We start from the raw sequence: 72,089 nt of genomic DNA on the forward strand, positions 1-72,089 counted from the left end.
GGAGGAAGGTTGCCGATTGGAAGAGGCACGAGCTCCCACCGGTTGTATTTTTTATTGGACCAGTCCGATGTAGACTGATCCTCTCCTAAGAGCCCACATGCCCGGAGCTTGTCTTCATGCAGGAGATAGGAAAGGGATCTCCTGCCGTAGGGAAGTTGGAGCAGAGCCTCTTTGTGCTCCTTCATCTCCTTGGTAGGGGTAGGGCGATCGTAGTTGGCTGGAAAATCAAAACGCATTTCAACTATAAGTACGAGCCTAAGATCAAAGTTCGAGCACAGAAAAGAAGGAAGTTGAGATACTTATGAATCCGTCTGAAAGAATAGCATCGAGACGGGGCTAGGACATCTGTCCAAAAGAAGGCCTTCTTGAAGTCAGGAGGATGATTGGGAAGGTCTTCAAACATCTTCTTCTCCTTCGGATAGCTCGAAAGGTAGTAGAAGCCGTCACCTCCCCGAGCTCGGGAGGGATTGCTTTTCAAGCAGAAGAGATATAAAATCTCCTTTGGTGAAGGTCCTACCCACTTCAACTCATGATATAGCGACCTCAGGGCAAACAATACCCTGTAAGAATTGGTGTTGAGCTGGAAAGGAGCCAGCCCAACAAAATCTGTGAAGCCCTTGAAAAAAGACTTCAGGGGCAGTACCGCCCCTGCTTTCATGTGTTCCTGGCTCCAAGCTGCATATCTTAGCTTGCTGTCAGGATTCCCATCTCCTGGAGCGTGGCAACTCTGCTCGTGGGAAGTCGGGGCTCGGCACCTTAGCGAGCCTGATAGTCATATGCCGTGAAAGGCCAGAATAACGGTTATCTGGCCTAATGACGTGACCGAAATCCAGTAATGCTCGGCCTCAAAAAATTCTTTCCTCGGCTGCGAGGTAGAGGGTTCCTGTAATAACCCGAATTTTTTTTATTATTTATTGTGTTTTTTGTAAACATTATTCTGTGAATTAATTTTTTTTTTTAAGAGTATGAATAATAATTAAAATAATATTTGGTGAATATTATTTTAATTAAATAAATGTGAGTTGATCGCTTTAGACCATAGTGTGGGGATTTATATGTGAAATAAATCTAAAATGGACATCTTGTTCAAAGAGTTTTAGTATATGATTTTATGTATTTGGAATCCACATAAAATCATAGAATCATTTTAGACTGTGATTTTGTGACGTATTCACTAAGAGTCTATGAATAATTCAAGAGAAATTTTATAGGATTAAAATTATGATTTTATGTTGAAAGGACTCACCTAAAATCACATACATAAGTTAAACCAAAGTTGCATTTTTGGTGTTTAGACTATAGTTTATATTTACCATTCTTAAGCTATAGTATCTTAATGTTTTATTTTGAGAAGCGTACGGTGGTGTGTTTGGCTGCACACATACTTATTGGAGGGAAACACAATTTAAACAGCTATGGCAGTTTTTAGAGGTTACCAGGGAATTAGAACTGTTGTCTTTCTTCATTAGTGTTAGCCATTTTTTGAACGTGAGAGGATAACTGTGAGAGATTAGAGACAGAGAACACATTGTGTTCTTGTTTTGTACGTTCACTTCGGGTCCAAGAAGGAGGAATCAAAGGTGAGTTTTCTTTGGTTTTTCTTTGGGTTACAGTCCTTAGACACGTCCTTAGAGCCTATGTTTTGATTGTAGAAGAAAGCAAGAGAAAGAAGGGAGTGTTACAGGGAGTTCGGTTCAAGAATAGTCAGAAGAAAAACGTAAGTCCGAACCTACCTCTGTGTTGATTTTTCTCTTAGATTCTGAGTACCAAATTCATGTCAAATGGTTTTGTTGTGTTCATAGTTTTGTCTACTAAGTTGAGGAGAAGAAGAAACCACCAAGAACCGGCCACAGTAAGAGGTATATATTCGTAGATTTCCTTTGTAGTTTTACGTTTCCGATTTTTCAATTTTGTTTCTTAGGATGGTGATGACTTCTTTGGACTGTTATGTATGGTTTTAATCAGTGTCTTGGGATTAGCAACACTCATTAAGGTCTTGGAGATAGTATAATATATGTGGTCTTAAGATTTGAGAGGGTTTGGTGGTGGTTTAAGATTGAAGATGGTGGCTGGCCGTGCATGGAAGTGCCACTTTGAGTGGTCACGGATGGAGACCGATGGTGATGAGGGTGGTGGTTGTGATAGCCGAATGGTGGTCATGGTGGTTAGGAGTGAAACCGTGACTGCCTAGGTGAGGAAAGATGGAGACGGGTATGGCTTGGGAAAGAAATGGCTGAATGTGTACAAGGAAGAAGACAATGGGGGTGTTCACGTGCATGTTCATCCATTCAGCAACAAGTTACTAATGGTTACTGATTGGTAACCAAAGAGACCAAAAATGGTAGTTGGTCCCAAAACTTTAGGATTTTATAGCAAGGCTTGGGATTAAATACTTCTAAGTTTTAGGTCTGATTTTAATGAATCGGGGTTAGAAAAATTTATCTAAGTAACATTTAAGACTAATAATTTACGAGCTAGGCTTGGGAATTATTATGTAAGCTTCAAGAAAAATTCGAAGTTCGGGAATTAGTTTCAAAGTTTAGATTTGACGACTAAGAACCTACGAAATATTTTCAAGGACTTGGAAAATATTTTAGGAAGTACAATATTACTAATTTTAAGTCTCAAGATCAAGGATTGGACTCAAGGCTCGTGTTTTGGACTCGAGCATCGGAAAATGGAATTTTAAGAAATAATTGGAGTTTTGACTTGAAATTTCGGACGTGGTCTAGGATAAAATTATTATAGGAAATAATAATTTTCTAAGTTGAGTTCGAGATTTATGAGAAGGGTATTGTGGTCATTTTACCCCAAGGGCTCGGGTTGGGCCAGGGTCGGGAATTTTAGTTTTTGATTTTTAAATTCCCTTATTTATATTTAAAATCTTAGTAAAGCATAAACTAAGACATATTGTCCCAATATGATTATAGGGTCTAAACGCGATCGAAAATACTCACGAAGACATAATTCACGAAAGCTAAGGACAAGAGGTAAGGAAGTATACACCAAGAGTAACTTAGCTTGTTGTGATTCTAGTGAATTGTTTGCATGTTTGTAGATTGCTGGTTAAATTCTAGATGCTATATATGTGTGTGATTATATGGCTGGATGCGCATGATAGTACCCATCTATCGGGTTTGAATGTGCTTAGTGCAGTAAAGTTATCATGAATGTATGTGCAATGTTTATGACTGTCAAGGGAAACCTTGTGAGGGTGGATCCCATGCATTCGTGTAGTGGGGTTCGTCGTCCAGTCCGTAAAGTCATCGAGTTTTAGCGGAGATTACCCTTTTGGCACGGGATGTGAGTATTCTCTGGGCCACGGAGGCCACCCGGGGATCATGACCCCACAAATAACTCGATGGCTTAGTACAAGGCCTTGTGAGGGCAGATTCCCCATGCAGCCGTACAGTGGGGTTATCCGCCAAGTCAGTAGAGTCATCGTGTTTTAGCGGAGTGTACCCCTTTGGTACGGGAGGTGAGGTTGCTCTGGGCCGTGGAGGCCACACTGGGATTAAAACCCCACAGATAACACGATTGCTCAGTTATATGTTTTCAATATGTTACGCAACACTTTGACTTATGTGAATATGCTAGACGTGTTGGTCAGTTTGCAGTTTCGAGATATGCATTTCTGTTATGAAAAGTTTGTTTAGAATAGTATAATCATGAGTTGTAGCTAGCTTCCTTACTGAGCGTTATAGCTCATCAGTTACTTTGTGTGTGTAGGTAAGGGCAAAGCTTAAGGAGCAGTGCAATGAGCTGGAGGAGATTCTGTCTGAAGTATGCATACTGTGAAACAACCGACCTGTAGGGTTGTCAGGGTTCTCTTAAGTTTTCCGCTGAGTCCAGTAACAGTTTCATGTTTACTAGATTATCTAAAGAAAGCCATGTGGCTACAGACTATTTCTTAAGTTACGTTTAACTACATTTTGTTTTTAAAACTATGGGATCCCATCCAAATACTATTTTACTTCAAAGTACTCCCATGTAAAATTTTCTAAAGTTTATTTAGTTTTTAACGTCCGATTTTTACCAAAGTTGACCGTAAGGGTCCAGTTGACCCCAGATAGTCATAGTCGTGTTCGGTGGGTCTAGTTAAGAAAAGTCGGGTCGTTACAGTTCCCCCATCAGTGAGAACTGAAGATCACCGGGTTTGAAGGCGATTGTCACTTTAAGCGCAGGGTCGAGAGGGATTGGTCAAGGCTCGGTGTCCGGATCTGGATGAAGGGCGACCCTTAGTCTTTTCCTTTTCCCCTCTTCGACTTCGTCTATCTGGCGTCAGAAGTGGTCCCGAGTGTCCTCTTGCTCACGTCTCAGTTCATAATCCTGAATTAAGCGTTGGTTGCAAGTGAAGGGGGATTCCAGGCTCGAAGCTACTGGTGAGTAAGGAATCACGAGCTTTGACCCCCACCACTTTCCCGAATTCTGCGGCATCTAACAAGAAAGCAAAGGGTGAGGGCCAAGTGAGCAAGAAATAAAGAAATAAATGGTACCTAAGCTCGAATGATTGAGACTACAAGGCAGGCTCCATCCAAAGGATGAAGCCAATCTCAGAGCGTGTAATCCACCAGAAAGGAAGGAAGGTGGATAAGTTGTGGGAAATCCCGAAATATTAGGGAAAAAAGGTGGTAGTTGTCTAAATGGTGATATTTTTGGGAACCGTGCATTCCTTAAAAAAAACCTTGATTTTGTACAAAATATCTTGGTGTGCAAGATATGGCTCCTAAAATTTGAAAACCCAGAAAATGAACCATTTTTAGACCTTCTTTCGCAGAAACTGGGTTTGAGCCTAATGATTATCAGTCGAATCACCCTAATCCTAATGCATAAAACTAGTGTAAATCCTAGCACTCACGGTGTAACAGAGGCAAAGGCATACAAAAAAAATGTACATATATAACGTAAAAAAGCCATGAACCGAAAACTTACACAATGCAATCGGATGAAACAGAGAAACGGATGAGCGAACGAGTGGTTGCAAGTGCAACATCACTGAGTCAAAGAGTCCAATGTTGCTTTGTCTACTCGGCTTTGAGAACATGCAAGAAATGGGCAAGGAAGGTTCTGGTTTTTTCTGGTTTTGGTTTTTTCTGTCTTCCTTTTTTCTCTCTGAAATGAATGTGGGAGTAAAAGAGGAAGACGACTAGAGTCTAATTTATAAACCCGTGTGAATGTAAAAGGCATGATTAATCTGATCCATTGGCAAGATTCCGTATCAGATCTGACGGCCAGGGATAAATGACATGATGGTACCATAAAGGTGGCAGGCGAACGATCATGGGCAGAGTTTCAAGGTACTCGAGTACCTTGAGTAAGCAATGCCCAGCTGACGCGTGTCCATACTCGAGTGTGTGACGAAACGGTTCCCGAAGGAAGTAGTTCAAAAGTTTCCTTCTCATAGGATTCGAACTAATACTTTTGAGGGGGCAAAATGTTACACCCAGATTTCGAGACCCGAGATTGTGATCTCGAAAGCTGGACTCGTCAATTGCGAGCTCGAAATATCGGAACCGCTTGTACATAACCCAGATGTCGAACCCTAGGGTCAAGATGGCAACCTCGAAGACTTTTTAACCTCGACGTTCATTCTGAGCTCGAAAGAGTTAGCATCGGAATATGCCTGATGTCAGGTGTCTGCGGATCAAGTAGTCCGAGCTTGGCATGAGTATAAGCTCGGAGTGTGACAGCCTCGGTGGTACTTACCCGCTCCAAGCTGGTCTTTGGGAAGGGTACCTAGCTTATAACTTGTCTATAGACCTGGACCGGCATGATGTTAATTGCCGATCTCGAACAACTTAGTGGGTCATCTGATGAGATGCAGTCCATGCATTCAAAAGATATTTATTATTGTAACTTCCCTACATTAAAGAGATATTAACTAATCTGTTATACGCCACTGGTCTTCAGGGGACGTTTCCTTGTATATAGGAGTTACAGAATTTAATGTTATTATTTCCATTAATAGATTGGAGTATCCTCCCGAAATATGTGGGAATGAACTCTGAGAACCCTCTATAAATAGAGAGGTCATGAACATTTGTAGGGGGGATTTTTGATATCTTGAGAGAATTTCTGGAGAATTCATCCCTGAAGAATTTCCTAAAATATCCAAAGTCTTAATAAAATTGACTCGTGGACTAGGCAGAGTTAATTGCTGAGCCACATAAAATTCTTGTTGTTATTCTGTATTATTCATCTGCGCTATAGTTCTTGTTGTTTAATTGCTCTACGTTTTAAGTTGACGAAAAACGGCGTCAACAGTCTCTGACTTGCTGATCACATGACGACTATGCTTGTCTCGAGCTTACACCTTACAATCCTGAGTTTCGAGATCAGGATTCTCATTCTCGAAATTGGGATATAACACATATATAATATTTTTAATAGAAAAATGCATGCATGACTCATTTTCTCTCTCTTAAAGGGACGTCGTTTTTCACAAAATTAATTGGAGCACTCAAATAACTTATGTTCTTTCTTATTAAAGTTGTAAACAATGTCTATAATTTTAATAAAAATTATTTCTCTGTTTTTAAAATATATATATAATAGAATGAATTATAGTTCTATAATATATATAAATATTTATATCAATAATCTCTACATATATGACTTCTAATCACAACGTTGATATGTATATATATATTTACATAGCTACATGATATATATATATAAAATACAATAATATTTAAAAAGAAATTAATAATAGAAATAAAATAAGAATAGAAAAAGTCAGTGTAGAAAGTAGTATACATGCATTAACTATTTTTAGTTTCTAATGTATCTTACAATGTCTCACTTGGTGAATTTTATGAAGAAAAAGAACTACAATCACTTGATAAAAAATAAACTATCACACAAATTTTTAAGATAAAAAAATGGTATTTATGCATTTATTATTTTTAAATAAATATGATTTAATTATTTAAATTATCATAAAATATCCTATTTAAATTTTTTTTTGTTTAAGTTTATATTTGTTCTAGTTTTTTAATTTGGCAGTGACAACAAAAGATTATATATTATATGCTTAATATAATATTAAGTTTAAGTTTAATTATATTTTATTTAAGTTATAAAATATATGGTTTTATTATTTTTAAATAATTATCATTGTAAAATGTCTCAAAAATATCCAATTTAAATTGTTTAATTATTAATTTATTTAATTTTATTTAAGTTTAAGTCATGTTTACAATATACTGTTAAATATAATAATATTCCGTTAAAATTAATATAAAAAAATAAAAAATCTTTAAAACCAAGAATTTCAGTTATCTACACATTTTTTATATAGAAGAGATAATATAACACCACAACTTTGCTTAATTGTTTTATTTTTCATCTAATTTTTATAATACAATACATCAATTTCTATATTACTTTTTTTATCAAAAGAGATAAGAGAGAAAATAGATATCATTAAAAATAATTAAAAGATGAATAATTTTCTATAAATATAGAGAATACATTATAAAATTATGTAATATATATAATAAAAAATCGAATAGAGTGTCATTTTAACCATTTTTCTTTATATTTTACAAGAATAACTATTATTTTTACATTTGTAAAATTCTTTTTCTACTACAAGGAAAGTGCTTTTTCATTGTCTTTCATATTTTAGGAAATTCCCACTTAAAAAAGAAAATATTCTATACTAAGATTTGGTCCATAACGTTATGAGATCTTGTAGTACTTACTGTTAGTATTACACAAAATAAATCAATTATATATATAAATATGGATACTGATACATAGATAAATATGCTCTTTGTAGAAAACTGCTTGGTGACATTTTTCTATTGTTTTATTCTACGTAATTAGTCTTCTTCTTTATATTTAATTGATTGTATATCTGATTATGTAGTTCACGGGTGCCCAACAAAGATTTATTATAATATACTAGCTAGTCATGTTATGCCTAGACATGTTCACGAGTCATATTATAAAATTATAATTATTAGTTTCAGCACCATCAAATCAGTACTAGCCTATATCTCAAAATTTAAAGTCATTAAAAGTAAAACCATTCCAGCTGATGAATAATATTGTACAATGAAGAAAGGAATCGAAGAAAGATAGAGAAGTAATTATAAATTTAATCAAATTAAGTGAAAAAAATTCCAAATGCTGTGCGTCAAATGATGAGTATATATAAATAAACACAAAATCATATAAATGAAATAGTAAACAGAAGTCATTCCTATACGAGAAGCTATTCATTGCTCGCAATATAACTTTGCACACATGTAAAAAAAAAAAAAAAAGAGAACATGCACGCGTAGGAAAATAAATTATAGCCTAATTCAAATATTTTTGTTTTTAATGACCTAATTGAGGTAGGTAATTATAAGATTTTATACATTTTCATGAAATGGCGAGTAGGAATTCTCTGTATAAGATATTCGACTTTTGTCTTCATTAATTTTTACTTAGCTGCAATGCGCAATACGAAGAAGTAGCAATGAATGTACGTATATAATATGAACAAAATAAAAGTTACTTCTTAAATCCCTCATAATAGACACTTAAAAACCATATTTTTCGAACATAATCATGAACTGGCCGGATCGAGAAGTTAATTATTCACAAAATTTAACAAGCAGATCGATGGATCTATCCCATAGAAAACTCCAAAACTTGTCAATATCCTATAATAGAGCTAGCTTATTCTATCTTCGATTCAAGTTGCATCACCAGGTTGGTGCCGGGTATTATATGTAAATTTCAATATCCTACATAATCGTCACATGGCCATCAATAATATATAAACATATTCCATGTACTATACAAATTATTATTACATTATAAAACCATAACCAGCAGCATGCATCTCTATAAAAGCACACCCCAATTTCAACATTCTTCATCGAGTAATTATATCAGTCTAGTACACTTCTCTCCCTCTCGATCGAGTAATAATATACTTTGAGAAAATATGGCTTACTCTAAGACCCAAGTCCTCCTCCTTTCCCTAAACTTGGTATTCTTCACCATGGTTAGCTCTACCTATGTGCCTTGCCCACCACCGCCGACCTCAAAAGGTCACAAACACCATCCCAAGAACCCATCAGCACCGGCTGTCCCTGTCCCTGTCCCTAACTACAAAGCCAAGTGTCCTTTGGACACCCTTAAGTTAGGAGTGTGTGCAAACTTGTTGGATGACTTGGTTCACCTTGTGGTTGGAACCCCACCCAAGACCCCTTGCTGCCCACTCATCTACGGCCTCGTTGATCTAGAAGCTGCCGTATGTCTTTGCACTGCTCTTAAGGCTAATGTGTTGGGCATCAACCTTAATGTTCCAGTTTCATTGAGCTTGCTTCTCAACTACTGCGGCAAGGGTGTCCCATCTGGCTTCCAGTGTCCTAATTAATTGCATGGTTTAGTTTTATCTTGATCGATCGGTGCTACGTACGTACGTACGTACTACTCGATCTTCTTTCTTATTCTTATTATTTTGTTTCTAGTTTTGAAAGTACTTGTTTTTGAGCTCTTGCTCTTATATATTGTGTAATTGGCTCATCATGTCATGCCATTAACAATATTTATATTAATAAACTCTTTTTTGATTGATTTGTTTTTATTAATGTATCAAGGAATTATTCTCGATCATCATCATCATGACCATTATTATTCTTCCTGGAAGAGTAGTGAAGTTAAGAGATCGATTTTAATATAATAATATGATTATTTGAGTATACGGATATATATTAATTATAATTTATAACTTCATCTAGTTTATATATAATTTATCTTGTATAAAGTGCATCTTTATATTGAAGTTGAATTTGCTACTTTAATAACAAATTCACATTATTTGTAGTTAATGAAAGAAACTTAATCACTATGAAGGTAAGTATTAAAACAAAATAACATCAATTTCTTAAATCAAGAAAGATTATTATAGATCTGAAAACATACAAGAAATTGTTAAAAAATACTTGTACAATCTTAAGTAAAGTATTAATTCAGATTGTACAACAAAATCAAGAATTAGAAAAGAACAGTGAAAAAATAATTCTAAAATAGCAAACTTCGACAGAACACTCTTTTTGAACTTCCTTCAAAGACCTGACTGAAATTCATTTAGTTGCTGTCTTATCCAAGTTTTTGCTTCCTCTCTCATCTTCAAAATCCAGCCATATTTCCTTCAACATTTTCTCTTGCACCTGCAACAATAAGGCTAAGACCAAGAATTGAAATCTAGGATTTTCTATCAGAGTTAGTTAGATCTTATCAGCTCAATATTTTATTATAATAAGTATGACAGAACCAGATCACACAGTCATGTGAACTGTCAACTAGTGAAAACAATGTCTGTTAAACAAAACTATCATAGTAATTTCATCTGTACAACTCATAATATTGAGATAAAACAGACATCAACACAGACAGAACAAAATGCATAAATTTTACCAAACATTAGCAAGTTCTAAAACTGACATTAACATATACATTGTTAACTATTACACGTACACAAAATTTTCGACATATATATATATATAACACAAGGGTGCTAAACTACTAATTCTAGCTATTTGTGGTCCTCCAACCTCTTAAGAAGGTATTCCTGCCTTGTATATTTAGTGAAATAATAAGTAATGATATAATTATATTTTTCTTTTTTTACCTTGATTAATAATGGTTGTTGTCACCATCGGTCAGCTAATAAATTTGAGGTTGTTACTGACCTTCTGAATAATAAGATTCCCACGTTTTCATCCCCATCAAAAAATATATGTAATGCTATTAACTTACAAGTGTGAACATTTGTCGGTGAAAAAATGGAGTAAGGACTTAATTATTATCTTCACAAACTAAGAAAATCGAATCTAAAATAATTTAAGCGACATCATGTGGAATTGGGTATGTGGAGTACAATATGAAATATATATATATATATATATATTTATTTATTTATGTGTGTGTTATTTTCTGAGCGCTAATATATATATGTGTTGCACAATATATATGTACGTATTAATACTAAGTTGACAGATCTAAATTGCTTCTTGCTTTTTACTCAAATGACAATTAAATTTATGACTTTAAGCTATTCGCAAAAATTATATCCTGAAAAATCAAATTGCAACCCTGGACATTGGAAAGAAACGCAACACTGTTATTCTCTTGAATTAGAAACTAAACGTTTGTAGGATTATGCGGTAGACAATTATATATATTCACCGTTTCAATTATTATCCAATCTAAAGCGGATGAAAAATTAGTTGAATTCTACAGAAAGCTACAGAAGTTGTGTCGTTTTCACAAAATGAAGGCATTTTATCATAATTTAAACTTCAAAATTCACGATATTCCTTCTCTCCAATTTCTATTAATTCGCGGGCATCATCCTTTCCTTTAGTCTTTATTTAATTCTTTTTTATTTATGTATTTTATTTCGTATGAATGTGTTATAAATACATATTTGTTTGTTGTTTTGTCAACATAATTTAAATTAAAAGTGAAGTTTATTTATAACTGATTAACATGATAAATTATTTTGTTTATTTCAGAGTTAATTAGAATATTAACTAATTATTTCAACATTATAACTTTTTAAATTATGAAATGGACGTAATGAATATGATTATTGACTAACTAATATATTTTTTAATTATTTAAAATATGTTTAAATAACATCAACATATATGAAAAATTATTATGTAATGAAAAAAAATAAAAGAAAATTTCTTAATTAATGTACTTGATTACATATATGGCACGTTTATCAAAGTATAATCAGAATCATAATAAATGATTGAGAATAAATTATGAAAGAATCAGAATTATTATTATTTGTATTATGTTGTTTACTAAAATTGTACATGTTTACCGAGATTTTCGGAAACTAAACTAATGAATATTAGCTAAGACTAATGATATGGAATTTAGGAGATTAACACAGGATTTTTACGTGGTTGGGGCGTTAATGAGCCTTAGTCCACGAGTCAGTTGTATTAGAGCTTGGAAAGTCTTTTACAATGGAAGTTCTCTCTATGTTTTGACAGAGTAACTATATACAGTCGAAGAGAAGTCCTTTTTTCAGTGCTCTATCGCCTGTATTTATAGGCTCATAGGAGCACTGGGTCTGGGCCGGGTATGACCCGGACCCATCAAAGATGTGGATACTCTTGGCTTCTCTAGCGGAAGCCCAATACAAAAGATAAAAGTACACAGGTCCAAGAATAATTAAGGCCCAATGGGGCAGCCCAAGAACTATATTTCGCCTAACAAAATGGTGCTTTTGGTCTGGGCACTCTGAGTTACGAGGCAAATTCAGGGGACAAAACCAGTCAGTGTACTTGGCAGCTCAGGTCTGAAACAGCGGCGTGCAATCCCGAGGTGGCCTTTTCCGAAGGTGAAAAGTGGGGACAACCCCCACGCGTCGTGGGGCGGCTTCAGGGTCACGGATGCTTTTCCTCGCCAACCGGGAGGAATTGATCCGGGTTCGTTTACCTCTGTCCTTCTTCGTTTACCAGGGGCCCGGACCGTTTATCGGGCTCCGGGATCGTCTTTGCATACGCTCCGACTGTAATCCCAGCTGACCATACATCTCCTGGGCGACTGTCCTGGATCACCTTCCCGGACACCATCCGGGTCCAGAACTACACTTGGGTTGTAGCCCTTGATTACTCCCGTACCAAGCGGGCCTGGGCTGGGCCCATATCCGAACGCCCAGACCATGGGCCTGGACCATCATCCCGGGCCCACGACAAGAAATGGGGATAACATTTACCCCCCAAGCCTTCACTTGGGTCCGCGAGGTGGAGGCTTGCCTTGTTCCCGAATGCTCCACGGTTGCCTTCCCAGTTCCTGCTTGGAATCGTGGGCCCGTGACAAAGGGTAGTGACGCTGGCCGCATACTGGGCCCAGACCATTTACCAATGTCCGGGTACGTTCACCTAAGTCCCGCTTCGTGGCAGGGGTACACGTGTCGCTAGGCGACTGCTGCGTAGATGGCTCTTAACCTCGAAAGGTCACCTAACCACCTCAAGGGTTGCTGGGCCTAGGCTAGTGCGTCAGCACAGATTCCGAAGCTTCCCATCCGCACGGGGATCCTTCATTAATGCTCCTTTGCTGATGTGGACCGTCGGATGGGGCGACCTTTGACATTCGCCTCTCCTGGGCCATTAGATCCGAAATGGCGAGGATCCAGCTTTAGAGTGCTCATAAATGCCCCTGTACGATCTTGGACCATTCGATGGGGAGATTTCTATCCGTTGGATTAGAGGCCAGGATTTGGGCCTTTATAAATACTCATCAGACACTCATTTGCCATTTTTACACTCTCGAGCCATTTCAAGAACTGATAAGCTTTGCATGTCCGATATCGCCGACGACATCCTTCATCACCTGCTTGCTCTACGCCGTCGTCTATTTCTGACAGTCCCAGCGTCTGCCCATCCGCCTGAGAGCACGTCCTAGGTCTGCCCTATCGACGAGTTGCTGAACCAGCTTCACCAGTTCAAGAACGAAGTTTTGCCGTTCTTACCGTCGGACAACCACCATCTTCTACGGCCAACAACTCACAGTAAGTCCTCTTGACCTTCTTGATGAATATATGAACTTAGGCTGTTGTTTTAATTCGTATGCTTAGGCTGCTAGAATTTGATTACACTTAGGAACACTGTTAGGAAGGCCGCCTGGTCCGGGTTGCTCCGGGTCCGAATGCTTCCCAGATAGATGGTGGAACCTACTTAGTAGCCCATTTTCCGTTCCCGATCTGGGTCTCGTGGTTCCCTGGTGATCCCGGACCCGACCCGGAGGGGACTCCAAGCAGTCCTTAGGAGACCCCCCGTACCTTAACCAACTTTCTTGGGTTTAGGTACTGACTGCTTGGCTTCTTTTCTTTGTTCCCAGATCATCAATTATGGCAACAGGCGTCACCCTTCACTCAGAGGAGGAAGTCAACAGGGCCCCCATCGTCCTCTCCGGGTCCCGGACCCCCACAGGCAATAGAAGGGAGATGGATGTGCTGACCAACCTGTTCCGGAACTACTGGATGATGTACATCTTGGAGAAGCGCCTGGGCATAGAGTCTACTTCCGGACTCTTCCACAACCGCCTGGCCAGGATCGAGGAGCGGGCGCACACGTCCGTAGAAGGGTTCGGGGCATGGAGCACCGGCCATATCAGTGCAGGAGCCACACTCCCGCTTCACGACTACTTCGTGCGGTTCCTGACGTACGTGGGGATCGTGCCGTTCCAGCTCCTGCCACAAGCATACCGGCTGCTCGCGGGATGGAGAGTGTTCTGCGTCGCGAAGGAGATCGCGGAGCCCACCCCTGCCAAAATCTTGTATTTCTACAAGATGGAGCCGCAGGTCAACACCAAGGACAAAACCTTGGACGGCTTCTACAGACTGAAGCCGCAATGTAACGCCCTGGATAGCCAAGACCGCTACACTGTATGTTTGTAAAGTGCCATACTTGCTAATCAAGTCATTTAAATAAAACCGTGTCATTGAAACTATAAAGGAACTAGGGTTAAAAACGTTTTGGTCTCAAAAGCCACATTTTCATTAAAACGTATCATCTGTTACATGGGATCCCAAAAATATTAAGTTCAAAGACCGTTTACAAAAGACACAAGGTTTATTTACAACAACCGGCCATACTAAGGCAAAACAAGCAGTTAGGTGATCCCTGTCCTGGTCCACTCCTCGACCGTGGCAGTCGAACCGCTGGCTATGTACATTTCACCTCGGAGCTCTCCACCTCAGGCTTGGTCCAGATTGCCCTTGTTTTTACCTGCACCACGTAGCACCCGTGAGCCAAGGCCCAGCAAGAAAACACAACAACAGCAGAGCATAAGCATTAAGCAGTCAAGTCAATATCTCACATTGCATCACATAGCCTCAGTCAAATAACCATTCAATATAGTCGAGTATTCCTCATACTAGGCATATCAATTCATAACATACACAGTTTATAACGATAACCAGGGCTAGCGCTCACAGGCTGCTCCCTCTGTTATCCCAGTGTTCATGGCTCCCAGTGGCCAAACCGCGCTCTACGCGCTATTAGTATGTACGACACCCTTAGGCCGCTTTTACATGTCCCATGGCGTAATACCAACATTGACATGATGCAACTCTCGGGAGCACTTAGTCCCATCACAATCATACAACCGGGTGCAGTTTTCTTACCTTTAGCTTTCAGATGAATTAGTTACGGGCGATACTCCTTGAGCGCGATCCGATCCTCAAGTCCTAGCTAGACACCTAGTCACAACCATGAGGAAAGACACCATTAACAACCTTAAATGAGTTTCCAAGCCAAGTTCTAGTACTCGAAACATTGAACTTCACCAAATATGGTAAAAGACTCAACCCCGAGCACCTTAGGTTAAATTCCCAAGCCTAAATTCTTAAAATCCCAAAATCCCTTAAGCGTCGCGGCATAGGCCACCCATGCCGCGACATGGCTCCCAAACAGAACCTACTAAGGCCCAAAAACAGGTAAGGGTCGCGGCATTGCTTGGGCCATGCCGCGGCCCGCCCTTCTTCCTCAGCAAGCAACAACTTCGAAGGGCCGCGGCTCACCAAGAACCATGCCGCAGCCCGACCCTTCGAACCCAGAAAAAACCACCATTTTCAATCCCTAAACCTCACCTTAAGCCACCCCAAAGCCCCTAACTCAAAACCAATTGATAATAACAACATTAGAATTATTTAAGCAACACAATCCAACCCAAGACTCACCAAAACCCCAATTCCAACTTCTAAAATTTCAAACCCACAGAACTCAAAACCAGTCATGGAAACTCTCAAATTCAACCATCAAACTTTAAATTAAACCTTACCTCAGCTGTAGAATCGATTCTACAAGAGTCCCCTGACCTATCTTCAAAGTTTCAAGCCTCAATTTCCACCTTGAATATCAAAACCATAACCATTTAAAACTCAGCCATTTCTTTAAGTTCCTAACCCCAAAAACGAAAATTCAAAACTTACCTTAGCACTAGCTCAGACCTTGATCAATTCCTAGGCTAATCCTCCAGACTATTTCCCCAAATTTTAGCTTAATTCTAGCAATTCCCTCTCAAGTTCAGTAGTTCTTCCTTTGCTAAGAGAGAAGAGAGAGAAAAGGAGAGTTAAGGTCGGTTTACACTTTTCTGTCTAGTATCTTCTAAGTCTTCCAAGGATATCCTTAGTTTATTAGACTAATCCCAAAGCTCGGGGTACCGGAAACGTCCCCGAGGCCAAAACGGTAAAATTCCCCAATAATCCCGCCTAGACATCCTAACCTCAAATATATCTCCAATTATTTATTTTCATCACCCGATAGTCTAAATCACTACCTGATACCTAAAATACCCCTGACTTGTCCAAAGTCAATTATAATACCCCGTTGTGACTTTTCCCGCTATCTAGCCCTAGGATCGCCTCGAGTCGCCGGCTGCAGAATTATCCACATCATAATGTGGTTCTCGCATATATCTCAAACATTTATATCACATCATCATTTATTATCATCAATTATCATAAGCACACAATTAATCATATATTTACGCATTTAAATCAATAGCATTCAATCTAATCCCAGTTATGCCCTCCTGGCACACTAATCAAGGCCTTTAAGCCTTATTAGCAAATTTGGGTCGTTACACGCAAGGTAACTATCCCGCTCCCACCAGCTCTTGGAAGCATCCCCCGGACGTCCGTCACTACTGGTTCATGACGTCCGGGTTCCTCGTGGAGAATAACCCCATGCTGCTGCTGGACTTCCAGCGAGTGGGTAAGTGCTTCCCCGATCCTTTTCCTCTTTATTTTTATTTTTTTTCTTTCTTTTTCTCCATTTCTCATCGTGTTACTCCGGGTGGCAGGACCCTTCGCCCAGACTCCCCTCACCCAGTTCATCCTGGAACGGAGGAGGTACTATTCCGGGCTGAGCGCGGACGACCTGGACGTAGGAGGCTACGTCACCACGGACAACCTCCGATTGGTCGGGATGCTCGCGGCCCACCAAACTATTGTCATCCTGAACCTTCGATGGATCCAATGCGAGAAGAATGTCACCATCCGAGAACAGCTGGCCCTGGACCACATTGCAGAAGTGGAGAAGGCAATGCGAGCCGACGCGGCCAAGCGAAAAGAGGACCTGGCCCAGACGAAGGCGGCCACTTCGGAGGAGCTGGAAGAGCTCTTCGAGGATGCCCTACCGAACACGGGGACCCCCAGGGCTAGCGTATCGGGGTGAGGTAACTCCCCAAGTCGGGGACTTAGCTAGGGATAGGCTAGCACTCCGAGGCCCCGCGTTCGGGGCTGACGGGGAGATGAGACCTTCGTCTCCCGTCCCCGTAGGCTCGGAGGTTCTCATGTTCTTGTCTAGGTTCCTTCAGTACGGGAATTTTTTGAACCCGGACGACATTGGGGATCGATTCCATTCCTTCGCGTTAGATGAGTTGAGTCGCGCCCAGGGCTTAGATGAAGGTTCATCCTGGGTCACTTTCAGTTTTGATTTTGATTTTCTTGTTTAATCGTACTAACTCTTTTTTTAGTTTTTGCAGGAGACTCCGGTATGTCTACTCCCGCGAGCGAAATGAGGCAGCTCCTCAAGGACCGGCGGCCAGGAAGGCTGCTAGAAAAACCAACGAAGCAGCAGGCCCGGACCCGAACCTCAACAAGGAGGCGCCAGGAACGGAAACTCGACCTAGTGGGGGAGCGCTTGTCATGGTCCCCATCCAGGCTGTGGACCCGGCTGCAGTCTCCGGCTTTGCCCAACACCCGGTTATTGACTTGGAGACGGGTACCACGGCCAGCCGAAGTTCTGGGAAAAGGGGCCCAGACACTGGCGCTAAGGAGGCAAACACCGGGAAGAAGAGGCCCCGGACGAGGCGGGCTAGCTCGGCCGACGAGTCACATAACGAGAGTCGGCTCGCTGCGAAAGAGATTCCCGCACTACCGGCCCTCCCCATACGTCCGGCACTACTCGATGAGGGGGAAGCTGTCGTGCGGGACGAGCAGTCCCGGTTGATCACACGGACCTGGGAGAATGGCCGGGGCTGGAGAGACGAGACTTACAAGGCCCTGACGATTCGTCGTCAGGTCGAGTTCGCGGAGCGTCCGGCGGCGTTCAGCGCCCCTCAGCCCATCGTGGATTGGCCCGCTACCGAGACAGGATTCCGCCCTAAGCTTGGGCAGGACACGGCCCCCTTGGCGGCGGACCTGTTGGACCAGAAGTATCCTTGGCACAGGATCTTTTTGGATAGACTGGGCCCAGTTGTATGATCTCCGCAAAAGCCTTCGTGCACTTCATGCATGATGGCGCTTAGCTCTGTCCCGGACACACACCTGAGGTAAGGCATGGATAAACCCCGGTGATAGAGTTTTCCATCCATCATGACATACCGGTGGATCTGGTACTGAAGCTTCCTGGCCGCGGCCCTGTCTGTTGGCACCTCCCCAGTTGTCAGATAGTGGATAAGTGGTCCCATCCAAGACGTGGAGTGGTCAACGGTGTGGACCGCGAGGGCTCTGATGCTCAGGACGGGGAGATGGTTGACGGGGACTAACCCGGCAAATTCTACTTCGGCATCGGTGGCCAGCTTTGCTAGTGTGTCCGCGAAGACATTTTGCTCTCTGGGGATCTGGCGGATGGAGTGCGTTGTGAACGCCTGCAGCATCTCTCTCGTATGGGTCACATAAGCCGCCATTCTCTCTCCCTTAGTTTGATATTCCCCCAAGATTTTCCTGACAACCAGCTGGGAATCGCTGTAGATTTCCAGGTTCGCGGCCCCTACTTCCCGGGCCAAACGCAGCCCGACTAAGACAGCTTTGTGCTCTGCTTCGTTGTTCGATGCTTTAAACTGGAAACAAAGGGCATTTTGTAATTGGTGTCCTTGTGGTGATACCAAGATGATCCCGGTCCCGGCCCCGTTCTCATTCGAGGCCCCGTCCACGAAGACCTTCCATACGAGCGCCGCGGGGACCTTGGGATCATCATCTTCTTAAGATACCCTGGAACACTCAACGATGAAATCGACTAGGGCCTGCCCCTTGATGGACACCCTAGGGATGTAGGATATATCGAACTGACTTAGTTCCATGGCCCACTTTAGGAGTCTTCCCGATGACTCGGGCTTCTGTAACACTTGCCGCAGGGGGTGGTTGGTCAGGACCTTTATGGCGTGGGCCTGGAAGTAAGGTCGGAGTTTCCGAGACGCCATCAGCAGGCAAAAGGTCAGCTTCTCGATTAATGGATACCGAGACTCAACGCCCAACAATTGCTTACTCACGTAGTACACCGGGAGCTGCGTCCTTTCCTCCTCCCATACCAGCGCGGCGCTGATCGCATGCTCGGTCACTGCCAGATAGAGGTACAGAGGCTCCCCGTCCACCGGCTTTGCCAGGATCAGAGCTTGGGCCATGTGCTCTTTCAGTTTCCGAAAAGCTTCTTCGCACTCGACTGACCATTCGAACCGCTGGCTTCCCCGAAGGACATTAAAGAATGGGATGCACTTGTCCGTGGCTTTGGAAACAAAACGGCTTAAGGCGGCTATCCGCCCGGTCAGGCTTTGCACGTCCTTATGCTTCCGGGGAGAGGGCATATCAATCAGTGCCTTGATCTTATCCGGATTGGCCTCTATTCCCCAGAAGCTCACTATGAAGCCCAGGAACTTCCCGGAGGCCACGCCAAAAGTGCACTTCTTGGGATTAAGCTTCATCCCGTACTTCCGAATGACTGTGAAAGCTTCAGCCAGGTCGTCCGAATGCTTCCTAGACGTCTTGGATTTGACCATCATATCATCGATATAGACTTCCATGTTTCGCCCTAGCTGGGCCCGGAACATTCGATTGACAAGCCTTTGATAGGTTGCCCCGGTGTTTTTCAGTCCGAAGGGCATGACGATGTAGCAGTATATCCCCTTGTCGGTTTGGAAACTGTTGTGCTCCTGATCTGCCACATGCATAGAGATCTGATTGTAGCTGGAGTAAGCGTCCATGAAGCTTAAGATCTCGTACCCGGACGTAGCATCCACCATTTGGTCGATCCTGGGTAGCGGGAAACAATCCTTTGGACAAGCTTTGTTGAGATTCGTGAAATCGATGCACGTTCTCCATGTTCCGTTCGGTTTCGGCACCAGAACGGGATTGGCTAGCCACATGGGGTATACAGCCTCGCGTATGAAGTTGATTGAAGACAGCTTCTCTACTTTCATCTTAAGGGCCTCAGCCCTCTCCGTCCCCAAGGGCCTTCGCTTTTGGCGAACCGGGGTCGCGTTCGGGTCGATACTCAACGCGTGGCAGATGATGTTGCGGTCGATCCCCGTCATGTCCGAGTGAGACCAGGTCAGAATATCCTGGTTCTCCTTAACTTGGGTGATGATGGCGGCTTGAACATCTGCCGGCAGATTTTTCCCAACTTGGATGACCCTGGCCGGATTGGTGTCGCTGATGCACACCTCTTCAATCTCGTCCATTGGCTCCAGGACGCGGTCGTCCCCTATCCTCGGGTCCAGGTCATCTTCTTCCCGGATCGCTCTATCAGCAGGGGGGAGGAATCGGGTCGATGAAGTCCTCAACGAGCTCGTCCTAGACCATATATATTGGCCGGGCGGACACATGGTAGCACTTCATGCAGACAGTCCCCACCCCTCCGTTGTCGCAAGGGAACTTCATGCAAAGATGATGGATAGAGGTGATGGCCCCGAATTCGACTAATGCGAGCCGGTCAAAAATGACGTTGTAAGCGGTGGGGCAGTCCACCACCATGAAGGTGCAGAACTTGAACGAGTGCAGCAACTCACTTCCCAACGTTACAGGCAACTGGATCTTCCCCATGGGGAGTAGTGCGTCTCCGTTGAAGCCGTAAATCTGGGTCGGGCACGATGCCAGATCCGCTTCAGTCAAGTCAATGGCAGTGAAAGCGGGCTTGAATAAGAGGTTGACGGAGCTTCCGTCATCCACCAACACCCGGGACACCAACTTGTTGGCGATTTGCGCATCTATGATCAGTGGGTCATGGTGCAGGAAATGGACGTTGCGGGGGTCGTCTTCCGTGAAGGTGATGGGGAGGTTCATTAACTTTGGGCGCTGAGCCGGGGCCTAGACAAGGGCGCACACCTCCTGATCATGGTCCAGTTCGCTTAGGTAGCGCTTTTGGTCGTTCCTAGACGGTCCTCCCAGGTGAGGTACGCCCGAGATGATGGCCACATGCCCGTCTACTCGAGGGGGTGTTGTCCCGGATGGGTAAGGAATTCCAGGGCCAGGAGCTTGCGCGACGGGGGCCCCTAAGGGGTCTGTGCTGTCGGTCCCTGTGCATACCCTCCTTGAGGCGGGTATGCCCTGGGTGCTCCCGGGATCGTGGGTTGTCTGGGAACTGTTGACAAGCTCTGGACTCCCACGGGCATCTTGACCCACTGGTGGAGATGCCCCAGCTTAATGAGATTTTCGATCTCGTCCTTGAGCTGCCGGCATTCTTCGGTAGTGTGGCCCACATCCTTATGGTAGGCGCACCTTTTGCTGGTATCCCTCGGATATCTTCCCCCCTTGAACATGGGGCTAGGCTTCCGATAGTGAACCGCCATTTTTGTGGCCAGGTAGATATTCTCCCTGGTGTTCACCAAATTGGTGTATTCTGAATATTGGGGTTCGTAGCCCCTTTTTCCTTTCTTGGTCAGCTCAGGCCGGTTTTGGCCTTTGCCAGATCGTTTCCCACGGGAGGGGTTTACGCTTGCTTCTATCACTCCTACTTGCAACTGCTGAGCCCCAAGGGGGGGACGCTGTGCCACGCCGGTGCGGCCCCATATCCGGAGAAGTGGGCGGATTGGGCCAGGGCATATCCCGAAGAGGTGGGACCGTACACCGTAGGGGTGTAGGTGATTCCAGGAGTAACGGCCGGTCCCAGGGCGATCAGGGGCGCGACATAGGATTACGTCGGGAACTGTACCCCGTACCTCGGGAACGCTTGGATGCTGGGCTGTGGTGCCGGAGGACATCCAAAAGCCTGGATCTGAGCTTCTTGTCCATCCTCATGGCGGCCACGAACTGCTTCCGAAACGCTGACTGCAGTCCTGACCAGGATTGAATGGATCCCGGCTTAAGTCTTTTCCACCATTCCTCGGCGAGACCACCTAGAGTGATCGAGAAACAGAGGCACTTGTCGTGGTCACTGACGTGGGCCACCGTCATAAGTCGGCTGTATCGGGATAGATGGTCCCTGGGGTCGGTGTATCCGGTATAGGCGGTGAGGCTTGGCATCTTGAACCCCTTGGGGAGTACAGCGTCCAGGATGTGCCTCACGCAGGGCTCTTTATCCTCTTCATCGGAGTCGGTATCCGCACCTTCCTGCTTGCGGACCAAGCGGTCTGTGACCTTTTTCAAAGCGGCCAGCTGCTCCATGAGCTGCCTGGCCGTGCCATCCTCCAAGGGGATTCTTTCATTCCTCCTGTCGTTGATGTTATTCCTAAGGTCACCACCTCGGGGGAGGATCTTTTCCTTACGGGCCCGCTCTTTCCGAGCGTTCAGCCCGTCGCGTAGGTCTATCCTGGAAGTGTCGTCCCCTGAACTAAGGGCATGATGCTCCTCGCTACGCGGCCGTTCCCGACGGTTTTTGTTTACCGAGGCGCTTGGGTGCAAAGACCTTTCCCGTTCGTCTCGCCCTGGGGCGTGCCGGGGCCATGCGTTCTGCAGCCGCGTCCCCTGCGGATCGATCGAGTGGCCCCGTCCTGGGACGGGGCGCACCTTTTCTTTCCTAGGGAGCGGCATGGAACGGGTCCCGGCTTTCGTGACAGGGGTGTTCTTTTCTCGGGTCTTTCCACCGGCCTCCCTTTTCTCCCTGTCCGGGTTTCCTGGGGCTAGCTCAGGAAACTGCTTCGGGGGAAAGGTCGACCTCGCTTCTTCGGGGACCCCGACTCGGGCTTGCAAAGCGGGCTGTTGCGCTCCCGGAAGTGGGCCAGCTAGGGGATTGGTCGCCAGACCCTGCGCGACTATGATGCCTGCAGGGCTTGGAGAGACTCTTGCATCCACCGATGCGCCTCCGCTTGCTCAGCAATCCTGGCCTCCTGGTCCAGGACTTGCTGCCTCAATCTAGTCACCTCCAGGTCCTGCTGGTTGGGCTCTCCTTCTGGGATCTCAGGATCCGCAGCTTCATCGTGGTACTCCCCCTCATTTTCCTCTTCATAATATTCCTCCTCGTTCTCCTCTTCATACTCTGTCCCACCCTCATAGTCTTGTGACTCGTTATGGTGAGATGTTTGAGGAGGAGCGTTCTCAGGCGGATTCTGAGGAAGATGCTGGGAAGGCAACGGATCTCCATTGCCCTGCTCTGGATTACTAGGGTCGAAAGTGGTGTGTCGTGTATTCACCATTGTAGTAGAGGCTTGGTGTTAGCGCTAACTTTCTCAGGCTCTCAATGAAAGCACCCAAAATGTTTACCGAGATTTTCGGAAACTAAACTAATGAATATTAGCTAAGACTAATGATATGGAATTTAGGAGATTAACACAAGATTTTTACGTGGTTGGGGAGTTAATGAGCCTTAATCCACGAGTCAGTTGTATTAGAGCTTGGAAAGTCTTTTACAATGGAAGTTCTCTCTATGTTTTGACAGAGTAACTGTATACAAGTCGAAGAGATGTCCTTTTTTCAGTGCTCTATCGCCTGTATTTATAGGCTCATAGGAACACTGGGTCTGGGACGGGTATGACCCGGGCCCATCAAAGATGTGGATACTCTTGGCTTCTCTGGCAGAAGCCCAATACAAAAGATAAAAGTACACAGGCCCAAGAATAATTAAGGCCCAATGGGGCGACCCAAGAACTATATTTCGCTCGACAAAATGGTGCTTTTGGTCTGGGCACTCCGAGTTACGAGGCAGATTCAGGGGACAAAACCAGTCAGTGTACTTGGCAGCTCAGGTCTGAAACAGCGGCGTGCAATCCCAAGGTGGCCTTTTCTGCAGGTGAAAAGTGGGGACAACCCCCACACATCGTGGGGCGGCTTCAGGGTCACGGATGCTTTTCCTTGCTAACCGGGAGGAATTGATCCAGGTTCGTTTACCTTTGTCCTTCTTCGTTTACCAGGGGCCCGGACCATTTACCGGGCTCCGGGATCGTTTTTGCATACGCTCCGACCGTAATCCCAGCTGACCATACATCTCTTGGGATACTGTCCTGAATCACCTTCCCGGACACCATCCGGGTCCGGAACTACACTTGGGTCGTAGCCCTTGAATACTCCCGTACCAAGCGGGCCTGGGCTAGGCCCATATCCGAACGCCCAGACCATGGGCCTGGACCATCGTCCCAGGCCCACGACAGGAAATGGGGATAACAGTACATATTAGGAATTATAATCATTTTATTTTGTTTGTATTATTCGTAATCGAAATGTTTAAATTGACTAAATTACCCTTTTTTAAAACAAAGATATATACATGTCGACGCGGTTTTTCGCCAACAGTAAATTATACGAATAAATAGGATGGATTAATACTGATTGATAAACCGTAACATGAAAATGATAATAATCGAGAATGTGGAAGATAATTGCAAAGAAAAGATGGTCACTCCTTTTTTAGGTGGTTCGGAGGTTAAAATCTCCCTAGTCCACCAGTCAATATTATTGATCTCTCCTTACTATTTCTCACAAAGTATTTACTTTACAAGGAGAAGCCAACCCTTTGCACTATCCAAGGTTTTGGTATTTATAGGAGCTTGACCCCTGGGCAAGGGAAAAGGGTCATCTCGTGACCCTTTTGATCCCTCAAATCATATCCGTTACATCAATGATTTATATTTATATTCTATAGTACAGTGAAGTTGGGTCTAATCAATAGGTAAAGATGAGTAATGGGCCGCATGGCCCAAATCAGACGTGGGATGCCTGAACACGCACGTTTATATTGCGTATCCAAGAATTCAGGAATAGAACAGACACGTGATGTCTGGTATTCGCACATTTATATTGCGTGGTTGACTTTATAAGGATTTGAGGGTATATCAGACCTCTGATGCACCACGAGCTCAATGTGGCGCTAGCCCGTGGCTTCTATTATGTCGACACAATGGCTCCAAGCAAGGAGCAGCTAAATGATCCATCAGCTCAGGTTAGTTGTTCAGGGGACCATAACAAACAGCCCTGGGTGGACGGTTGACACGTGACAGATCGATTTAGGCCCTTTTCTAGCTCGCCAAAGTGCGTGCGGATATTCAGGGCGTACAATACACAAATAGAATGATAGAAAGCACAACTCAATGAGACTGAGGCACTGTATTCACTATATATATTGAGGCAATTTACAGATAAAGAATATTCTAGAGTATACATGTATAGAATGAGTACAAAAAGTTTGTTAAAAGGCACAAATGTCAATTTTGATATTCTAATAGAAATCATTCTTCAATTATGGGTTGCTCCCAATTTCTCGGTCTTCCTTTAGTAGCTATGTGATATGGGTTTGACTAGATTGGGCTGACTTGATATTTCTAACATCCCCTCTCAAACTAAGTAGGGTAGATACCACACCTAGTTTGTCTACTAGAAATCGAAAATGGATGTGTGAAAAGCTTTTGGTAAGGCAATCTACAATCTCACTTGATGGTATATATCTAATCTCAAGGGTCTTCTCAAGGACTTTGTCTCGCACAAAGTGTATGTCTAGTTCAATGTGTTTAGTCCTAGCATGGTAGACAGGATTAGATGCAAGTTCACTGGCTCCCATGTTATCACACTAGGTAATCAGAGTTGAGGTTAAAGGAAAGTTGAGTTCTTATAATAATCCTTGTATCCATGAAATTTCTGCAGCAACTTAAGCAAGGGCTCTATACTTCAACTTTGTGCTGGATCTCGATACTACTAGCTGCTTTTTAAAGGACCATGATACCAAGGTGTCGCCTAGATAGACACAAAGACCTGCCACTAAACGCCTATCATCAGGGCAGCATGCCCAGTCGGCGTCTGAGAAGCCAGTTAATGTGAGTCTGTCACGATGCCGAATATGCAGCCCATAATGAATTGTTCCCTTGAGGTATCTGATTATTCTTTTGGCTGCACTCCAGTGTACAATTGTTGGTGCCTTCAAGAACTGACTAAGTTTGTTTACAGCAAAGCTTATGTCAGGTCTTGTATAAGTCAAATATTATAGTCCTCCGATTATGCTCCTGTACTCAGTCGGGTTCTTCAAGGCCTCACCATCTGAAATTGATAACATCTTCCCAGTTGCCATAGGTGTAGGACATGGTTTCAGATTAAGCATCTTCATCTTCTTCAATAATTCTTCAACATATTTTGGTTGGCTGAGGTACATACCTGTTTCATCTCTATGTACTTCTATCCCCAAGAAGTAATGTAAGGAGACGAGATCCTTTAATGCAAAGATCTGATTTAGTTTATGCGTGAACTGCTGCAGCTTTCTAGAGGCATTCCCAGTTACAATTATGTCATCGACATAAATAAGAACCAAAAGTATGTGAGTAGCTGACCTATAGAAGAAGAGTGAGGAATCTGCTTTAGAATTTTTGAAGCCAATTAGTGTTGATTTCAGCCTACCAAACCACGCCCTTGGAGTTTATCTCAAACCATATATTGATTTAATCAACTTGCAAACATGGCATGTCTTGATTTTATCTTCGAAACCACAAGGTTGACTCATGTAGACATCTTCCATAAGACGTCCATTTAGAAAGGCATTATTGATATCGAGTTGCCTAACATCCCAAGACTTTGCTACTGCTATGGTGAGTACTATTCGAACAGTGGAAGCCTTTATAACTGGACTGAACGTTTCTCCAAAATCCACACCAGGTCTTTGATTGAAACCTTTAGCCACCAAACATGCCTTGTACCTTTGAAATATTCCATCTGCATTCTTCTTAACAATTTAACACCCACTTGTTTCCAACTACATTCATGTGAGGTGTTTTTGGAACCAAAATCCAAGTTCTGTTTCTAAATAAAGCATCATATTCATCAGTCATAGCATCCTTCCATACATTATGTCTCAAAGCCTCATCAACCAAATCAGGTTCTTCACTGAAGTTCAACCAGCCAGATTGTCCGATGTATGTCTTAAGCTTAAAGATTCCTGCCTTGGATCTTGTCACCATACGGTGAGTTGGTCTCACTGATTCAGGTACATGTTTACTGCTCAAAGGATGTTCGGATTCAGTAAAATGCTCACTGCATGAACTCACATTTTCACTTGCTAATAATGCACCACTGGACCTATCAGTCATTTCAAAACTAGAAATAATGTGATCAGTTTCTTCTACCTGAAGTTTGCTTGGACTTGGAGATGATTGTGCAGGTGGTGGTTTGCTATTTGAGCTTAGATGAGAGTTATCAGTCCGATTCTTAGGAGAAGTGTTCGATGGAGTATTTTCTGAGGGTACTAAGATGTTGGCAGGAGTAGTAGCAGACAAAGAGGGCACTAGAATGGACACAGGTGACTTGGGCTGGTGGGTATTTAGGAAACCATGCATCTGTATGCACAAGGTCAAGAGGTGAATGGGCTTGGTTAGAGTTAGTTTTGAAAGGTAATGAATGTGATTTTCCTAACTTACAAGCATTACAGAAACTAAGAGCATGATTAACATTCTTTTCATTGATAGTTTTGAGAACAACATCTAAAAATTGACTAGACTGATGGCCTAAACGTCTATGCCATCGGTCTTTGATTGAACAGAAAGAAGAAGCAGCCACTGGCTGTGTTACATGAGCATTCAGGGACACTAAAAAACCAGAAAAATAAGTTAAACAGGACAAAGGTGGACTGGACGAGACAGCTGAGGCAGATGGAGGAATATCGAATTAATAGAGACCATCCTTAAGCTTCCCATTGAGAACCACCTGCTTTGTCTCCTTATCCTTCACAAAACAAAATTAGAGAAGAATTCAACATACACATCATTATCTGCCGTTGGTTTTGAAATACTCATCAAGCTTTTAGTAATGTGAGGAACATGAAGAAGCTCTTTTACAAGCAAAGGAGAAGCAGAAAGAGTATGTAAAGCACCACAACTAACATGTTGAATTAGGAGACGATTATCATTCCCAACTATGACAGTCTCCTTACCATTGTACACCTCCTTCAGATTCAGTTTGTTGGTCTCAGCAATAATGTGGTTGCTAGCACTATTGTCCGCAAACCAGGCATCGTGATCCAAAGCATCAGGAGAGGCAACGAAGGTAGAGGCACTGCCTGAGGACTTGTGCTGGCTATTTTTGTTGCTAGTAGGAGCAGCACCCATGTAAGATTCATCATACTGATTGTAGCAGTATGCAGCGGAATGCCCATACCGGCCACACACTTGACATGTGGGTCGGGGTCCAATACTTTTTCCTCCACGACCAAGAGATCTGTTTGGAGTGGCCCCATTAGAGTTAGAGCCACCTTTGGAACTCGAGGAGCCACAACCAACACCAGGAAAGGAACCCTTATTGGAAAAGTTTACGGAGGGAGTCAAGGATGAACTCAGAAGTTTGCTGGAACTAGAAATGGAGTTGAGTCTCTCCATTTCACTATCATAGCTGAGGAGTATGTCGTGCAACTCCTACCAGAAAGTAGAGCTACGAGCTTCAATTAACACAACAATAGGGAGGTAATCAATGTCCAAACCTGAAAGGACATTTGCGACAAGCTAGCGCTCGGGGTAAGGTTTGCCAGCAAGGGCTAGGACATTAGCCCATTGTTTCTTCTGACGCAAGTAGTCGGGCATAGTGGCACTCTTTCCTATTGTTTGAATCTTGGTGTGATACTCATCCCTCTTGGATTTAGAGTGAGCACCAAACAGAGCTTCAAGGGCACGCCACAAAGAAGCGAAAGAGTCACATCCCATAACATCGGAGGCGATGCCTTTATACATGGAACCATAGAGCCAGTCGAGTAACAACTAATCATTGACGATCCACTAATCAAAGGCAGGATTCACCTATCCAATAGAACTAACACTACCATCGAAGTCAGGAGAAGCAGGAAGAAAGTCTTGGGGTCTAGGTAACATACCTCGCATATACCCATCCAAACGATGCCCACGAACTATGGTAGAGACCATAGTTTTCCACAAAGAGAAGTTGTTGCGATCCAACTTCATGGCAAATGGCTAATTCAACGTGCTTCCGAAATGAGGAACCACCACATCGGGAACTAGAGCTTGAGAGGCAACATTCGTTACAGTGTTGGGAGTTTGAGAGGCAACCGAGCCATCGTGAACAGTAGAGCCACCGTCAACCGGAGAAGGAGTCTGTTGATCGCTGTCCATGGATCGTGACACACATCAAGAATGCTCTAATACCAACTTAGAAAATAGAGATACATACACAAATAGAATGATAGAAAGCTCAGCTCAATGAGACGAAGGTATTGTATTCACTATATATACTGAGGCAATTTACAGAGAAAGAATATTCTAGAGTGTACACGTATAGAATGAGTACAAAAAAGTTTGTTACAAGGCACAAATGCCAATTCTGATATTCTAATAGAAATCATTCGTCAATTATGGGTTGCTCCCAATTTCTTAGTCTTCCTCTAGTAGCTCTATGATATGGGCCTGACTAGAGTGGGCTGGCTTGATATTTCTAACACTAGACATTCTACACAATTTCTTGTAGGCTTTTGATTAAAACATATTCCAACAATTAAGGGCCTGATTGGTAAAATTTTTGTTTTTGAATTTTTTAAATACAAAAATGGAAATATTATTTTATTTTTGTTTCTTTATTTTTAAAAAATAAAAATATATTTGGTAACTATTTTTGTTTTTAAAAACAAAAATTAATAAACGTGTTTGATAACTTTTATTTTTATTTTTTGTTTAACAATATAAGGTGTTGAATTGAGGAAGAGAAGAAAAAAAAAATTAAAAATTGTTTAAAAAAATTTTGAAAGTGAAAAAATTCTATTTTCAAAATATAATAAATTTTAATAAAAATTTAAAAAAATAATAAATAAAAATAGAATTACCAAACTTATTTTATGTTTAATTTTTAAATTTTTAATTAATTAAACAAAAAAAAAATTAAGTGTTATCAAACAACACCTAAAAATAAAAATTAACTATATTCCTATAATGTTCTAACATTTTAATCCAATTGTGTCTATTCGCGTGTTACCCACGTTTATTTGCCAACAAAGTATATAATACACAAAGATAAGGATTTACAAGTTTTCATGCTCGGCTACTCTAGAGACTTGCATCTTTTACATCACCTCTATTGTCTTCTTCTTTGGGGTAATTCTTTATTATTATTATTATTATTATTATTATTATAAATTCTTGTTCCGTACGCCAAGGACACGTGATCATAGCCAAACTGTAACTGTCAAGAGTACCTTTTCTCCAAGAATAAGTTAGTCAAAGTCACAGAACATATAATATGATAAATATCAACATAGCGCCTACCTAAACTCAACACTATGAGAACTGGGAATTTTGACTGAAAACTTGAGACCCAAACAATTTCATAAACAGAACATCATAGAACTTTCTTATAAAGCCTCAAGTTTGATTTTCCAAGCTACCAAACACACACACAGAACTTAAGCTGATCCTCGATCAGAAGTATGGAAACCTATGTACTAAATTTGCTTGCACTCTCTTCACTGTCTCTGCTACTCTATGGTGTTGCCAAAGCTTTCTACATCATTTGGTGGAAACCCAAATGGCTAGAAAGGAACTTTAAACGACAGGGAATCAGAGGCACCCTTTACAGGCCATTGGTCGGGGACGTGAAAGAGTTTGTGAGAATGATAACTGAGGCGTGGACCAAGCCCCTCAGTCTAACCCATGAGATCGTTCCACGTGTCGATCCATTCACTCTAGCCACTGTACAGAAATATGGTACGTACAGCCAATATATACTAATCACCTTCTAATTCTAACCATGTATATTTCTTGTAACATAAAACGGCATCTAAATGTCTGTCACATACTATATAATTTTTTAGTTTCATACGAAAAACATTGTTTTTGATAGTATATAAGAGAGCTTACCTTTTATTTGTACAGGGAACATATCAGTGGTTTGGTTTGGAACAACACCAAGGCTGATCATCAACGATCCGGAGTTGATCAAAGAAATTCTGTCCAACAAGCTAGGTCACTTCAGCAAGCCTTATATAAGCCCTATTATACGGATTTTGACTAAAGCAGGACTGACAGTTCTGGATGGTGAAGAGTGGGCAACGCATAGAAGGATAATAAATCCTGCTTTCCACTTGGAGAGACTGAAGGTTTCATTCTCAATTTCTGATATCTTTTCCAGTCTTACACTAGGAGTTCTTCCTTATTCTTGAAGAAATGAATACATAAAACAAGTTATCTTAAAAACAAGGTTGTATTTTTTTTCTTTTTCTTTTAGGAGATGATACCAGCATTTACCGTCAGCTGTGGCAAGATGATAGGAGAATGGAAGAGCATGGTTACTATGCAAGGGACTTGTGAGGTGGATATGTGGGTTGAATTTCAAAAACTCACCGCAGATGTCATTTCTCGAGCAGCATTTGGGAGCAGCTATGAAGAAGGGAAGATGATGTTTGAACTTCAAAAAGAGCTGATATTGCTAACACTAGAAGCAATGCAGAGCGTGTACATTCCTGGTTTAAGGTGCAACTTTACTATCACTAGATGTGCAAGTACTTTTACTTTTATTTATATAAAAATATCTATTCCAAAAAAGAAGGAAGATCTAATGATTTTTACTTTATTAACTTCTGTGCATAGGTTTGTTCCAACCAAAAAGAACCGAAGGAGAAAACAGTTGGACAAAGAGATCACATCGATACTAAGAAAAATAGTCGAGAGCAAAATGAATGCAATGAGAACAGGACAATCCAAGGTTGATGACTTGCTAGGCCTACTGCTACAATCTAACAACCAGAATTCTTTACCAGAACACACAATCAGCAAGAAAAGTAATGGAATGACTCTTGAAGAAGTAATAGAGGAGTGCAAACAATTCTACCTTGCTGGTCAAGAGACAACATCAACCTGGTTAACATGGACAATTATAGTCTTAGCTATGCACCCTGAATGGCAGGAAAAGGCAAGAGACGAAATCCTGGAAGTTTGTGGGAAGAAAGAGCCTAGTTTTGAAGATATAAGCCACCTCAAGATTGTGAGTATTCACCTCAACGTTATCTTCTTTCTAAATCCTAAAAGCTACATATGCTATGCATTTAACCAGTTTATAATGCAAAAAAAATTATGCAGGTAACAATGATACTGAATGAAGTGTTAAGGTTATATCCACCTGTGATTGCTCAGTATCAACATGCCTACAAGGAAACAAAAATAGGGCATATCACCATTCCAGCTGGAGTGGATCTTAACCTACCTACACTACTCCTCCATCATGATCCTGAACTCTGGGGCGAGGATGCAGAAGAATTCAAACCTGAAAGATTCTCTGAAGGAATTTCAAAGGCGTGTAAGGACCAGCTAGCCTTCTTTCCCTTTGGATGGGGTCCAAGGACCTGCATTGGACAAAATTTTGCTATGATAGAAGCAAAGATTGCAGTGGCTACAATTCTACAGCACTTCTCGCTGGAGCTTTCACCTTCCTATACTCATGCTCCTTATACTGTTATGACTCTTCAACCACAACATGGAGCCCATGTTAAATTGCACAAGCTCTAAGCTTGCAGCTAGTTTGCATTTTAAGGTTTTATTAATAATAGAAATAATGTGGTTTGTGAATCACAAATGCGTGTGTGAGATTGTGTAGAGGTTTGATGTGATGAGAGGTCCAACATTGGGTTTTTCATTGGTGACAGTTATGTTTGACAATAGGCATGATAGTATTATGTCTTCTTATATGAATTTATTTAAAATTCAATTCTCAAATCAACTACTCATCATCCTTAAAAAAAAAAAAGCAAATATTAGTAAAGAAGAGTCATGTAATATTATACCATGAGGATTCATGTAGCATGATATGCAATCAAGTATCAAAAATGAAGAATGTACTTTGATAAACTTTAATATAAAGTGCTATTTTTTCTTCATTAAAGCAGTACACAAACTTGGCGGTACTATATATAAGCACACATCCAATTTTGCTAGTCATGTAATCTCAAAATTTGACATTTATTAAAAAGGGCATGAATAACAACCGAATAATATTTTGATGCAACAGGAATTCTCGCAGCAAATACATGTTAAATGAAAACCATTTTGCCTTTACATTGGAACCTCTCATCTATGTTCTCTCTTTCAAACGAAATAGAAGCTTAAGGAAAGTAATTTGAACTCCTATAATTTTCATATAAAAGAATACTTTTTAATGAATCATATATAAGCCAAAATTGTGTCGGAAATGAGCAGCAACAATCACAAATCATCTATACTGTCTAAAATGGATTTTATGTCAGGGGTTACGACGGCTCGCTTGTTGAGCTCCCCAACAATGCAACAGTGCTTCTCAGCATTATTAATAGCCACAACATCCTGAGAAAAAACACAATCCATACCTGAGGAGACCTGCATCCATTAATTTTAAAATATATATTTAGCTTAACTTAGTTTAGGAAATTTAATAAGCTAAGAAAATGACAATAATGATGTGTATATAATCATTGTGGTTTTGGTTGATTGGATACTCATTAAAAGCTTTAGCTGAAAACTCTACTCACATCATAAAGAGTATCACCAATCTTCAGCTTGATGGCACCACTTCTGTACACAAGCATTTTACCCACTAAGCCGGCAGGTAACTCGTTCAAAGCACAGGACTTCTGGACAGTGTTCGCAGCCGTAGGTGCACGTAAGCTTTCAGTTACTGATTGGCCATCATTGGGAGCTAATTGTTTCATCAGAGGCATGGTTGGCGGTAACTGAAGAAAGAGCATACTAGTTTCTGGATTTTCCTCCTATGAACAAAACATCAAAAGTAAATTTGAGTATATTACACGTGTTACATTTGATCAATGTCAAGGTATCACCACCAACCATTAGACCAAGTTCCATTGCTGATCTATCTGAACTTTCTTCATAGGTTATGGTTTCAGGATCTTCCCCAAACTCCTCCTCATCAAGAAATTCTACAACAATACCAAAAAGTTAGATGGCACTAAATGCAGCAGAGGAAAAGAAAAAAGCCCTCAACATTATAGGACATGAACTCTGAACTCAAAAACTATGCAAAATGCAATTAGTACCTACCTGGATTTCCAGAATATGGCCTCCTCAATGGAAGAGTTGCAGGGTAATAGCTGTAGTAATCCTGCAATAGCATCCAACAGAAACCACTGTCAAAATTTTCATAAAACGAGGGGAGATACAGACAGTTCAGAACAGAAAACTATAAACCATCAATGGGGATAATACATACCCATGGCTCTTTGTACTCTTTCTCCTCTAGACTATTCGGTGGAAATGTCCCACCTGTTTAAAAATTATTTTGAGTGTTATACACTAGAAACATCACATATACTGCAAATAAGGAAAACTGCAACAATGCATCACATACCATTGGAAGCTGAACCTTGATGATTGTTGCTACCACCCTTAGGAGCACCATATGATTTAATGGTAGTTGATGCACCACCATAACCAAATGCAATTCGCGAAGCTGTCACTGATAATTTAGGAAGTAAAACATCGTCAAATAAATTCAAAATGACATAGGGGAAAAATGACAAGCATGATAGGTAACAACGACTACCTTTCTTTTCAACTTTAGGCCTTGCCCTTGTTGAATTTTCCTACGAAAGATGCAAAGAAAGAGAAGGAAAAAAACATCAAAATGCAAGCATGAACAGTTTAGAGCAAAAGAACACCAACCCCACATCTAAACATTCAAAAGAAATTGGAATAGGAGATCATGTAATTAGTAGTACATTGAAGCGTCTCAACAAATCTCTAGCCTGGTCAGCATCATTGTCCTCGACTGCTTCGCTGCAGTTGTAGAAAAAGGTTGAGACAAGATATAATAAAATGTTTGCCATGAATGACATAGATGTGTAACATATAGATACTCATGCAAATGAGACGACTACGTTTTAACTTCAGGTTTTGGTATCCGGCGAGGGGGTGCTTTTGGTATAAATCTCCTCTGCAGCAATCAAAGCAGATTTTCAGTAGACCAATGATCATAGGCAGAATTGCAATGAGACAAACGTAGGTGGGGTATCAGACAAACCTTTCTGGGGGCAGCTGCTTCGCTATTGAGAATTGCTGGATCCATAGGACGGAGACGATAATCTTTAACGCACAGATTGAAAATGAATTCATTTTTAATACATGATTCTTTGGAATAATAAAACTATATGAAATTTTCTTGAGTTGTAAATCAGCAGTCAAAAGCATTGCTAAGTCTATTCTTTTATCGTTTCTTTTACGAATAACACACATTACAACAATCATCAAAAACACCCAGAAAACAATGGCGCTTGCATTCACGAAGCGTAAAAGTCCCAACACTTTGAAAGAGTAAGAAAAAACATATTATCAAAAGCTGCAGAATTATGATTATCTGCAACAGGGTTTGATCGGTGGGGTCTTAAGTGAATAAAAAACCAACCATTGGAAGCACTAACCATCCATAGAACACTGGGCAGACAAAACAAAAACAAAAAAAAGCCCCATAACATAGAATACAACAACAACTTGATCGAATCTGATTACAATATTCAAAACAATCCCACAAACATCGATTTGGGATAAGTCACTGACTTAGAAAGAATCTTTCCATGATTTCTTTCTTCTTATTTCTTCGTTTTCATAAAAATGAAGTTAATACAAAATCATAAGCGGCGATGATAAGGAAAAGCACAGAGAAACATAGGAAGTTTACCTTAGATTATGTTTGTTGAAGCAGAGTGATCCCAAGAAAGAGGAGCAGTAGAGTTTGAGAGAACGCAAAGCGGCCTATTGCGCTGCATTGAGTATTTATACAAGTGTTACCTAAGACTCTTTCAAGTAAGTACCCGCCGTCATGTGCCGCGTTTGAAAGATGGCATCTTATGCATGCGCGTGCGCTTCGGCTATCCCATCAGCGACATCTATTCGTTAAACGACATGTCTCAACTCTCATCCTCTCAACTCAACTACTGAAGTCACTCACATCACACTCACTCCCAAAAATTCGCCAAGACTTTAAAATTACAAAATCATCAAATCAATTCTAGGGTTTTTTTTTTAGAAATTTATTTGTTTCGTTAAAAAATATTAATTTCTTAAAAAAACAGGAAAAAAAATATTCAATTTAATGTTTTTAAATCTCATAATTGAATTGGCAAAAAAATTTAAAGAAATCTCAAAAAATCAATTGTATTCACGCTAAAAATCCAAAATTCAATTGTTATAACTTCTGTGTTTTTATTTTTGAAAATTTAATATATTTTCTCATACAAAAATAATAACAAATCTCATTTTCTACTAATTAATTACATCTATGTTTTTAATCATTTGTACAATAAATTTAATTTTATATGATAAAATTTGTATATATTATAAATGTGAGTTTAACAAAAATTATTATTTCTGTTAAATTTAACATTTTTTTATTGTTTTTTTAACACCATTAATTTTAAAATTATCTAAATAAAATAAAAAAATAAAAACTATCTAAATAAGATAAATAAATTGAAAATAAAAAAATAATAAATATTTGTGTTTAAATTTATTTATTTTTCTTTTATTAATTATTTATTTTTTCATTTAATATATTTTATTTATCCAAACATATATGTAATAATGACATTAGACATAAATATACATCTTTCTTATTTTGTCATTAAGATTTTTAATAAGAAATTACTTATTTTAATTACTTTAGCCATTAATATATATTTATATATAAATTTTGTTCGTTTTAATTTTTTTTAATTAAATAATTAAATTTGATAAATAAACTTTTTAAATTCATACATTTAATTTAGAATTTCTTAATATTTTATTATATTGAATATTTTTTCTAAAAGAAAATTAGAAAAAAAATTAATTTTAAAATTAAAATTACCATATATAATATATAAATCAAAACATAAAAAATACCAAAATTTAAATTATTATGAACACTAAATTTTTTTTTTGTCAAGATTATAAACACTAAATTTAAAACTAATAAACAACATCAAATAATTTACTTTAAAACTATAATGCATTATATTTTTATATGTAAAAAATGTGTATTTAACGGATTCTTAGTTTAACGATTTTTTTAAATAAAAATTGTGTTATTATTTATTTCTTTTAAAACTATAGAAAAATATTTTAGCTTAATTTTTTAAAAATATGTTTGTATCATTCTTTTATAATATATGATATTGTTTATTTATTTAAAATTTAAATAATAATTAAAAATTATAATAATTTTTAAATAAAATTAAATAAACCTGCATTACACGTTGTTTATACCTAGTAATGCTGAAAAATATATGTTAGCCATAAATTTGTGTTGTCAATTATTTTGTAACAGTTAAATAATTTATTTTTGGTTATATAAAAAAAGAGTAATATTATTTTATCCCTTATGTCATTACTGAATTAAAAAAATATAATTATAACTCATTCAAACATTAAACAGTGTCAATTTGATTATTAAAACTAACTTTTCTTCACTTCAAAATAGAAACTTAATATTACATCTAACAACATCATGTATTTCAACCGTCGCTAAAGAAAATGGATCTAGACATTAAACGACTAATGAATTAATTTGCATATATTTTGACTTGATAGTAAACTATTTGGATGAAAATGATACGTTTATTTTTCTAAATTCGTCATTTCAATCTATGGTGATTCAATTACCATTTCAAAACAAATGAAGTTATTTGAGTGTATTTAAAATGAGATTTTAGTAATTATTAACAAAGTGTTATCATTTTACTTAAAATTAAAACACAAAATTAACGAAAGAGAAAAGTACGAAAGCCTACTTTAGACAATATTATAACAATAACAAAAAAAAATAACTAAACCCTCAAAATTAATTTAACTTAATCTTATCTATATATTGAAGCTCTTTCTGCCTCTCTATGTAAGAACAAGCATAAGAGCATCTATGTAATATCTCTCTTTCAATCCTTTCTTTGATTACTAATTTTAAAAGTAAAAGGTATGCCTCTCTTTAATCTCCCATCTAAACTTTGGCCTATGTTTTTTATGGGAATCATTTCTTTGAGCAACGTATTCAGTTTTTGTTAGGAGTTATTCTCTTTATTTACTAATCTAACATTCTAAAAGTTTATATATGAGGTCTTAATTTATTTGTTTCTATAGAATAGTTCAATAACTTAAGGTTTTTATTGCTTTTTTTCACGCTATTCATTGTCTCGATTAGTATTTTTAGTTCTTCAATTTATTTATGAATTCTAAAACTACCATTTTCTTGGTAAAATAGTACTTATAAGTATGATATTGTTGATTTTCTCTCTGTTTTAAAGATTCGATCTCTTCTTTTTAGCCCATTTTTCGTTTCAAAGATCCATATATTTTTTAAATAAATAACTATTGTACACATTTTGAAATACAAAATTATTCCAATAGTCTTGAAAAACGTATACACAAAGCATTATCGTGTTCCTCGAGAGGCTATATAAAACAGTGGGTGTTGCTTTTAGAGGATGTCCATCGAACTTATAATTTGACATTATGGTTTGCTTAAATATATATATATGTTTATCAACTCCAAATCATGATTTTTGATTGATGTTCTCAGTGTTCTATGTTTCATAATTTGGTAGTTTTGTTTGCTTTAAATGATACTGTCGTGATTAACAGGTTCTTTCACTTTGTATATGTTCAGTTACTTGTTAATAATGTGCTATGTGTTTATTTATTTTCTTCAGCTAATTCATGAGTTTTCTGACTGATTTATTGATAGTTTTTTTCTTCAGATTTCCTAATTCAATTTACCTTGCAACTTTTGTTTCGTAGTTGTTTTTCTGTTGCACCAGGGGTGTTTATAATTTATTATTTTTACATCTAGATTTTGGTGTTTTGATAGTGCCCTTTGCCTTAAATGCTGTATTTTTACAGATCTTCTTGTCGATTTATTGCAGGTCGGAGATCTTATATTCCTTTGACTTTATATGTCAAATATCTTTGTTTGCATTTGTATAACTTAATTGGAGCAAAGTTGATCGAATCTAACCTTATATTAGTTATTATTGGTTTATGTATTTTGTTTTGTTATGTTTATCGTTTTGTTGAGTTATTAAAATTTGAGTGACTATGGAGGAACTTCCTGTTGCAGTATGCATCATTAATATATTTTAATTTATATATCTATTTATTAGGTTTTACTTTATTTTTCTATATTGTTTCTCAATGATCTAATAGAATGTGTGATGTTGAATTAACTTTTCTTTTTGGGACTTTCAGTACATGTTGTAGATAATTAGATATGCATGCTCTTAAGATAATTCACAACTTGTTTGAATAGATTTATCTGATTTTTTTCGAAATTTTTAATCATTTTAGGTTGTATGACATTATATATTTTTTTCAATTCATTGCCAAAAAAAAACAATATGATTTACTCACCCAAAAACTTGATTGATTATTTATTAGAAATTAAAAAAAAAACTAAAATCTCATTTTATAAACACTCAAATAACTTTCCTTGAATTTCTCTTGTTTTAACTAGAACACAACTAATAAATCAAAATTTTAAATATACAAACAATATTTTTATATCATAAAATTTCACATATCGTGTTCAACACCTAAACAAACCTCCCCACATATTCTCTTTTTGTTTTATACATATTTTCTAACAGTTCAAGCTAAAAGAATAAGAGACTGAAAATTAAAATAAAAAAAAACTGATTGAATTACATAAAAGAGAATAATAATAAGCTATGCCAACAAAATTGTTATCCCAAAGGTGAAAATTTAGGGGAAGTGGCAATCTAGGAATTCCGTCTCTAAACTTTTCATATTGTTTTATAAATTGACTCGAAAATTTTATATGGCTTATTACACTGTCTTTTTTGTAGCTTATATATACAGTTCAAATTGACTGAAAGGGAAAGTTCAGCATTAATCATTTGAGGCATAGAGGATATTGGTAAACGATTAGTCCCTTAGTTTCTTCCCTCCAAAATTAGCATATACAATAAACCTGGTGTGGAATGTTTACTTCATTGAAATAAAACATATATCATGCCAAAAGACAGTTTCTAATATATAAAACGGGTTTCATTTCTTTGAAAAAAAGCATTTCCTAATTTCTCACCGCTTGTCCTGCTTGTACTGTTGCTATTACTTGAGCTACAACAATGGCATATTGGACGGCTGTATGTTGCGAGGTATAATAGTCTCCGAGCCCAAACTCGGTGAAATTTGGTTCTATATGCATGAATTGGCCTGGTAGTGATCTTTTTGACACAGCTTCCTGCCATAGACCGAGGAAACCGTCCATCATCTGCCTGGCTTTTTCAATTGAAGAGATTGGGAGGTACTCCAGCTGCAATAGCCATGTAACTTTTCATTGCAAATACAATCCAAAATCACAAGATTTAAATATTTTTAGAAAAGAGAAGATTAAAAATGAATAAATTGTTTGCCGGAAAATGACCAAGGTTTGACAATAAACTTGAAAAAGCTCCTTCTTTTAAGTATTTATAATATATTAATATGTTATATCCTGCTGCTGACAATGTAGAGAGAAACAATAGCTACCAGCCTAGTACTCCCCTTGTTACATTTCCATTTCCAACTCCAAGTCTATTAAACCCTGATTCTGAACATTTTAACTCAAAGTAGTAGAAAACACATTAAGTTAGCAGTGCAGGCATGCCGCATGGTATGGTCACGAAGAAATCAAACTACATAATTGATAAGAATCAGAGCTTAGGAGTGGCACTTGACTTGTTGGACTGAAAGGAGATAACACTTAATTAAGCTATTGATACACGACAGTAGTGGTTCTAAAGAAAGCAGAAACAAACATAAGAACACAGGAGCAAAACTGAGGAAAATAGGGAGAAAACTTAATTGAAATATCAGAAAAACAGTCCAGGATATTCGAGAGACCTGGTTTCTCTCCAGCCTAGAGCTCAATTACAATAACCCAAGCTTGTCCTAACCCTTCATTCTCATCTCATTTATTTCCCTAAACTTACCAAACAAAACAGAACCCAAAATAGAAACCAGCAAGTAAATAAAATCACAAACTCCCATAATTAACTAATCCCCAAATCTGCCCATTAATTACCAGCTCGACTAGCATAAGTGTACCGTATTGGTGGTCTATCAGCTACCTAAGAAACCTACATCAGAAGTTAACATTAACTAATTCTACTGAGTGAGGATACGCAGCTGCTAAGCTGAATACTTCCCACAGGTTTATTCAGAACCACAATATATGGCATTCTGCAAATGTGACATAATAACTGTGTCAAAAGAACAACAAAAAGGTCCATCCTAGGGCTCAAATGAATTCTTGCGAACTCGTTCAAATGTGAAAATAAGCACACCAACTACAATGATAGTTTTGTGAAGATCATGTTTACTGAAGAACTCAAACACAATTTATCACCCAAATATGGTATTTCAAATAAAAAAGGATTCAAAAACTGTTAGCATGTGACACAATATGAATGCCGAAACAGATGCATAAGCAATCTAGCAGTGTACTTCAAACGATCTGGATTGAAAAGTTCATGAACAAGTACCTCCATCACTATTCCTCTCAAAGTTTCAGAATGAGCAGGTGAAACTTTCCCCACCCTCAATTGGAAGTCTCCAAGTTGGTACTGATTCCCCTGCAAAAACAAGAGAAAACATACACTCAAATATATATTAAAAAAAATTATAAAGCACAAAAAGTAAAAACTTAATCATCACCAACAAAATCAAATCACAAAACCTCAAAATTAAGAGAGACCCTCGATTTGTATGACTGCAATTTATCCATTATTGTCTGAATAGTAGAATCGGCCTCGAGAACTAAACGCTGCCCACGAATTATGAAATAGTACTTGTTGGGTTGCTCCGGCAGCGAAATCCCCATAAAATCTCGAGGGAACTCGGGAAGTAAAGCCTGGTCTGGCCCAAAAAAAAGGTGTTTGTTTATGGAATATTCACCATTTATATTCACATCCAGAAGAAGAATTTAATCAAATTATGAAAATGTAAACTTAAACCTCGAAGCATAGGCTTGTAAAAAGTGAGAGTGGCTTTCCACCTGCCATCTTTGACGCCATTCATGCTCTCGACACATTGTGTTACTTCATTCACTATTTGACCACTCGCTGTTGTCCCTACATCGGGTTGCCAGTGCAAAACCCTAAAATGCCACCAATCCCCAAATTGAGTAAATTGTCAAATTGAAATACATAACAGATTGTATGCGAATGCTAATATAGAAAAATAACGATGATTTTGAAAAGCCTTTACCATTTGATAGGCATCTTCGTGTGGTCAATGGCGCTAAGAGTTTGCAGTAACTACCAGGCAGCAAACCCAGAATTGCAGGGGTTAAGGTACTGAAACGACGAAGTAAAAGAGAGACGCCCATACGACAAAAGCAATATCAAGATAGAGAACGACGATTTATAAGAATAAACGACACCGATTTAAAACAACAAAGGCCAAAACGACTGTAGTGAAACACGACGTCTTTTTTTTTTTTTTTTTTTAGGAAATTTGCAGCAAAAATCCCTATTCTTTTACAAAAATTGTGACAATCCCTAATCAAATATTTTGGTAGCAAAACCCGTTTTAGTTAATGGTTTGTTACAAGTTAAAAGTAGGGGTGCACACGGGTCGGATTTTCGGGTTTCGGGCTCATCGGGTTCGGGTTTTGCGGGTTTCGGGTTAAGAAAAATGGTACCGAAACCGATCCGAAATTTTCGGGTTTTTTCGGGTTCGGGTTCACTCGGGTTCGGGTGTAATTTCGGGTTTTCTGGGCCATTTGTGATTTTGGGCCGAAAATCACAGATTTGCAAAAATGCCATTTTTTTACACTTTTTTTTCAAAAATACCATTTTTTTCAAATATACCATTTTTTTTTCAGATTTCAGGTTTGATTTTGGGTTGGGCTGAGCCTATTGGGTTTTGGGCCGAAAAGCTAAAATTTGCAAAAATACCATTTTTTTACACTTTTTTTCAAAAATACCATTTTTTTCGAAAATACCATTTTTTTTTCGGATTTCGGGTTTGAACCCGAACCCGAGGCTAACAAATTTTCAAACCCGAACCCGACCCGACTTTTGTCGGGTTCGGGTCGGATTTCACCCGATTTTGACGGGTTTTCCCAAAAAACGGGTTTTCGGGCTGCGGGTCGGGCGGGTTTTTCGGGTCAAATGTTCACCCCTAGTTAAAAGCCAATTAAGATATAATTGTCAACACTTTATAGGTCACATGTCAAAAATTAATTAAATTTTTAAAAAAAAAAATTTAATTAAAAAAATATAAGTTTTAATTTTTTTCAATTTAATTTTTTATTTAATTTTAATCATGTATTATTATTTTAAAACATTAAAGAATTAGAAAAAATAATTAAAACAACTTAAAATAAAAAAAATTAAGAACTTTTTTCAAATAAATTTAAATTTTGAAGGGAATAAATTTTAAAACTTTTTTATGATAAATTTAAGTTTTGAAAAAAGTTTCTAAATTTATATTTTTGTATTTTAAGTTTTATTTTAGTATTTTAATTAATTTTTTTCTATTATTTTAATGTTTTAATATAATAATAATAATAAACAATTAAAATTAAACAAAACTTAAAATTGAAAAAAGTTTTTAATTTATTTTTTCTATTTTAAGTTTTGTTTTAGTGTTTTAATTATTTTTTTCTATTAATTTAATGTTTTAAAATAATAATACATACTTAAAATTAAACAAAACTTCAAATTGAAAAAAGTTTTTAAATTTATTTTTTTCTAGTTTTTTCATTAATTAAATTTATTATTTAAAAAAATAATAATTAATTTTTTGACATGTGCCCCTATAAAGTGTTGTCACGTGCATCTTAGTTGGTACTTAACTTGCTTACATGTCATTTAACACCTAAAAATGGTAACTTGCAACAAACTATTAACGGAATAGGGTTTTGCTGCAAATAACCTTTTTTTTTACAAAAAAGACAACATTGTCTTAATAATACTACTTTGGGTTTATGTGTTTAAAATTAATTCTACAATGAATCCTATGTTTTAAAAAATACATATTATGTGTGTTTATCAAATGGTTAAAAATAGTCCACTAAATACGAATCTGATTAAAATATTTTTGCCCCCAGGCTTTACTAAAGGTCATTGTTAGGTATATTTTAGTGTTATTTTAGACTGTGTTTTGGGTATGTTTTTAGTCTTTTATGTTGTTTTATGCAGTGTTATGCTTGTTTTGTTTATGTTTTTCAATCTTAAGCGACGAATATGTGGTTAGACACGAAATTGGTGAAAAAGCGAGCTAAAATGATGATAAATATGATTGTTCTATCAAAGTTATTGTGACAAGAAACCTCATAAACTTCAGGAGATGATGAAATGCAATTTGACATTAAAAATGTTGAATTATGTGAAGAAGAAAAAAGTATTTTGAGCCGTGGGGCTTGGATGAAGAGTCGCGGCTCGAGGATAAACAGAGATGGCCATTTTCTGGAAACGATGGAGTTGCGGCCCTTGGAGGTGCGCCGCAGCGCTAGGAAAAAAAAGCACCATTTTGGGGCATGACTCTTGAATGTCGAGTCGCGGCACTGTCGAAGTCAGAGGCGAATTAGTTTTGGGCATATCGCAAGGGCGTCGCGGCACCTGATTTCTGAGTCGCGACGCTTGAGTCCGTACAACCAATGAAACCCTATTTTTATGAGGGCAAAATGGTCTTTTCATAGGGAATCGCTAGGGTTATTATAAAAACATAATTATGAGCGATTCAAATCATTTCTGGCCGCTGGAGAACAAGAGGAATTTGGAGATCAAGATTGGGGAATTCATCAAGAGTTCTTCTTCTTTTCTTCTTTAATTTATTTTTCTATGTTATTTTATGAATCAATTGATGTTTTATGTTCTAGGGTTTTAATGTAGTATCTTGATACTTTATTATTAGTTAATGCAATCTCTATGATTTATTTTTCTTCATTGTGATCTATTTAATTTTGTGCTTAATGAATGTGAATAATTTGATATTGTTATTTGCATTACTTATGAATTTAATTCAAAATCTGAGAGGTGAGAGTTAAATATGCTATAGTTGAATAGACATAGAATTTGAAATAGGATGAGAGTACATATATGGTTTGTGTAGCTTTTAGGATTTTTATTCTTAATGCTTGCCTTATGTTTGGAATTTATCACAAATATGTAGATAATTCGCATATAGATTGAGAAATTTATATATCTTAATAAGAATATAGATTGCTTTGGTAAATCTGCTACCACAAAAAAAGAAAAAATAATGGAAATTGTATTGATGAAATAATAAAGTGGATAGATGATGAAATTAAATACCCTAGGTTTTTATCCAATGAATTAATTTTGCTTTTATTTGTTAATTGTTAATTTTATCAATTCTTGTTTCTGTTCTTGCTATTCTTGAATATAAGTTTTATCAGCCAAATAGAATTGGGAAGTTAATTATTGGTAGTTAATTACAATCTTTGTGGGACAATACTCTACTTATTTCTATTATTACTTGTCTACGATTGTGTATACTTTCACATTGGAATTTTTGCAACAAGTTTTTGGTGTCGTTGCCAGGGATTGTTTTATTGATAAAAAAATAATTATTTTCTGTTCTAATTTGATTGTTTTTCTTTTTATAATTCTAACTTGGTTGGTGTCTTAATTCTCTTATCTCAGGTAGTTTTGGTGTATGTGACAAGGTAAAACAGCTAAGATATTACCGGTCACTACTACAATTTGGACATCAGCCATCAGACATGAAAGGTCGGTTCTCCTTAAACTGACTTAACACATGTTCATAAGTCGGTTTACATAGAACCGACCTATCATGTATGTCCAAGTAAGCATGGGAGGTCGGTTCTGTGTGAACCGACCTCCCATGCTTGTAGAAGAAATAATAGGTCGGTTCATGCAAAACTGACTTACCATGTTGTCATGGTAGGTCAGCTCTGTGTGGATCGACCTACCGTGTCCTACCTTGCTGACATGGTAGGTTGCTACTATGTGAACCGACATATCATGTCTCATTATAAGAATTTTAAAATATATTAATTTATTTAAACTATATGTTGACTGCGTTTTTAGCCAACGACGTGAGAATGTCAAATACGACAAGTCTTCAAGAGAAATAAAAACGACACAGACGGTTTAAACAAGAAAAGTAAATAACACAAGAGATTTTTATAGTGGTTCAGCCCCGATTGTCGGTAATAGCCTAATCCACTTAGAGTTATGATTTATAGATCCGTACTCAAGATCAGATGGACTGAGCCAACTGAGTTTCTTCAGTACAGATTGGAAAAATACAAGAATTCTCTCTTATTTCAGCACTTTCTCTCTCCAAAATACACAGACTCAATGTTCTCTCTCTAGAAAGAAGAAGCAGAAGAAGCCCCTCTCTCATCCATCAGCCCTCTATTTATAGGCCTGGGATACTCAACTGATATCCCCTTTAGATAGGGATATTTTATTATATTTATTACATTTAAATTACAAAGAAACATTCAAAATTCAAAATGTAACAAACTCCCTATTTGTGGGAAGAATGAGAGATTCCTGGATGCTTAGACCAACTCTTGCTGAAGTCGTTTCGGGGATTTTGACGTAGTCTCACATGCATGTTGATTACTCCTTCAAGCTTTCCTTGGACCAAGGTGATACAAGCTTGGCTCTCCTCGGACCAAGGTGGTCCGAGGCATCCTCCTTGGCATCTCACCTTGGACAAGTCTGAGGCACTCTCCTTTAGCATCTCCCAACTATGTCCGATCGGACATTGTGTAGGCTCTCCTTGTCAAAATCTAAGTCTCCATTTTTGACTTGCATGGGACTCCTCCTCTTTAGCTACTTACCTTGGACACTTTTGAGCCAACACTTAGGAAACCTTGGGAGGCTTACCTCAGACACACCCTTGGGGTCTCCTATGACCACATACTCCTTGGGGCCTCCTAGGACCACTTTCTCCTTGGGTCTCCTAAGACCACTTTCTTGAGTTCTCCTCGGACCTCATCCTTGGGTTCTCCTAGGATCACTATCTTTAGCCTCCTAGGATGCATTTTGTCATCTTTATTGCCATGCCATTAATCTCCAATTTTTGGGTATAACACTATATATATCTATATGTAAGCTATTAGTGTATGAAATGATTGTAATAAATTTATATTTATTAATATTACATTATAGTGTTTTGAAGTATAAATAAATAAATGAATTAAATTAAATTAATATATTTTAAAATTTTAATAATGTAAAAACAAATTAGAGTATCTTTAACAATATATTTGTGTAATGACACAGAATCGAACAAACATGTCTTTTAAAAAATTATTTAAGACACTACTCTTTTATCAAATTGTTATTTATTTATTTATTTTAAATTATAAATATTATTAAATTAAAATATTTTTTATTTATAAAATATAATTATAATGTAATATTAACAAATATAAATTTTACATTATTTGAATTTTAAATATATTAATTTATTTAAACAATACATATATATAATTATTTCAATATGAAATAAGTATAAAATAATATACTTATTAATATTACATATATTATAATTTTTAAAATATAAATAAATTAATAAATTATTTGTAATTAAAACAAATTAATTTAATTTTTTATAAACAAGAAAATATTTTAATTTAATAGTATTTATAATTTAAAATACAAAAACTTTATAAAATAATTTAGAGTATCTCTTTAATAATTTTTTAGATGACATGGTAGGTCGGTTGTGTGGGAAATGACTTCTTATGTGACATGTTAGGTTGGTTGTGTAGAACCGACCTACCATGTCATTATAAAAATATATTATTAAAGATACTTTAATTTGTTTTATATTATTGAAATTTTAAAATATATTAATTTATTTAAACAATACATATATATAATTTATTTGGGTATGAAATAAGTATAAAATATATATACTTATTAATATTACATATATTATAATTTTTTAAAGATAAATAAATTAATAAATTATTTGTAATTAAAAATTTTATTTTATTTTTATAAACAAGATAATATTTTTATTTAATAATATTTATAATTTAAAATAAAAAAAAATTTATAAAATAATTTGGAGTATCTCTTTAATAATTTTTTAAATGACATGATAGGTCAGTTGTGTGGGAAATGACTTCTTATGTGACATGGTAGGTCGATTGTGTGAGAAATGACTTATCATGTGACATAATAGGTCGGTTGTGTGAGAAATGACTTAATATGTGACATGATAGGTTGGTTATGCTACAAACGACTTGTGGCGTAAATTTTTCTTTTATCATGTGACATCATAGATCCGCTTTAGAAGAGACTTATTACATTATAAGCAAATTTCTAATGGCCGACTTATCAGGTAAAAATTAGGCCATTGAAAATAAAAGCCAAATTTATTTTAGGGTGTGATTGGTTTGAGATTTAGATTTGATTTTATGTTTTCAAAAACTCAAAATGAGTGAACCCACTAAAATATATGATTGGTATGATGTTTTTGAAAACTGTATCCTAATCAAAATTTTAATATTGTGTTATAATTTAGAAAACGAGAAAAACTTGTTTTCTCAGTTTTGTAAAATTATTTTCCAAAATCCCACATATTTTAGTTTCTATTATATTTTCAAATTTAATACCAATCACAAATTTAATTTTTTAAAACTCAAAAACAGTTTACTGACATAGAACCAATCACATTTTCAAAAACATGTTTTTAGTCACTATATTCAGATTTTCATTTCAGAATCCACTTTTCAAAAATACAGTTTTCCAATCTTCCAATCATGAACCAATCACACCCTAATTATCCCGTGTCTTCTTCTTTACTGTACACCCGCGACATTTCTTTTTCTTCTTCTTCTTCTTCATTCCGCCAACGACCCAAAGGACCCTCCCTCCTCAACTCCAGTCACGACAGCGACTCTCCCACCTCAACTCCGGTCGTGACAACAACCCTCGTCAACTTCAGCAGCAGCTCCTTCCGTCGTTCACCGTTTCTCTCACTGCGTACTGATCATTCTCTTCGTATATAATAGGGCCAGGTCTGTCTCTTCATATATATATATATATATCATATATAAGTGGGAGTCGGGGGTTGCCTGAATTTTTACAGCGAAATTTTCCGGCTCGTTCTTTATCGGCAAGATTTTATGATAGATGTTATTTCTGTTTTCTTTATTATATGTCAGATGCTCTTTCTGGTTTGTTTATTCTATGGTTTTATACCTTTGTTTTTCACCAACTTAATTTTCTGTATTTATTAAAAAAAGTTATTTAATTTTGATTAGTAATTTTCTGACCAAGATGAGATCTTCAACTTCGTATTCAGGCTCAAGTACTTTTTCTTAGTTCATTTTTTTTCTTGTTCGTTTGCTGAGATGTGTAATGCAGGAGTTGTTGTTCACATTCATGGGATGGAATCTTGTATTGCAACAATGATAAATCCATTCTCAAAGGAGCTTCGAGTTACCTCTTGCATGCTTTGTAACAGTGATCAATCCATTTGCAGTCCATTTTCAAGTTATACATCATTTTCTGATATCTGCAGGAAATTTTCAGGTCACACATATGGAGATGATAAAAAGAATTCAAGGACATGGTTATCATGATGAACTTGTGGTCCCGATAATTGAGAACACTGCACATGTAGTGGAGCTCATGGAGTCTCTTGTTGAAGTTGTACTCTTTCTTCTGTCACAACTGTGCAAATAATTTTGTTCTATGTTAATACCAATATCTTGCGAATACTTTTTATATGCACTAATGGAATGATTTTAAATTATGATTGGGTACTTTACCGTGATGGATGAAACTAAGATCATATTATGTGTGGAGACTTGCTTGGGCAAATGAAATTCTCATGGACCATATGTTGAATAGAATGAGAGAGTGAGTATTTTGGCTATAAAAAGAAGTTGTCTTATTCAATAAGTAGCAGATTATTAAATATTTTTGCCTGTTGAGACTGTTATAAATTGTGTTTTGCAGATCAGTGCCTACCCCAAACACTTTTGATGCCATCTTCCCTTGCATGTGATGCCATCTTGGTACTCGGGCAAGGCAGTTTAAAGCGACATCGTTTGCAAGGGACGGGACAAGAACATCAGCTGCTGACAACGCTTCCTTGGTTGACTCCTGCTGGTTGTGTCTTTGGTCTTTGCCGGAAGCCATGAGAGCTGGCCTGAGTAGCAAACCATGGTAAATGCTTAATTTTATAAGATCTCTCAATTATAATCTCTGGTTGACTTTTTGTTTGCATGGATAGGTAATTGGTTGATATGTTATTCTAAATAAAATGATAAGAATTAAATTAATTATACATGGTTAAGAAGTCAGAGGAATCCTTTGAAGTAGAGGAAAAAAAAGATTTTGCATTGTATGAGCTGTTCATTATTGTGCGTGGTGCGCACAATTAATCTTAATTATATGTTCAATTATTCGTTCATATTCCCTTGCATTAGTCATAGTATTTTTATATATAAATAATCAGTACAGGGGAGAATATTCTGTTGAACTAAAGAAATTATAAGCATATATTATTATTATGCCTCTCAACTATTTAAAATTGCATTCGTCCCTTGTAATTTGCATTTTTTTAGTAATGTGACCTTGATCACTTTAAGTATCGATTGATTTAATTATCTCCAAATTTGATTATGGAGAATCTAACTTATTATTCACATTTGTATAAATTCGTATAGTATATTTATACTAATAATTTCTTATATTATATTTTAAATATTATTTGTGTTAAACAAATTTCTTCGTAAGAAAATATACAAAATGATTTATTTTCATAAAAGTGTTTTGGACATGTGGCAAATGATGATAATCCGCTAATCATGGTCCTCTTCACAATTCCAATGGATCTTAGGAATGTAATGGGAATTTCAACAGAGCTCTGAAGACAGGGTTCCGGAGTTCAGATTACATGATTGAGCTCTCCCAAGTAAATTCATGGTGTTCTCTAACTCAAAGAAGTAATATAATTCCATTCAGAGTTCATTATAGCTCTTGTTAAATTTCTCAAACTAATGTCTCTTTATTGATAGAAGTTTATTATTATCATTATATTTTTTAGATTGTCTTTTGTTGTATATCTTTTCTCTTATAATGTTCTGCGAAATGGTGCAGCATTGTGTACTTCTTGATATTGAAGGGACTGTAATTTCTATATCATTTGTTACGGATGTCCTCTTACCTTATGCCCATGATAATGTGGGAAAACATTTGGCTGCAACTTATGATAGCGAAGAAACCTAGAAGGATATTAAGTTGCTATGTTCGCAAGTAAGATTCTTCAGTTTTTGAAATGTTAAACTATCTAACAAGTATTTTTTTTAGATCTCCTTACCTTACCTTCACTTTCCTTTTTATTTCCCTCTATTTCTTGAGGGCCCGGGGAGAGGAGAGTAAGTTTTAGAGTTTGGGAAGAGGAAGAGAGATACTATGTCCGGTGAAATTTGAGGTGAAAATAAGTTTTCTTTTACCCTGGCAGATTGAGAATGATTTGCCCATCCCTTCAGACTATGTTGGGAAAGACTTGGTTATTGCTTCTTTAGTTGCTAACATAGAAGCAATGACTCGGGCCAACAAAATTTTTCCTTCCCTGAGACAACTGCAAGTAAGTTGCATAGAGTTTGCTTGTAAATTGTAATGTTCTTTTGGGCTATAGTTCTCAATAAACACTTGATGTGCAAGAACACATATGGAAAATTGGGTTCCAAAGCAATCAGTTGGTGGGTATTTTATTTGAAGATGTTGCAAAAGCACTTGAAAGATGGCATGCTTTGGGATTTAAGGTATAGAAATTCAGACTCACAGTTCTTTCACTTTCTCTCATTTTCCCTTTTCTTATTTTGTCAAGGAAAATTTGTTTCTTTTTCTTTTTAATTAAGGAAATGTACAACAAAACCAAATTTACTTATTTTAATAAGAAAATGTCTTTTAAAGTAATAATAAATGGTTTTTGTCAGTTTGCATTGTAAATTTCATCAATCAACTATTAACAATTATAGTTCAGTTACCCCAAAGAGCACACAATATTGGTGTTTCAGGAAAAATTATGCAATTATATTTGTGACATACACACACTATACAATTATATGATCATTGTCACTAGTATCAGTAGTAGTGTATATGGTGTTATCTATACAGGTTTCTAGTATTATCTGATCAAGATCTACTCTATAGCATTTAAAGAAATTTCTTATCGTAATACGAAAAATATTAATACAGTGCTTAATCATGATGTTTCTCTTGTTTAAGGTGTACATATACTCAAGTGGTAATAGAGAAACACAACAGCTATTGTTTGCGAATTCCAATTATGGAGACTTAAGAAAGTACTTGTGTGGATATTTTGATACTTCAGTTGGGTAAGTCTTTTTTCTCTTTATGCATTAGCATATTCTTACTTTTCTCACAGAGTAAATTTCTTCTCTAATTATTGAAGTGCAGAAACAAGAAAGAAGTATGTGAAGAATGGGCATTCCAGAGTGTAGAAGTGGCGGGAAGAACTCTTACACAAAGGATGAGATCAATGAAGTACGTGAAGAATGGGCACAATGCGTTATGGATTTGATGAGCACTACATAGGTCTACTCACTTTTGTTAACTTAGACTTTCTTGGAGATACACACACTTTTGTTGTCTAACTATAGTTTACAATGCTTATATGAGTAATTTTGTAATTAACTTAAAACTCATCATTATTTTGGATATTTAATTCAAATTCTAGTATTTTATATTACTGTGATATATGAGTTGTTTTGTTCAGTTTTTTTTGTATAAAAAGCAGGATTTGTTTTGGCATAATACACTTTTAATGAAAAATAAAAAATACCATATGTCGGTTCTACTAAAATTGACAATAGATGTCTACACAATAAGTCGGTTGGGAACCGACTTACCCTGTTTTACACTTGAAGTTGGTGTGTCACACTGACCTATCATGATTTACACCAGATGTCGGTTTGCAACTGACTTACCCTATTTTACAACAGAGGTCGGTGTGCAACCGACCTACCATATCTTACACCAGAGATCGGTTTGGCGCCAACTGACCTACCATATTTTTATATCATAAGTCACTACATGGGAAGTCAGTTTTTAACCGACCTATTATGTAATTTTTGTAAAAGTGGGTGAATCCTGAAATTGAGAGAACCTGTAGACAAAATCAGAAGAATAAGAGGTTGGAGGCAAGGATGGCTGCAAACCAAGAGAATGCAGTAAATAATGTCGAAGGGGCAGCAGTTGTTGAGGTCCCTACTGAACAAGAGGCAAGAACTTTAAGAGATTATGGACTCCCTACTGTTACTGGAGTGCATTTATGCATTAGACACCCCACAGTTGTCGCTAACAATTTTGAGATCACTACAAATGGTCCTGTCCACCGTTCGGTTTGGTGGATTACCTACGGAGGACCCAAACATGCACATAAGTGGTTGTTTAAAGTCTTGTTTAGATTTGTATTCTAGTTTATAATTGAGATATACTCCATTTAATAATTACTAAAACAATGGGAAATTTAAAAAATATCTACACATAATAATAAAAATAATTGACATATAAGGTATGAGAAATTATAGTGGTAAAAACTAGTATTATTTGACAAAGGCTGAAAAACAAGTCATTCAATTTCATCATTGTAACGCCCTAAACTCCAGGGACCATTATGGTGTACATTTTAAACAATGCTAAACTCGTTAATCGAGTCATTTGGCCATAATCGTGTAACTAAGTATGATTAATAGTTTAGGGTTAAATTTTTTGGTTAAGATACAACGTTTCACTAAAACGTTTACTATATACATTGGGATCCCAAAAATATAATTTAAAGGTTAATTACAACAAAATATTTACAACTAGCCGACCTAAGCCATAAAATAGGGTTTAACCCTAGTTCCTCTTTCAACCTTCGGCCGTGGCGGTTGAGCAGCCGCATATGTACACATCGTCACCTAAGCTCTCCAACTCAAGGATGGTCCAGCTTTCTTTTGCCTTTACCTGCACCACATAGCACCCGTGAGCCGAAGCTCAGCAAGAAAACTCAATATGCTTATGAACAGTAATAACATGTTACTAAATCATAATGTGCTTGCCTAGCAATAGTAGCCCTATTCATGCATGCAAATAAGTCCAAACAATGATGGTTGTGGATCCTGCCCTCCTGCAAGGATGACTATCAAGTCAATCATAATTAAATGAGTGATTTAACACTTTGAGGTTCTGATAACCATGCTGGAGCATATAGCCCTAATCAAATGAGTGATTTAACACTTTGAGGTTCTGATAACCATGTTGGAGCGTATAGCCCTAATCAGATGAGTGATTTAACACTTTGAGGTTTTGTTAACCATGCTGGGGCTTATAGCCCTAATCAGATGAGTGACTCATGAGTAAGTCACTAACTTAAACCAGATGAGTGATTGATGAGTGAGTCACTACGTGGGCTCAACACCTATAGCCATGTGACGATGCAATCACCTGGGCCTTCTGGCCCTGGCTCTAAGTGACTAGCCATAGGCTAGACAAGCGCTTTTAGTTTTCATCGAACTTGAGTTCGGTCCGACATTAATGCTCATGATGAGTCATTCAACGCTGATGTTGATTAGATCTAATCTTTTCGGCTTGCGTTAAACACGCTAAGACCGTTCTTGACTCTTAAGCTAATACCATACGACCAGTGCTCAGTACTACTGCCGAACTTGACTAGTGAGTCACAGCTTCACAGTTAATACCGACACCATTGTCGATTTCTGACTTATGGGTCAGTACCATACACAAGTAAGCAATGCAACCAGGCACATATCATATGTCAAATATCCAAATGTAGGGCATTCAACATGCTTACTTAACAGTTGCTAGCATAATTATGATCATGCACAAATGCAGAGACTCAAGCTCTGAACAATCTCATATTGAACATTCATGTCATGCCCTAATCACATGTGTTCTCATGCATCACATACTGGGTGCAGTTTTCTTACCTTTGGTTCAAGCGAGAAATAACAATTGAACAACATTTGAGAACGATCGATCCTTTAATCCCTTAGCGGCCACCTAGTCATAACCAAATATAACCTCCAATTAATGAAATCAACAATGAAAAGGCTCTTGACCTAAACCTCACTCCCGGGACCCCGAATTGTACCCAAACAGTGAGTAGATTCAATCCCGAGCCTTAGGAATTGAAACCCCGAGCCAAAAACCTTCAAAAGTTCCCAAAACAAGAATTTGGAAAAAGTAGGGTAGCACTGTAGTGCTAACCCCCTAGCGCCCCAGCGCCCTTGGCAGAGTGAAACACACCCTGGCTAGCGCTGTAGCGCCCATGGATGGGCGCTGTAGCGCTACAACCAGGGTTTTTAACCCTGGTTTTTCCCTCCTTCGATTTTTCCATTTCTAACCTGAAAAATAAGCTCCCAAACCTCAATTAAACTCCCAAATGAACCCAAAAAACCATATACACAAGTCCTAGGCATCATAACCCAAGTAACCCTTGCCAAAAACTCCCATCAATTCACATTATCCAACTTGAAAGTCCAGCTGAAAAACCAAAACGAAAATAGGGAAAAAAACCAGAGTTTTAATGGTTAAAAACTCACCTCAATCTCATAATCACACCATCTTCAATGGTAGAACATAACCCAAAACCCTCAAGGCTTGGTTCCCTAGCTTGGTTCCTCAAAAGAACTTCAAAATTCAAAAGGAAAAAGGAAGAGAAAATGATGATCGGTTGAAGGAGAAGATGATGCTCTGTTTTGCTAATTCTACAGCCTTCTAATGGCTAAATATAACCTTAGGGTGAAAAGACCATATTGCCCCTAAGCCTAATTAAAACCCTAAACAGCCACCAAGGACAAAATCGTCATTTCCTGCCTATTTCGTTAATCATAATTAACACCATCCAATTCTCGTTATTCTCAATATCCTCAAATACTAATAAATCATATCCCATTATCCATTAATTCCCGGTAATGTTCTAATCCTCAAATTACCCTGAGACTGACCTCGAGCCCTGAAATTAACCTCGTTATGACCAGACCAATAACTTGCATTCATAGATCGTCTCATACCGAATGGCTCGAACAAATCCACATATAATGTGGTATTATTCATAATTCACCAACATGCATGAAAATACAAAATTACACCATCAACGGGCCAAATTACCAAAATGCCCTTATAATTAAAAATGGACTCATTTGCATGCATTTATCATCATATAATAATATAATTCACATAAATATGCATATAAATCAATTATGGCGATCCCGGTCTCCTAATCAAGGTCCTAAACCTTATTAGGGATTTTGGGACATTACAATCATGAACCCAAAACTAGGTTTTTTTTTTTTTGGCAAATGGATCATACTATCATATGCCCAAAGTTTTACAGATCTTAGATGTTGTATGCCAAGCATCCTGTAAGTAGGGCTTATGAGATGAGATTCAGCTCCTGTACTCCCTTTAGATAAAGGAATGGGAGAATTCCCCTAAGGACATGTCAAATTCATGGCAACAAAGGGAAACCCCCCAAAATGGGAGAAAACACTCTCAATAATCTATTTCAAAATATCAATACTCAATCATATGTCCCATTACATTTCCACTCAAGCTTATATAACCCACTAACATATATAACATTATAATAAAATAAAGCACATAAAAGAAATAAACTACCAAATTAGACTACTTTAGAATAAAGACACACAATAAACTTTATAGACTATTCTCACTACATCATTCACCCTATCTATGAAAGAATTCGACCACGAGTTCATTTTGTAAGAATGGTAGACTCTAACTGAGAAATCCTTCGAAGTTCATCCCAAATCCAAAGTGGAATCATAGTAACAATCCAACAAAATGATAAGAAAATCCAAACCATCCACCTTCGTCGTTGCTTTGCCCTTTAAGTACCAAATTCTTAAAAGAAAAACGAAACATCAAACAATGCTTGCTTTTCAACCATACATTCTTCTTGAAGGCTTTTTTTCCATCAACAATTAAAGCTCAATTTTGGTGGACAAGGCAATAGTCTCATATAAAGTACACAAAAAGAGCAAACAGTTGAGTCTAGTTTTTGTCATGTTTAGGTGGTATTTTAGGTAGTCTTTTATGTCTTTTTTTTTTTCATTTAGTGCGGGTTTATGCTTTTGTTTGTTTGTTTTGCAGTTTTTGTGAATAACAGGAAGATTTGAGTACTTGGAGGAAAAATGCCCAAAAAGAGAAGAAATATCCAAGTTTTGGTAATATTGTTGACAAAGGATGGATCTCGATGTGATTTGAAGATGTTAATGTTTTTGCGGGCTTAAAAATGCAAGAATTGAGAAACGTCTTAAGGGCCGCGACATGAGTGCTTTGGAGCCGCGGCTAGCCCTTTAAACATAACCTATGTTTCGGAGGAGAAACTTGAGCCGCGACATGGCTAAGGAGGGCCACGGCATAGAAAGGCCAAATCCCAGAAATCAGGATACGGGCCGCGGCATGGCTTTGGGAGAGCCGCGGCATGGTGCATGTAGAGCCGCGACCCACCTCTTCTAAAATTGAAAAAAAAATTAGGTTTTATAAGAAACAAAAAGAAGCGAAAAAAGGGGACGAAAAAAGAGAGTATTGGAGGCTGAAGAAGGCTTGGAGAATTCTCAATTGTTTTCTTTTCATCTATTTTTCTTTATGTTATTTTTAAATTTCTTTGTGATTAGAATTACAATTATGAGCTAATTTGCTGTTTAGGATTTTTAATTGAATTTTCAATTTTCTTCTTCAATCTCTTTTCAATTCCTTATAGCATGTTCTTATTGATTGATTATTGATTGGCCATCTATAGTCATTATCTATATGTTTTTTAATCAAAATCTGATAAGTGCGATTTGAATTTGCTTTGGTTATATTGGACATAATTCTAATTTGGAACGAGAGTATCCAGATTAATTGTGTAACTATTTATTGAGTTGTTAAGATTAATGTTGTCTTTGTGATTCAATTTACCATAGAAATATAGGAAATTGTCACTTAGGTTGAGTTTATAATTCATAATATGATTATAAGCTGCTTTTGTCAACTCGTTAATTGAAATAGGCAGAAAGAAGAAGAATTTATTATTTTGTATTAGGGAGTGATAGGGAGGATAGTTGATGAGATTAAATATCCTAATTACTCTTTCATTGTTTAACTCTAAGGTTTTGTTATCACTCATTACTCTATTTAATCTTTAATTATTGTTTATGCATTTTATATTTTCTTTTGCTTTGTATACAAGAATCGAAAATCTAATCGACCAAATAGAAAAAAAAAATTAATTGACTGGTAATTAGGGATTCAGTCCTTGAGGACGATACTTGGTTTTGCCAAGATTACAATTAAATTGCGATACGTGCACTTGCGTAGCATATAAAATCCGCAACACAAACACATCTTATCACAAATTTCTTTCTTCAATCCATTAAGAAATCTAGCAACCCGTTGGATCTCAAGTTCATATAGCTTAGAAAACTCATTGCCATATTCATTTTCTTTGTCTACAATTGTGGTATTTTTCGAATAAAATTGGATCAAAATTAGGAGGAAGAAAAAGCTTACTCAAGAATTGTTTCATGAGTGCCCAATTTTGCACCGGTTCTTGGCTTTCTTTCTTTGTTTGATGTGCTAATCAACTCCAATAACCTTGGGCATGACCTCTTAATTTTGAAACCACCAATTTAACTTGTCTATTTTCTTCAATTTGAACTTTGTCAAAATAGTGATTGTAACCACTCATATATATAATCAATTTTCTCATTATAATCATCAAAAGTTAGAACATTAAAATCATTTGCATAATAATAATATTGATATCACCTTGGCACGTACTAATTGTGGACATGGGCCTAAATTTGAAGAAAAGTCAGCAAAACCTATTTCCTTTTTGACACATCCTTCATCTTTGTCGTGGGATAGAAATGTTTCTGCCAATGACGGTGCAAAATAGTTTGTTGTGTGCCATACACCACATCAAATTTACTAAATATTTTATTTTTTGTATAACCAATTACTTAGTATAATGGTAAATACAAGTCAACCCCACAAGAACTATTGATCAATTAATTATTCAAAACAGAAACAAGAATTGAAAAGAGGATTTTGTTTTTTAAATTTAATAACATAAACTAAAATAATAATCAAGAATAATTGGTAATAATGATTTTAAAGAACAGTTAAGAATTATTCTCCACCTTCAACAATTAATCAATCAACAATGACAAACATTATTGTCTATTCCCAACTAAACTATTAACCTTACAGATAACACTTAAGAAATCAATTATCTTAGTTTCCATATTATAATTAATTAAAGCTAAGCACTCATTAATTAATCTTTTTTACCAAACAATAAACTCATTAAGCATGTGATCTACTTAACTCAGAAAAAAATATTACATTCAGTGGAAACAAGTTAATCTAGGCAACAAATTCATTTAACCTAGTTTCCATTCTCCATCACAATTAAAATACCCAACAAAATACTTAATTGTAATTTATCACTCTACTTAGAACCCTAGATAATTAGGTGAATAACAATCCTAAGATGATAGTAGAACAATGCAATACTCTAATTAGCAACCCTCTAAACAAGATATCACAAGATTCATAGCATTCAATTAGAAGAATAGAAACTCATTAATACAAGGGAATAAAAGGAATAAAATTCATCAATGCATTCAAGATTTTATGTCTAGGGTTTTGAAATAACCCTTAACCTAAAAGAAAACTACTCCATAATCATAAACATGATCACAAACATAAACATTAAATGAAAATAAAGAAGTTTGAGAGAAGAAAGAAAAACTAAATTGAAGGGTGTAAATAGCGATGTCTTTTCTTCTCCACTGCCGCTCTAAACTCCAAAATCCGCAATCCAATGTTACTCTAAAAGTTAACCCTAAACCTTTTTATAGCCACTTGAAAATACATTTGAAATTTAAAATTTAAACCTAGAAATTAGTTGCAGGTCGCACCCATTAATATTGCTCGCTGCGACCATTAAACACAAATTCTCTAGAAAATCGCACAGTCACCGCGGCCTGGGATGTTGCTGGCCACGACCGTCGTGCTCTGTTTATGTGGTTGCGGCCTAGGATATTGTAATGCCCCGAATTCTCCGATGTGGTTTAATGGCGGGATTAGTAGGCCGGGAGGGCCATACTTGTTTAGTTATGCCATTAAATGATATTATGCATGTATATGTGAATTATATTATAATATGATGTTAAAATGCATGCATGTGGGTCCACGTTTTAATTACAGGGGTGTGATGGTAATTTGGCCCGTTGAGGGTATAATTGTATGATTGTATGCATGTTAATGATATGTGCTGAGACCACATTATAATGTGGGATGGTTCGAGCTATTCGGCATGAGACGATCTTGGAATATTGATTAGCGGTTTAGTCACAACAGGTTTAAGACCGGGGCTTGGGTTGAGTCTCGAAGTGTTTTTAATGATTAGAGCATTACCGGGTATTAAAGGGTAACGGGATGTGAATTATTGGTGTTTGAGATTATTGAGAATAACGGGAATTGGAGAGCGTTAATTATGATTAACGAGATAGGAGGAAAGTACCAAATATGCCCTTCGGAGTCTTTAGAAACTATTAATTGACCTAGGGGTAAAATGGACATGTCACCCCTAGGATAGATATACCTGGTGTGATGGTAATTTGGCCCATTGAGGGTATAATTGTATGATTGTATGCATGTCAATGATATGTGCTGAGACCACATTATAATGTGGGATGGTTCGAGCTATTCGGCATGAGACGATCTTGGAATATTGATTAGCGGTTTAGTCACAACAGGTTTAAGACCGGGGCTTGGGTTGAGTCTCGAAGTGTTTTTAATGATTAGAGCATTACCGGGTATTAAAGGGTAGCGGGATGTGAATTATTGGTGTTTGAGATTATTGAGAATAGCGGGAATTGGAGAGCGTTAATTATGATTAACGAGATAGGAGGAAAGTACCAAATATGCCCTTCGGAGTCTTTAGAAACTATTAATTGACCTAGGGGTAAAATGGACATTTCACCCCTAGGATAGATATACATGGTGTTGGCTGAAAGAAGATAGTGAAAAACATAACATGTTTAAGAGTTCTCCCGTACCTTCTTCTCTTCACCTTTCTTTGTAATTTTTGAACCAATCTTGAGGATTCTAGCTTGGGAAGCAAGCCTTGGAGCTTAGGGGTGTGTTCCACCATTGAAGACCATCATAAGCTGAGCTTTGGGTAAGTTTCTAACCATAGATTTCTCTGGTTTGCCCTGTTTTGGTTTGGTTTTGCAGCTGAGATTTCTAGGGTGAATTCTTGGTTTTGTTGGGAGTTTTGGCTAGGGTTCCCATGCTTGTGATGTTTGGGGTGTGTTAGGATGGTTTTTGGGTTCATTTGGCATCAAGAATGGGATTTGGAAGCTTGGGAATCGAGTTAGAATCGAAGGAGTTGAAGAAGGTCGGTTCAGGGGAGATTTGGTCTGGAGGTAGCGCTATAGCGCCCACCCTAGGGCGCTACAGCGCTCCTCAGGAGACTTTTTGGCATGTTGGTGGTTCTGAGTATAGCACTGGGGCGCTAGGGGTTGAGCGCTGTAGCGCTACCCTGTTCCTTCTAAGTCCCGTTTTGAGTGTTTTTAAGGGTTTTTTACTTGGGGTTTCAATCCTTAAGGCCCGAGATCGAATCTACTCACCGTGTGGGCATGTTTCGAGGTCCCGAGAGTGGTGCTTAGGTTAAGACCCTATCTATGTTGATTCTCATTAATGGAGGTTATAATTGGTTGTGATTAGGTAACCGCTAAGGAACTAAAAGATCGATCGTTCTTAGGGGTCGTCCTTACTATCCTTCTCGCTCGAACCTGAGGTAAGAAAACTGCACCCTGTGTATATTTGACATGCGTGTTGGCTGATAGACCCAAAATGGGTATGTTTAAAAATTTATAAATCGCAAGTGCACGAATCGTTTCGGAATATAATGTTCATGTAAGTACGAGGTCGAACCCATGGGAGTTGACTAACATCAAAAGAAACTATTTCAAACAAAGCAAGAATATTCTAACCTAGTTCCAAATATTTGATGAGATTTTGGTTTAGAAAAATAAAAGACAAGTAATAAAAAGATTTAAGATTAAATAGAAAAATAGTTTTCAAATGAGATATGTAAAATAAGATTATTAAGATATTAGAATCCACAAAATGCAAGTTCAATAGTATTTATAAGTATATTGATTCCCAAGTTTAGATATAGTTGAAATAAATTACACTATATTTTTTTTTCAAAATACATTTTCTATTCAAGCACAAGTTACTTAAAAAAAAATGTAAGATTTTTCTTCACTTATATAAGATATAATTTCTAAGCATTAGTTGTGTTACAACCTAATGAAACTACAAAAAATCAAAGAGATTATGTTTAGGCAAAATATGATACTTATGCTCTAAGAATTAGATGTGAACGATTTAATGAAAAATATTTAATCAAAGAATATCATATTTTTGCATAATGAAGAGCTAAGTGTAATATGTTTTAACAATCAATAATAGATGAAAAATGCATATCTTTGATAGAACAATCCATAAACAATGTTGCATAAATGGGAAATCAACATACAACCAAAAAATACTATCTAGTTACATTTTGCTTCATCATCATCTTAATAATCTTGAAAAAAGATTAGAAGCTCATAACTAGATTGAAATAAAAATTACAAAATAACATACTTGACATGTTCTTCAAAAGATGAAAATGGTAGAGAGAAAATAGTGAAAAGAAGAGAGAAAAATATGTGTAGAAGATGTTGAAAAGATGAAGAAGAAGAGCTCCCCAAATGGTCTTACAAGACTCTATTTATAGGAAAAATATGGAGATTAAATTAATCAAATTAAAATAAATAAATTGATAAATTTAATTGTGTTGGGAAGTGGTAGGATAAATAAAGTAAGTGTAAGAGTATTGGAACGATGAAATGTTTGGTTGAATAAAAGATTAGTGAAAAGCTAGGGTAAAAAAAATGAATTATGAATGTTTATTTAGGTAAGAAAAATAAGGAAGAATGAATTGATATTTGAGTGAAAAATATTGGGAATAAAAAAACATGATTTTTGGCATTTTTTTTGTGGTTGTGTTGGCATTTGGGGACAACTGAGATGGTGTTGGGATTTGCTGGTCCGAAGGTGGCTTCGGTGGAGGAAGGCAGCGCTGGGCCTTTGATGGACCCAAAACAGGTATGTTTTAAATATTTATAAATCGCAAGCGCACGAATCGTTCATATAGAATAGTGATCGTGTAAGCAAGGATGTCGAACCCAAATGAGTTGTCTAAAATCGAAAAGAAAACTATTTTAAACCAAAATTAATAAATTCTAACCTAGTTCCAAAGATTGATAGGATTTTTGTATAATAAAAATAAAATAAAAGATAATAATAAAGAAATTAAAGACAATATATATAACATAAATTAATATTAGAAATCAAGATGGTAAAATAAGATTATTTAAGGATTAGAATCCACAAAATATAAGTTCAATAATATTTATAAGTATATTGATTCCCAAGTTTTAGTGATAGTTAAGATAAATCAAACTATCATTTTCTAAATAGATTTATAATTTTAAGCACAAATTTCTTCCAAAAATATAAGATTTTTCTTCACTTTTCAAAGTTATAATTTCAAAGCATTTAGTGTAAATCAATCTAATGAAATAACAAATAAATCAATGAACATTATTTATAAGGCAAAACATAATATTTTTGTTCTAAGCATGGATGTGTACAATTTAATGACACATCTTACACAAAGAATATTATGTATTTGCACTAATGAAGAATAAAGTTTAAATATGTGCTAACAATCCAAAATACATGATATTTAAGATGAAAGAAGATATTTGAAGAAGAAAATTCCATAAACTTTGTTGCACAAAATGGGAAATCAAGATACAAAATAAACACTATCTAGTTACACATTGTTTCATCATCACCTTAATAATCTTAAAAAGATTAGAAACACATAACTAGAATAACATATACAAACTAAAAATTACAAACATAAATAGGAAAATTTGGAGGAGAAACCCCCAAATTTTTCCTCTAAAAATACATAGAAAAAAATAAAAAGAAGAAGAAGATGAAGAGAATTGAGAGGTTTTGAATGTGTAGAAACTTTGTGTAGAGTAACCTCCCTCAAAATGCCCCAAAAATGGTCTTCAAAACTCCCTATTTATAGCCAAAATGAGTAAATTAAAATAATCAATTTAAATTGATTAAATTAATTAACTTAATAATAATATAGAAAATAGGGGTAAATTATAGGGTGTAATTATGATATTTTGGGATAAAATGTGTAGAAAAAGGGTAAAAATTGGTATTTTGAGACAAAGGGACAATTTGGTTTGTTGGGCTCAAAAATGGGAAAAAGAGGTTGCTTTGTGGCAGGGAAGCAGGTTGTGTTGGCAGCTGGGCTGCTTTGTTGATTAAGAAGGCTACTGCTAGAAACTTGGACCGGTGGCGTGTGGCTGTTGATTTGGGGCTTCAGTGAATGTGGCTGCACGTGATGGTGAAGATGAAGGAAGTGGAGCTCCTTGCTGGGAAGGAAAATTTGGGCTTGGGCCCGTGGCTGGCAGCTGGGCCTTGGTAAGCTTTTGCTTACTTATGGCATTTGAAAAATGCCATTTTCTTCTTCTCATTTTCAACTTTATATCTTTTCTTTTCTTTTCTTTTCAAAGCCCAAAAATACAATAAATTCCCTACAAAATAAACATAAAATAAATCATAATAAAATATTTTCAACTATAAAATAAATCAATTTAATTCTTTGAAAATATTAATTATAACTTAATTTATATTTAACACTTAAGCTCAATAATATAACATTTTTTTACCACAAATTAAACTACAATAATTCAAATAATTAAACTACAATATATTACAACAAAATAACTATAAAAACACACAAAAATATATAAAATCAAAAGAAGACTAATAAATTCAAAATTACTTAAAAACTTAATAAATCAATTAAAAACTCAAGATTTAAGCAACAATTAGCACATAAAAAGTGGTAAAATAACTCTATTTTGTAGAGTTATCAGCCTTTGCTGGGGAGGCTGGCCCACGTTGGGGCTGCTTTGCTGATGGTCTTGGGGCTTCAGGAAGTGTGCTGAAGGACAGCTGGCGTGGAGAAGCATGGCCTTTGGTGGCTGGTGCTGAAGTGGTATGATATGCTGAAGGAAGCTTGGAGGCGACAGCTGGCGCAGGAAGAGATGATGGAGTTGAACGTGGGCTTGGGCCATGACTTCTGTGGTATACCATTTTGTTCCCTTGTTTCCCTTGAAAATGCCATATTTCTCTTCATTTTCTTACTTTTTCAAGAGCCAAAAAAAATACAAATTCTCTACAAAAATAAACATAAATTAAATTAAAACAAAATATTTTCAATAATAAAATATATAACATAAGTTCCATGAAAATATTAATTAAAACTTAATTTACTTGAACATTTAAGCTCAAAATTGCATCTTTTTATTCCTAACTTAACAATATAAATTTCAAATAATTAAACTACAACATATTACAACAAAATGACTATAAAAACACACAAAAATCTATAAAATTAAAATAAACCTAATAAATTCAAAATTACTTAAAAACTTAATAAATCAATTAAAAACTCAAGGATTAAGCAACAATTAGCACATAAAAAGTGGTAAAATAACTCTATTTTGTAGAGTTATCATTGGCTATTGAGGCATTGTTGGACCCAAAACGGGTATGTTTTAAATAATTATGCTCGCAAGTGCACGAATCGTTTCGAAATTAATGTTCATATAAGTACGAGGTCGAACCCATGTGAGTTGACTAACATCAAAAGAAACTATTTCAAACAAAGCAAGAATATTCTAACCTAGTTCCAAATATTTGATGAGATTTTGTTTTAGAAAAATAAAAGACAAGTAATAAAAAGATTTAAAATTAAATAGAAAAATGGTTTTCAAATGAGATATGTAAAATAAGATTATTAAGATATTAGAATCCACAAAATGCAAGTTCAATAGTATTTATAAGTATATTGATTCCCAAGTTTAGGTATAGTTGAAATAAATCACACTATATTTTTTTTCAAAATACATTTTCTATTCAAGCACAAGTTACTTTAAAAAAAGTAGGATTTTTCTTCACTTATATAAGATATAATTTCGAAGCATTAGTTGTGTTACAACCTAATGAAACTACAAAAAATCAAAGAGATTATGTTTAGGCAAAATATGATACTTATGCTCTAAGAATTAGATGTGAACAATTTAATGAAAAACATTTAATCAAAGAATATCATATTTTTTCATAATGAAGAGCTAAGTGTAATATGCTTTAACAATCAATAATAGATGAAAAATGCATATCTTTGATAGAAAAATCCATCAACAATGTTGCACAAATGGGAAGTCAACATACAACCAAAAATACTATCTAGTTACATTTTGCTTCATCATCATCTTAATAATCTTGAAAAAAGATTAGAAGCTCATAACTAGATTGAAATAAAAATTACAAAATAACATACTTGACATGCTCTTCAAAAGATGAAAATGGTAGAGAGAAAATAGTGAAAAGAAGAGAGAAAAATATGAAGTGTAGTAGAGGTTGAAAAGATGAAGAAGAACCCTCCAAATGGTCTTACAAGACTCTATTTATAGGCAAAATATGGAGATTAAATTAATCAAATTAAAATAAATAAATTGATTAATTTAATTGTGTTGGGAAGTGGTAGGATAAATAGGGTAAGTGTAAGAGTATTGGAAAGATGAAATGTTTGGTTGGGTAAAAGATTAGTGAAAAGATAAGGTAAAAAAATGAATTAGGAATGTTTATTTAGGTAAGAAAAATATGGAAGAGTGAATTGATATTTGAGTGAAAAGAAAAAAAAAACATTGGGAATAAAAACTTGATTTTTTTTGGTATTTTTGTGGCTGTGGCAGGGTGGGTTCGGCTAGGCATTCATCAGGCTGGGTCGGAATGTGGGCTCGAGCCTTGCTGGACTGGGCTTGGCGTGGAGGCTGAAGGCTTGGGCCAAAGGAGTGGAACGGGCCCGTTGGTGGAGCTTTGGAGGCTGGTGCAACACATGAAGGCTGGCTACTTGCTGAAGAGGAGAGGCTTGGGCCCGTACGGCTGGGAAGTCTTCAGGAGGCAGGGGCGTGTGACAAGGTGCTGACTGATGATGCTATATGCTGAGGAAACAGCTGGACAGGTGGCGGCATCTGGAGGCATCTGGAGAGAAGTGGTGAGGCTGGGTGATGCTGCCACGTGGACTTGGGGAGAACTGCTTGCTGAAGGAAGGCTGGGAAGGAGGCACACGGGCCTTGGGCCTGGCTGGGTGTGATGGTCTTCAAAAATGCCAATTTTCATTTCTTTTTTTTTTCAAAAACACCACTTTTCTTCATTCTTTTCCTCACTCTTTAAAGCCCAAAATTGCACTAACTTCCCTACAAAATAAATATAAATTAAGTCATGATAAAATGTTTTCAATTATAAATAATTCATATAAATTCTTTGAAAATATTAATTATAACTTAATTTAACATTTAAGTTCAACAATACCCATTTATTATTTATTTATATATATATATAATTTTACAAAAAAATAATTATAAAAATACATAAAAATCTATAAAAATTAAAATGAAGCTAATAAATTCAAAAAGCTATTAAAACTTAATAATTTAATTAAAAACTTAAGAACTAAATCATTTTTAGCTTAAAAATGTGGTAAAATAACTCTAATTTCTAGAGTTATCAGGCATGTTGATTGATAGATGTGGACATGGATTGCATATTAAATGCTGGTGAATGTTGATTATCCGTATATGTACTGACTAGTCAGGGACACTGACCTAAGAGTCAGAAATGGCATAGCGTCATGAACGACGAGCCAAATGAAGATTAGATCTAATCGATATCAGTGTTGAATGGCTCTAAGGCATTAACGCTGGACCGACCCTAAGGTCGATGAACTTATAAGCGCTTGGCTAGTCTAAGACTAGTTATTCAGAGCCAGGGCATGTGGCCCCGGTGACAGCTTGTCACATGGCTAGGGAACGTTGTTCCATAGTTATGACTCTAGAGTCATGAGGAAGGTTATGTTAGTGACTAATCACCATGCACCTATCCTGTTAAAGCTAGTGAGATACTCACTTATCTGTTAAGCCCTGGTGACCCTATCGTCACATGGCTGGAGGGTGCTGTCCCCATATTGGTGACTTTTGCGCCTGTCACCTATTTGTTTGGGTTGTTGGTCCTGAATGACTATTACGGTCATTGTTGATATTATATCATGTTTTAGTATGCTTTTCTTGCTGGGCCTTGGCTCATGGGTGCTATGTGGTGCAGGTAAAGGGAAAGAAAAGCTCACCCAACCTTGAGTGGAGAGCTTAGGTGGTGATGTGTACATATGTGGCCGCTTGACCACCACGGCCAAGTCGTTCTCAGAGGAACCAGGGGGTTCACCCTATTTTTGCCACTTAGGTCGGCAGGGTTGTAAATTTGAAACAGTAATGACCATTTTGTACTGAGAACAACTTGTAAATGTTTTGGTTAGCTCTGCAGAGCAGTTTGTAATGAAAGTATCCATTTCCTTTTTATTAGTTTTCTACCTTAACCTGATAATTATACTTAGAGCACGTTTTTTACCAAAGGACTCGGGTAGCGGGTCAAATTTCTGGTCCACCGTTCACCGTAACTGTTCTGGGGTAACCAGGGCGTTACAACTTGGTATCAGAGCAATGCCAAGGTTAAGGTTCCTGTAGACTGGCTGGGCATGTACACACATCACTGAAGTCAAGCTCGACTCATGGTTTGGTAACTATTTATGTAGTTATGTGCATGATTGCTTAAATACAGCATATATGCTTTACCTGTATGCATGAAGCACCATGTTAAACTCGTGCCCTGAAATATTATATCCTCAGCAACTGTGTGCTTATTAGTACTGGGAATTACTGGAATCTGCTTAAAAGTATGGTTGATTGTGAACTATTATGTGATACATGCTGAGTGCTAGATGCTATAAACATGTATTAGCTTGTATATCTGTATGACTGTGGAATGTGATAATTGTCTGCTTGTTCTTGGACCGTAAGGCAACAAGAGGTTTAGTTATTACTACCTGACTGGCCATATTGATCATTATTTCAGCAAGGTATCAGTGACAGAATTATGAATCCGGGACAGACAGACACATCAGCTGCCCAGAATGATCAGGGCCAAAATAATAATAACAGCCAGGGTCAGGAAAATGACCAGTCTCAAATTCCACAGCCAGCTCCTGTAAACTGGCAACAGATTGTCAGTGATTTGCAGGCCACTATATTAAAACAGGGAGAGGAGCTTCGTCTCCTGAAACAACAACAAGGGCCTGCAGTGGTCAGTGGATCAGAGGCACCTCCTGCATCGGTGCCAGCAGCTGGGCAGCTGCCTGAGGTTGGAAATAAATGGGAGCCTTTGTATGAAAGGTTCAGGAAGCAACAACCTCCAGTATTCGAGGGCAGTGCAGATCCTGCCAAGGCTGAACAATGGATGAGTATGATTACCACTATCCTTGACTTTATGAGGGTATCCAGTAATGAGAGGGTGGCTTGTGTCACTTACATGTTTCGGGAGGATGCCCGGATTTGGTGGGAAGTGATTACCCAGACCAAGAATGTTAATGCTTTGACTTGGGAGGAGTTTCAGACTCTATTCAATGAGAAATATTACAATGATGCTATTAGAGCGGTGAAGGCCGAGGAGTTCATTAGGCTACTGCATGGGAACTTATCAGTTACTGAGTACGCCTTGAAGTTTGATCGTTTGGCAAAGTTTGCCAAGGAGCTGGTGCCCACTGATGGGACCAGGAGAGAGAGATTCTTGCAGGGGCTACAGCCCAGGTTAGCCCGAGATGTACGTATCACCACTATGGCAGGGGTTACTACCTATGCACAGGTGATGGAGAAGGCACTCACAGCTGAGAGTGCAGAGATCAAGATCTGGCATGACAGTGCAGCCAGAAAGGAATTCAGGAGGCCAGGTCCTCCATTTGTGGGTTCAGGTAGGGGTGTTGGCCCCAGTGATCAGAAGAAGAAGGTTCCTGACACCTTCCCAGTTCCAGGTCCTGATAGGCGGCCCCGTGGTATTTCTATGGGTCGTCCAGGTGGTGAAGCCTGGAAGTCTTTTCCAGAGTGCCCAAGATGCAAGAGGCATCACTTGGGAGAATGTAGGGCGAGGGCTTGCTTCTCATGTGGAGCAGTAGGTCATCTTAAAAAGGATTGCCCTAAATCAAGAAAGGAAGAACCTAGAAAGGCAGACAGCTCGGCCCCAGCTCGAGTGTTCGCGTTGACTCAAGCAGAAGCTGAGGCTTCTCCCTCAGTTGTTATAGGTCAGCTTCTTAGTGCTGGAACCCCTTATAATGTGTTGATTGATTCTGGTGCTACACATTCTTTTGTTGCTAGTAATGTTATTGATAAATTGTGTAGACCTTGTGATTTTTATGCTGTGGGGTTTGGTACCTTGTTACCCACTGGAGAATTAGTGGTATCCAGGAGGTGGGTCAGGTCTTTGCCAGTGACAGTAGAGGGCAGAGAGTTATCAGTGGATTTAATAGAGTTGGTTATGACTGACTTCGATATGATACTGGGTATGGACTGGTTGGTAAAGTATGGGGCAACCATTGACTGCAGAAGGAAGATGGTCACCTTTGAGCCTGAAGGTGAAGATCCTTTTGTGTTTGTTGGTGCTGTGCATGAACCTCGTATTCCTATGATTTCTGCATTGAGGGCTAGGGATTTATTACAAGGAGGTTGCATTGGATTCTTAGCCAGTGTGGTTGATACCACTCAGGTCATGCCAGTGAGACCAGAGGATACCAGGTTAGTTTGTGAGTTTCTGGATGTGTTTCCAGAATATTTTCCAGGGTTGCCACCACACAGAGAAATTGAGTTCGTTATAGAACTGGCACCAGGGACAGAGCCAGTGTCTAGAGCGCCTTACAGAATGGCCCCAGCTGAGTTGAAAGAATTAAAAGTGCAGTTGCAAGAACTGTTAGATTTGGGTTTTATTAGACCTAGCTTTTCACCTTGGGGTGCACCAGTTCTGTTTGTAAAGAAGAAGGATGGTTCTCCGAGAATGTGTATTGATTACAGGGAACTGAATAAGCTGACAATTAAGAACAAGTATCCCTTGCCAAGGATAGATGATCTGTTTGATCAGTTGCAAGGCAAGAATGTATTCTTTAAGATCGACATTCGTTCTGGTTATCATCAGTTGAGGGTCAAGGAGGGAGATATACCTAAGACTGCTTTCCGTACCAGGTATGGGCATTATGAGTTTCTAGTTATGTCGTTTGGATTGACTAATGCCCCTGCTGCGTTTATGGATTTGATGAACAGAGTATTCAAGGATTATCTAGACCAGTTTTTTATTGTCTTTATTGATGACATTCTGGTATATTCTCAGTCAGAGTCAGAACATGAGTATCACTTGAGATTGGTTCTACAGAGACTGAGGGAACACAGGTTGTTTGCTAAGTTCAAGAAATGTGAATTCTGGTTGTCTCAGGTATCTTTTCTTGGACATATTGTCAGTAAGGAGGGGATTAAAGTGGATCCAGCAAAGATCGAAGCGGTCAGAGATTGGCCAAGGCCAAAGAATGCTTCTGAAGTTAGAAGTTTCATTGGATTGACAGGGTATTATAGACGTTTCGTGGAAGGGTTCTCCAAGATAGCTAGTGCTTTGACTGAGCTGACATGCAAGAGTCAGAAATTTGTGTGGTCAGATAAATGTGAGAACAGCTTCCAAGAACTGAAGCAGAGGTTTATTACAGCTCCCATCATGAGTCTTCCGACAGGTTACGAGAAGTTTGTGATTTACTGTGATGCTTCTCATCAAGGATTGGGCTGTGTTCTGATGCAATCAGAGAGGGTTATTGCCTATGCTTCTCTTCAGTTAAAGTAGTATGAAAAGAGGTATCCTACTCATGATTTAGAGTTAGCAGCTGTGGTTTTT

The 72,089-nt window shown here is 37.5% G+C and overlaps 4 protein-coding genes and 1 long non-coding RNA gene across 8 annotated transcripts; 3 read left to right on the forward strand and 2 right to left on the reverse strand.

Moving 5' to 3' along the window:
• The first annotated feature begins 8,721 nt into the window (after window positions 1-8,721).
• Window positions 8,722-9,706, forward strand: LOC133793797 (14 kDa proline-rich protein DC2.15-like). The gene has a single exon (XM_062231070.1). It carries the CDS (start codon window positions 8,945-8,947, stop codon window positions 9,377-9,379), a length of 435 nt encoding a protein of 144 aa, XP_062087054.1. The 5' UTR covers window positions 8,722-8,944; the 3' UTR covers window positions 9,380-9,706.
• Window positions 9,707-30,492: 20,786 nt separating this feature from the next.
• LOC133797282 (cytochrome P450 CYP72A616-like) lies at window positions 30,493-32,935 on the forward strand. Its single transcript, XM_062235140.1, has 5 exons — window positions 30,493-30,795; window positions 30,964-31,187; window positions 31,316-31,560; window positions 31,678-32,071; window positions 32,167-32,935. Exons 1-5 carry the CDS (start codon window positions 30,519-30,521, stop codon window positions 32,590-32,592), a joined length of 1,566 nt encoding a protein of 521 aa, XP_062091124.1. The 5' UTR covers window positions 30,493-30,518; the 3' UTR covers window positions 32,593-32,935.
• An 88-nt stretch (window positions 32,936-33,023) lies between these two features.
• On the reverse strand, window positions 33,024-36,230 carry LOC133797283 (uncharacterized). Its single transcript, XM_062235141.1, has 11 exons — window positions 35,750-36,230; window positions 35,096-35,157; window positions 34,953-35,008; window positions 34,794-34,851; window positions 34,619-34,658; window positions 34,424-34,531; window positions 34,286-34,338; window positions 34,117-34,177; window positions 33,904-33,995; window positions 33,588-33,824; window positions 33,024-33,435 (listed from the first exon to the last, which is right to left on the reverse strand). The coding sequence occupies exons 2-11, from the start codon at window positions 35,138-35,140 to the stop codon at window positions 33,286-33,288; spliced, it is 900 nt and encodes a 299-aa protein (XP_062091125.1). The 5' UTR covers window positions 35,141-35,157; window positions 35,750-36,230; the 3' UTR covers window positions 33,024-33,285.
• Window positions 36,231-39,929: 3,699 nt separating this feature from the next.
• On the reverse strand, window positions 39,930-42,451 carry LOC133797284 (mediator of RNA polymerase II transcription subunit 20a-like). Of its 2 annotated transcripts, none has more exons than XM_062235143.1 (5): window positions 42,307-42,451; window positions 42,054-42,196; window positions 41,777-41,950; window positions 41,583-41,672; window positions 39,930-40,372 (listed from the first exon to the last, which is right to left on the reverse strand). In XM_062235143.1, the coding sequence occupies exons 2-5, from the start codon at window positions 42,111-42,113 to the stop codon at window positions 40,130-40,132; spliced, it is 567 nt and encodes a 188-aa protein (XP_062091127.1). In that variant the 5' UTR covers window positions 42,114-42,196; window positions 42,307-42,451; the 3' UTR covers window positions 39,930-40,129. The 2 variants fall into 2 exon arrangements, with proteins under 2 accessions (XP_062091127.1, XP_062091126.1); XM_062235142.1 differs by having other exon boundaries at window positions 41,777-41,955.
• Window positions 42,452-48,867: 6,416 nt separating this feature from the next.
• LOC133797285 (uncharacterized) lies at window positions 48,868-52,414 on the forward strand. 3 transcript variants are annotated; one of them, XR_009875627.1, is made up of 6 exons: window positions 48,868-49,078; window positions 49,585-49,925; window positions 50,025-50,234; window positions 51,171-51,660; window positions 51,738-51,838; window positions 52,305-52,414. It is a non-coding gene; the product is annotated as an uncharacterized LOC133797285 (long non-coding RNA). The 3 variants fall into 3 exon arrangements; XR_009875628.1 differs by having other exon boundaries at window positions 49,585-49,712; window positions 49,854-49,925; window positions 51,171-51,838; XR_009875626.1 differs by having other exon boundaries at window positions 51,171-51,838.
• The last annotated feature ends 19,675 nt before the right edge of the window (window positions 52,415-72,089 follow it).

Source organism: Humulus lupulus, chromosome 8 (genome assembly GCF_963169125.1).
Source record: "Humulus lupulus chromosome 8, drHumLupu1.1, whole genome shotgun sequence".
NCBI classification, from domain to species: domain Eukaryota; kingdom Viridiplantae; phylum Streptophyta; class Magnoliopsida; order Rosales; family Cannabaceae; genus Humulus; species Humulus lupulus.

Excerpts from the sequence above, each read along its gene's own strand:
- LOC133793797 (XM_062231070.1), top strand. The coding sequence starts at position 8,945 with ATGGCTTACTCTAAGACCCAAGTCCTCCTCCTTTCCCTAAACTTGGTA.
- LOC133797282 (XM_062235140.1), top strand. The coding sequence starts at position 30,519 with ATGGAAACCTATGTACTAAATTTGCTTGCACTCTCTTCACTGTCTCTG. Across the intron at positions 31,188-31,315 it reads TCCACTTGGAGAGACTGAAG|GAGATGATACCAGCATTTAC; the intron begins GTTTCATTCTCA and ends TTTTTCTTTTAG. Across the intron at positions 31,561-31,677 it reads GTGTACATTCCTGGTTTAAG|GTTTGTTCCAACCAAAAAGA; the intron begins GTGCAACTTTAC and ends TTCTGTGCATAG.
- LOC133797283 (XM_062235141.1), bottom strand. The coding sequence starts at position 35,140 with ATGGATCCAGCAATTCTCAATAGCGAAGCAGCTGCCCCCAGAAAG. Across the intron at positions 34,532-34,618 it reads GCCTAAAGTTGAAAAGAAAG|TGACAGCTTCGCGAATTGCA; the intron begins GTAGTCGTTGTT and ends CTAAATTATCAG. Across the intron at positions 33,996-34,116 it reads GCCATATTCTGGAAATCCAG|AATTTCTTGATGAGGAGGAG; the intron begins GTAGGTACTAAT and ends GTATTGTTGTAG.
- LOC133797284 (XM_062235142.1), bottom strand. Across the intron at positions 41,956-42,053 it reads TTACAAGCCTATGCTTCGAG|ACCAGGCTTTACTTCCCGAG; the intron begins GTTTAAGTTTAC and ends TTTTTGGGCCAG. Across the intron at positions 41,673-41,776 it reads GGGTCTCTCTTAATTTTGAG|GGGAATCAGTACCAACTTGG; the intron begins GTTTTGTGATTT and ends TTGTTTTTGCAG.